Below are 62,787 nucleotides of genomic sequence, written 5' to 3'. Positions count from 1 at the left end.
CAAGTCGCCCTGAGGAAAATGTGGATGTCGACTCATGACCGTCATTTAAAGGACTTGATTTTTATGTCAAAATATTATAAGGCCAAATCAGAGCGCGTGGCATGGAAGAGAAATTGTCCTGCATCTTCTCTCCTGTTGTTCCATGTACAGCCATGGTGCTTAATCTTTTCCCCACTCACGTCCTTCTTGAAAATTTCAAAAATGTTGGCACCTCAACGCCGCAGCAATCCGGAGGTCAAATGATGCGTTCAGTGAACAGACTGAAAGAAGGGGAAGTTTTGTTTTTTCATTTTTGTGTGGCAAGGAGAGATCAGTTCCTTCTGTTGCTAACCACCCGTCCATATTGATACTTTGGTTCAATCTTTTCATACACAATCAATCTGAGATAGCAAACAAGTACATGATGGGCTTCAGGACTGTACAATTGCTACAATGGTGAATTAGGGCCAAGGAGAAAGTATAAAGCTCAGATTTGAGGACTTGAAGTTTGAAGATGTAAAAACTTGGATATTCTATGACATCATGATTTCAAGAGCAATGTTGAAAATTGACAAGAAAAAAGCTTTAATGTGCTTTGTGACAGTTGTTGCTGTTGTTATTGTTGTTTTTAAAGTTTTTTCTTGAAATTTGGTAATTTCTCACATTTTGTGGATTTTTTTTTTTTAGGAGTTTCTTTTCTGTGACTTTGTCAGGTAGTATCCAAGTTCTTTTTCATGTAAATTTGCAACTTTTTTTTTTTTTTTTTTTTTTTTCTGAAACTTACTCAGAATACCCACTGTCTGGGGCGGTGCGTGGCGCAGTGGTTAAGGCGGCCGCCCCATGTAGAGGCTACAGTCCTCAACGCAGGCGCCGAATTCCGTGTCAGGCAGACCTTTCCTGCATGTCATTCCCCCTCTCTCTGCCTCCCCCTTTCCTGTCTATCTCACTATGTACTATCAAATAAAGGCAAAAACGGCAAAAAAAAAAATATATATACTGTATATAAAAATAAAAAAAAAGAAATGACACCGTCAAAATGTTCTTGTATTTCTGTTTCAATCTCGTTTTTAGTGACATCACTGTGTTCCCAGATTGCAGTGTTTCACTTGATCAGTAATGTTCCTTTTTTTTAAACCAAAGAGTGATGGATAAAAACTACAACAGCAACAGGAAGAAAAAAGTAGCAATAAACACAATAATCCCCCCGCCCCCAACAAATTCACACCTGTTGTCTGGTAAACTGAGCTGCAACTGCACCAATTGAAAGGGCATAATAATGACTATTTTTTTTACAGTGTTCATTGTAATAATAGTAGTGCTTTTAGTAGTGTCATTTAATCACATAAGGCAACGCTGCAGAGAGCGTTAAATGGTGTCATGGTTTAACAAGGGAGGGCATGGTTCGTCTGTCTGTTATCCTCTGGCTCCTTTGTGCAGTTTGTCATTACCACTCTGAGCTGACTCTCTCTGTGTTTATAATGGGGTCTGATGCCCTGAGCCGCTGGCCTGCACTTAGTGCTGCTGGTGATTAGAGCTCAGCCTTTAATTTCTGCTGCAGAGCCAGTGTCATTACGTGGAAGGACAAGGAGAGGGGAGGCAAAAGGATGAAAACCGGAAAAGCTGCTAAACAGTGTTTACCATGAAAATACAGGTGAGCACCGTCCAACTTTGAGTTGGTAAAGTGTTTAAAGGAGGCAGGTAAGCAAGATGGTGGAAGGATAGAGTAACAGCTTGGAGCAAAAGAATTTCAGTACAGGAAACAAGATCGGGATAGGTAATGAATCACAGTGAGCCTTTAGATTCATGTCCACGTCAACTGTGCAATATCCCTCCACTGAGGACGATTATGTAAAGTGGCTGAAAGCTCCAGTATGTCAATGGGTTCATTAGAGCTATAGCTTGGATTTCAGAAATACAGAACTTTTAGACCTAATGAGTTCCGCTTTTATAGATAAGAGCTCAGCCTATCTGGCTTTTCCAGTGAAATAACCATTGTTGTTATGTAACTAATGTCAATGGCTCGTTGACCAGCAAGGAGACCCTCACTGATGGTCCACCCTATCACCACATATTCTTAGTTACATCAGTTTAACTTTAGTTTCCACACCAAAACCACCACCAAACAACATAAAAACCTTTATAGTTGCCACACAACAGCCAAAATCCAATTGATGAAAAAAGAAAGTTACTTTTGATAAAAGGCTGCCAAAAAATTGTCCTCAGGTCGTACAGTAACTCGATTTTTTCCTAATAGCAGATACAGCCCTGGTTTCATCATAATTTACTGTCTGAATTAGTGATTTAAGTGGTTCACAGTGACATAACAGTCAGATTGCGATATATAGGCATTCACATTCATAGGATGTGTATGTTCCTTCCCTTACTGTATATCCCCTAACCCTAACCCTAACCCTAATTTTGAAATGTTGCACGAAACGAGTGGGAAAGACTGTAGTTGATGAAGATGGCTATCGCACCTACAATCTTAGATGGATGGAAAAGGGACCTTGATCATTAAGGCCGTTCTCAATGTGGGCCAAGATAGTAATCCTAACCCGAGCGGGAACCCTAACCCTAAAGATAGGCTACATAGTATCTCACCCCTGAAAGATAAAGGGAGGGGTGTATTCAAATACCTGATGTACTCCTGAACGAAAAAATTGGACTTACCTCACCTAATTGGACTTACCTATAATCCTAAAAGAAAGGAAATAATGGACTTACCTTGACCTTAATGACTTAACTTGCCTTTGTCTAATCTATTTTGAAAGTTGGGAGATAATTGAGCAAATTACGGTGTGCTAAGTGAAGACGGTTGTTGTTGCTGCACTAACCCTAACTCTGACTGTAATCCTAACCCTAATTTTGAAATGCTGAGCAAAACGAATCGATAACACGAATTAGGCTATCACACCTAAAGTCTTAGATTGACATAGAAGAGATCTGGCCTACAATGATGGCAAGACAGTAACCCTTACCCTAGCTGGATTCCTAACACAAAACCCTAATTTGGAAGTTGGGAAATGACAAATAAAGACATTTGCTGTTGGCACACGCTTAGATGGACGTAGAATAGATTTGGACCATAATGACCCTTCCCAAGGTGGGGCAAAACTTTAATCCTAACCCTAATTTAGAAATGTAGAACAAAATGACAGATAACAGTGTAATAAAGTCATAGCGAGACATCGAAGAGACCTCGACCACAATGGCCACTCTAAGCATGGGGCAATACAGTAACCTTAACCTTAACCTTGGTCAGAATAGAAATAGGAAAATAAAACATTTATTTTTACACAGATTGAAAGACTCAGTGAAAATGTGATGATAAAACTTAATTGGGAAACATTCAGCTGCCCAGTGAGTGCAGCAGGACAGGAGATCTGAATGAAAGAGGTGCAGTGACTCTGCATTTTCATTGTTTCTCTTTCCACTGACTCATCCCTCTCAATAAGCACATTCACACAGAGTGAGACAACAGTCCCTCTCTTGCTTTTTCCGTTGATCTCCTCGCTGTCATCCTTTCATCCTTCCACTTTTCTGTTTCACCCTCCGTCTGTCTTCCATTTGTGGTTTCTTCCTTTCATCTTTCTCTCTATTCCGTCTCTCCTTCCTTCCTTCCTTCCTTCCTCCCTATCTCTCTCTCTCTCCTTCTTTCTGCAGCTGAATCCTCAGAGTTGTTTTGTTTGGGAGAACTTCCTCTCTTCTTCCCTCCAATGAACGAGCTGGTCTTGTGATGGGAAACAAGAACTTCCCTATTCCAGTCTGCTTAGGGGAAAACACGCACACAAGCAGAGTCAGGCAACACACACACACACACACACAAAGTCAAACAATCACGCACACACTAGCCATACAGACACATAAACACACATATTGAGTACATGTGGTCTTGTAATTAAGTGTGTTTAAACCTAACCTCTCATTTACAGATTTAGGTGTGTGTGTGTGTGTGTGTGTGTGTGTGTGTGTGTGTGTGTGTGTGTGTGTGTGTGTGTGTGTGTGTGAGAGAGAGAGAGAGAGAGAGAGTGTTTTGTATTTGATCCGGATCCTGTTTTTCACTTAACACGGTCACTTCCACATCCCCAGGATGTAAACACACTCCCACAGACACACACAAACACACACAGTACACTAGAGGATATTGCTACATTAGCCAAACAACAATAAAAAAAAACACAACGATGAATCAATGAAGGGAGTTACACAAGAAAAAAAAAAAAAAATGTTTTTCAATGAAGAAAAAACAACTGTATTTGTTTAAAAGGGATGAAGCTTTATTATGTGTGTATATTCATTGATATGTTCAGATATGTTGTTGTTGTTATTAAAATCAGAGAACACAAGCATGAGCTTTTGCTGACTAACCCAGAATCACTGAGGAATCGGATGAAGCGGATGGAGCACAAATGGGCATTAAGAGATTTTTACTTGGTCCCTCGGGAACTGAGCAGGTCCTGAAATTCTGATAGACTGGGTAATGGATTGATGCTCCATGCTGTGGCGGTGCTTTGGTTACCGCAGTGGCCCTTATTCTTTTCACTCTATGGTTCAAACGCCTTCTGAAAGCTTTTTGTATATACTATCAAACCTGAACAAATGAACCGTTTGCAGTGATATACCTACCTGTACATACATTTCAATAACTCAATACCGCTGCAAGCTTCCGTTGCACAATTGCTAGGCTATTTTCATGCCTTTCAGAAACATAATTGATTTAGACACTGGCTGTGTTCATGTATTGTTCCCATTGACAAGACCAAGTTGGTGAGCTGTCGTCTGTCTGTCATGTTGAGAACATTTCCATAAATCCCAGCATGCTAATCAACATATGGCCTCCCAGGCAACCAAAGATCATCAACTGACTCATGCATCACCCACTGTGAGCTATTTGAATATCTGTCATGTGAAGTATGAGAAAAATAGGTCTTTGTTTACCTCTTAATCTTTCTCTTGGTAGCTCCCAATGATTTTGGTTTTACTTTAGTGCAGTTTTGTTTTAAGCAAAAAGCCTTAAAGAGGGAATATGAATGTTTTACTGTTTTTATGCAGACAATGTGAACAGTTGCATATCTGTGTCACTGTAAATCCACAGAGCATTTTCTGTTGCTCCAATGCAAATGACTGCGTATTTGCATACATTAGCAACAGTATGACTATTGTTTTAGGGAAACCAGCTGGTGAGCGGGCTCCATTTCATTTAGCTGGTCACACAGGTAGAGCAAATTTAGACTGTATGGAGACATTGTTTTAACAACTGCAAATCATTGTGTGTCAGCAATAATAGCAATGTTGCGAATTGGCTATCATTGTTGAATGTCTAAAATCTACTGAGCAACAGAATCTCAACTGAATTAAATAGAGGCTAAACCAGGTTAAACCAGGAACTGTTCGTCATTGTTTAATTTAGAAACAAATTGTTTTAATTTATAAATGGCGCTGTTTATGTGCAAAATATGTGTTTAAATTGCGGATAAAGTAAAAGTGAAATGTTAAATTACTTATAAATGTCAAAATATCACAAGAAAGATGTATTTGCACTCTATCCATTAGAATGTGTGGGTAATATTTTGATGGATTTTTTTGGATTGGTTATGATTTATAGATGTATTTAATCTTGGAATCCATTAAACATAATTCGGCCCTGAACTGATCAAGAAAGACATTTTTTTTTAAAGAAGGTGCCTCAAGAATATTGTGTATTGGCCTGTACTCGGGTGTCCTTGCCTGGGTGTTGGTGTTTAACAGAGTGCCCATCTTCGCCTCGGGGTCAAAGACCTTACAACAAAAGTCTAATTCATGTGCAGAGATGTGAAGTAATAAGGAAAGTCACAGCTGTGTTTCAGTTACAAGGACGGAAGGTCATGAGATGCACAAACAAAATTTCTGAAATTTCCGAGACCACAAAACGGAGCTGAGAGTGACTCATTTTTAAAACATGCAGTGCTGCAAAAATGAAAACGGGAAGTTATTAAAAAAGGTCGAACTTCCAGTGAGTCATCCTCTACTTATGTGTTTGGATCTTCTCACCTTAGTGATTGAGTTGTTCAGTTTGCTTGGCAATGAAAGAAAAACACACATACATACGTGTTTGAAACCATGTATGTGAAACCATAAGAAGTCATTAGCGTTTGCTGCCAGCAGAACAGTTTCTTTCACTGAGTAAAACACTTCCTGTGTGGTTGTGGTCCCTTCAGCCCTCGACAGTCGACACCTGTAAACGTCCATGCAGGGTGTAAGTTACACTTCACAAGAGCTACAGCAGCTGTGCACCTCACTCCCACATCTGAGCTTTTCTTAAGAATTTAACATGAAGAATGGATGGAGAAGTGTGCCTTTAAAAAAAAAACAAAAAAAAGAGGATCTACCCAAAACATCCTGGTTACTGTTTCAGTGATTTGGGATGAAGTCATTTCCTGTATAAGAAATGAAAGATTTTACTGTAATTCAAAAACTATGCAACGACATTCGACACTCAGGGAGGTGGAAATCAACCAATGATGGACTAACAGTAGCCTCAGTTAACCAGAATGCAATGCGATGTCAAGACGCTGGCATTGCTATAATTGTCTAAACTTGAAGCCATCAGGCCTCGTTGGCCTCTGATTGACATTGGGGAAAACACAACACACTGAGAAACCTGCTCATTTCCCCCATTATTCACATAGAACTCCCGCCAGGATAAAAAAAAATAAAGTGAGCACAGCCTCACAATAAGTTTTAAAAACTCAGAAGTGATAAGTTTTTCAAACATTCAAGCAACAACATATTTCATCTACAGCACATTTATAGGAGTTATGCAACAATTTTCAACACTCAAACATAGAAATTCATAACAATGATGGACAGTTGCCCCAGCTAACCAGAAGATGCTGTTCTTGTTATAATTGTCTAAAGCTAAAAGCAAATTCAGGAATCTTCTCTTGATGTTGTAAGAAAGCATTCTGGGAAATCACTGTGAGGAAATCCTTAATCAAAATATTTTCCCTCGGTCTGCACTCATTCATCACATTTCAGGATGCAGATGGGTGTGTTGCATGTGGGAGAAATTATATTTAAGAGTCCATCCCTCTGTCCATCAAAGTAGAGCTTGTAAGGCTTTGATAATTGATAAAGGTGTCCCTTAGCTGATGTTTCTAAACAAAATCTCATGAAGTTAAGTTAAAAAGTGGGTCTTGGACCTTAAAACTCCAAACTGCTCTTGCAGGAAATGCAACATTTTCACATCTCTAAGATAAATTTTGGACTGCATCATATAGAAGGTCTCAAACGTTGTTTCTGAATGACTTGTATCCATTAAATTCTCCTACAGTGCAACTGTGCAGCTTTGCCTTTCAGGAGGTCAGAGCAGAGAAAGTGATGGATGATTTAACTTCATCTGAGGGATCAACATGGGGCGGCCCAGCTCCTGTTGGCTCACTGTCACTTTTTAAAAGAATGGAGTTGGGGTTGGAGGGTGGGGGTGTTTTGGATCGTGTGTTGTGATGGAGAAAAAGAAACAGGAGGAGGGATTTGCAGACCGGATAGCGCGGTGACATCAGCTTTGAAAAATGTGTATGTGCAAGTGTGTGAGAGTGTGTGTGCTCCAGTGTCTGAGAACCAGCAGACTCAGAGGAAGAGGAGAGACAGAGGTCTCACTCTGCTGGGTTTTTTTTCTTCTTTTTTTCTCCTGACAAACACATTTCAGGCAATGGGCTCTATGCACAGCTCCACTACTTCCTGAATTTAGCAGTTCCTTTATTTCCTGTCTTACATTATTGGACAAACTGATTAATCCAGGTGTGTCTGACCATTGTTAAGAGGTCGTCGGGTCAGACACACCTGGATTAATCAGTTTGTCCAATAATGTAAGGCAGGAAATAAAGGAGCTGGCTAAAGTTCAGGAAGTAGTGGAGCTGTGCATAGAGCCCATTGCAACAGACAATGAGTTACATCCCAACTTCATACTATACAGTTTTCAGCAGGTTTAGATTATGCATTGGTAGTCATCTGGGGAAAAATGGATTGGAATGGTGAAGGATACCCTAGAATAAAAAACTTAATTTAAAACGTTTGTTTTGTGTTGTAACAGTTGAAAAAAAATTGTGTTCCATGAGTGATGTTTGATTAGCTGTGACCATAAGTTGCACATGACACCTACTGTATGTGTTAGGCTTTTTGGTCGTTATTAATAATAAAGGCCCTACTTTCAGTTGACCCAGCTGAAAACAGGCTGCACATTTTATTCAGCATGATTGAAAACATACATAGGCTATATGTAAATATGCAGACATCAACAGAGTGGGGTAGGCTATTAACTGAAATAATAACCACCTTTAAAACTTTATTTTGTTTGTGTCCCATTATCCACGAAACTGGGTGACAGGACCTGTTGATGTTCATGATGTTTTTAATGGTGTGGTTGTAAAGTTGGCTTAGAAAGTGACATATTTTTGCAAATTTTGCCAATTTATACACAGGCATATTGACTCTTGGTCATAGTAGTCTATATATGGTGTTCTTGGTAAGTAAATAAGGATTTCAATCAAAATGTTGCTTCTCTTGTTATTTCGGTCAGTGGTTTTACGGAGGAAGTGAGGCATTGTTTGCACTAGACGATCTCTGGACGAATCAGACAGCGTGCTTAACCGTGACCGAGAGAGAGAGAGAGAGAGAGAGAGAGAGAGGAAAAGGCGTTTCCACGTTTCAGCAGCCGGTTACAGAGCAGCAGCAGCAGCAGCGGACACACAAACGCACACACAGAGACACACACGCTTACGGAGGAATCACGACATTAACTGTTTTATTCTCCACAAACACTGACTGACACCTGAACGCCTCTCTCGCGTGTCCCCTTCACGGCCCATGAAAACAGTCTCTCTCACGACTTGAAACCGCAAAAGTAAAAAAAAAAAAAAAAAAAAGCCGAACCCGACCGACACCGAGGAGGAGTGGACTTTTTCTTCTTGTTGTTTTTTTCTACACCAGCAGCTCGTCTGTGTCGAAATATAATTCAAACACAGAGCTGTTGTTGTTCTTTTAAAAAAAAAAAACATTTTTATTTTCTCCCGTGCCCTCCTACTGCGAGAACCAGAGGAGATAATCTTCCCGCAGACTCCCGCATCGCTCTCCTGTCTCTAGCTGACTCATTTTGCTGCCCGGGGTGAGTAGCCTACATCTCCAACTATCTATCTTCCTATATCTACACCGTTTCCTTTCAAGGTGGGGTAGGTAGGTAGCCTATAGCCTATGGGTGGTGTTAGTGGTGGTAGGGGGGCATTTCTTTAAGACAACCCCAGCCCGGGGTGTATAGCTCGTTACTGGGTCCGTGTGTAGTCCAACAGCAGCCTCCTCCATTCATGGATATGGATCATTTCTGCCCTCACATACCGTCACCGTCACGGCTTTGTCAGGGCTCTCGGCTACTTCACAGCGCGTCCGTAAAATTCAGTTTTCCGGCTCGTTTTTTGCCATCAAACGGGTCAATTGCGCCCAGAGAGGTGGAAAAAAAAGTTAACGAAATGGGGCGTTCAATGTCCTTGTGGGGACTCAATTTTACACAGGATTTACTTGGTGGGGGTAAAACGTTATTATATGGTTGAAATTGATCCAAATGACTTCCTGTTATGACGAAATGAAAATAACTTAAATGTTTTTTAAATGAATCCAGATTGTGCTGTGAAGTAGCCTAAGGACCCTTGTGAAATGTGCAAATCTTTTGTTGACTTGACACAGCTCAAGTCGTGAACTTGACACATAAGTGGCAAGTTGGTGAATTTCCCATTCTCAAGAGGGCATTTAACTCACCATTGATTAAACTAATTGGATTGGGTTTAGTGTTGCCCTGGGCATTCATGTATCCTGTCTTCTTCTCATTGCTACCCGGCCAACGATTCCCATAATGCCCCTATAGAGAGCTGGTTCAGTGGCTTTCTTATAGCAACCCCTACTGACCTATAAGAAGTCGCTATATTGGATGAGATTAGTTTTGTTTCCTGGGATTTAGTAATGTTTTTATTGGGTCACCTTTGTATTTATAAAGATCACTGCAGTTTTCTTGGACCTGATTATCCAGAACTTTCTGCTCGTAAACCTTCACAAAATTTCATTCAGAGAATTCAGAGGCAGTAATAAAGAACTGGTGACCACCTGCGACCGTCCCGGATGGCTCGTCCGGCCGTCCCGGATGGCCCTGTTTATGTGTGTGTGTGTGTGTGTGTGTTCGTGGGTGTGTGTGCATGAACGGATGGGGAAGGGGTGGGTCTTTTATGAATGGATGTGTCTGGCCGGGCCAACACTGTGTCTGTATATGAGGATTGGTGGTGGCTGGAGCTTCTGTGCTGTAGCTGTAACGGTATAAATTCACCCAATATCCCAGTTTTATCTATTAATTTAATTTGATAGTATGTGATCCTATAATGCTATTATTGTTGTCTACTTTTTGTTTCTGTTTGTTCTCAATGTAGAATTTGTCAATGGTACGGCAAATATTTTTTTTGTATATATTACAACAGGGCAGTTCATAATGCTAGACACCAAGACAAAGTATTAAAGGAACAATTAGCAAATAAAGTCTGTTTTATAAAGTTAAGATTGTCTGTTTAAGGTTGAATTTGGTTTAATGGCTCTTAAAAATAACTGTTAAATCTCAGATATCCATATTCTCACAATGGACAGGTCAGAAATTGTAAATATGATGCAGCAAAAACCATTGAGATAGATGTAATTTTGACTTGCTTTAGGGAACATAACAATGCAGAAGTTGACGTCTCTCGGGCTGTGATTTTCATTTCTAATTGGTCAATAAAATGTCAGGAAACATAAATGCATATTGCTTTTTTATGTTGTACAACAGTACAAGACAAGACTAAGAGAGCATTCAATTTCCGTGACTAAGACAATAAAGAATTTTAATTTCTTCTTAGATACAAATAAACGTTTATCTTAGCAGCTGCTGATGAATTCTCTGTTGAAGGACTCAGAAGTCCCAGTTTAGACTTGAGGCAACCTGTGTGCTCATAATCAGTGTTGTTCTCTTTTGATGCTGACCCTATGTGACATACACATAAACACCACATTTATCTACATGCTGGACACAAACAGTCAACTCGAGCGTGTGCACAACATGACAGCTGTCAGTCTACTTCCTGTGAGGCTGCATTCCAGTCGTGTCTTCTCTCTGCACTGAGTAGCTTTGCTTTTTTTTTTTTTTTACAAGCTGTTAAAAAAACCAGCATAGCGGAGCAGGGACGAGCCGGATGTAATTTATTGAAACAGTAATGTACGACTTTGAGAGATTCTAGGCGAGTTTTCTTGGACCAGTGAAGCTTCCTCGTAAATCAGGCTCTGACTTTGGACTCTGGACGTTTTTTTGGAAGGTGGAGAAGTTCTGAGGACGTTTCTTAAAATAAATGTTTGACACAAGGATGAGATTGGAATTAGCATTAGATTAAAATCAAGGCATTAAGGATGTAGGCATGGACTCTGAGGGTTGTAGTCCTCACAAGTTAGATATACAGACGTGTGTGTGTGTGTGTGTTTTTGTGTGTGTGTGTTTGCACCTTGACTCAGCTTTTTGGGAGCCGGTCTCCTCTCCTTTGTGATACATATCGATCTCTTTTCTCGGACAGAGAAAAAACAACAACTGGGCTACGCAGCAGAAATGTGCTTCCTCTGTCGGGTTCACTTCCTCCTGTGTGTATTGGTGGTGTCGGTTGTCCCCCCTCCCCCCAGCCCCCCCACCCCCCCTCTATCTCTCACACACACACATACATACACATCCTCCGTTGTCACCAGGGGAACGTTTGTGGTCGATTGTTTGCAGTCGCTGAGTCAAACACAGTTTTCAGGAGGATCAGTGTTAAACTGGTGGTACTCGAACTTCTTATCAAAACACATTTCACGACTCCCTCATCAACAAGCTGCTTCCTCACCACACATGCCAAACAATGGAAGATAATGGAGTAGAATTGACTTAATCATCTCACCATAACCATCAAAAGCTAATTGTAGTGCCGTCTTCTGCCTAACAACCATAATGACATTTTTAGCGCCCAGGAAGAAAGTCTCGTTACCGCAAACAGAGACCTATAAATTCACCCCAGTTTACCGAAAATGAAAGTCTGGTGTCGAGCATGGCAACTTCTGCACCCACAGGAAATGAGGAATAGAAACATTAGTAGACTCACTCAACATCTGATTCATTTCCCTTTTGGTTTCACTTGGTTTGAAACATCTGAACGTAGCGTGTAGCCTTCAGACTTCATCTTGCTAAAGTAATTTGCCAGTTGGCACCTGCAAGCTCAAATTCACAACGTTAAAGGTTCTTCCCAAAAGAAACCAGACTAAAACATAATGAAAACATATTTTATAGGCATATATGTAAATACTTTTGAGCAAGAGTACTCAGAATACCTTCACCACTTCCAAAGCTAGCAGCACTATGGATATCTGTACCAACTTCTATGGCCTTTTAATTGATTGTTGCCAATTGGAATCAAAAGTCAACCTTCTGCTGATGCTTGAGGAAGAATCTCAGGATTACCAAAGTTGGTAGGTTTCGGACTCTTGGGATAATCAATGTTTCTGTGAAGTTTCATGACAAATCCAGCCAAGAGTTGTTGAAATATACCAAGCGACAATCCTAACCCACAGCAATCTGTCCAACGGCCTGTCCCCAGTCAACCTATTGTGCAAGTCCTTGAACTGCTCAATGCTTAATGCTCACCCCTATATCTCCAGGCTGATAGTGAATGTAATTTTCACATAAAGCCCTCCAGGCTGAGTATTTATGAACTTTTCAGTTGGATACCAATGTTATGTGACAAAAATAAGGTATTGACAGGGGTTTATTATTTTATTCCATTAGCTTGTTGTGAAAATAGTGTATGTGTCAAAAGCACTGTGAATGCCCCACTGCATTTGGCATCAACCTTCTTCTGGGGCATCAGTGGAATTAACTGAAAGCTTTTCAGACCTTTTTGTGTGAAGCTATAGGCCTTGATTTTGGTTTTGTATGTTTTATTTTTGTTCTTAATTACAATCCTTTCTAGCAAATACCCAAATGGAGCTCCCTCTGCGCAGTTTTTGTGTTACAATTGCCAAAATGTTGTCACTGGAGCTGCTAATATTCAGGAATTATGTCAATTACTTTCAATGCTGTCCAAATTTGAGATTTAAAACAGCATTGCAATGAAAAGCCTCACCAAAACCCAGGCTTCCTTGTAGCAGTTGCAGACTACACTGACAAGCCAACATCTGATACTTAGTGAAACCCTGATCCAACAACAGAGCGGTACTCTGGGTAATTGTGTTGGTGAAATCCAACAGATAGCCTACTTGTGTGGTCTCAAAGTTGGGACTTGTTTGTCATGAACAAAACCAAATTACTTCAGCAGACCATCACTTCCTGTAGTGGTGGATCCTGTGACCTGCCTCGTCCTGGTGCACAGAGGGAGCAGATATGGCACTGTCAGACTATCCCTGCCTTTTGTTTCCTCATCTCTTCCACCCCCCTGCGGTGCGTTTGTTTACTTTCACCATGTGTGCGCCGGGCTCTCCGGAAGCGATGAGTTACAGCGGGGTCAGCGTCATTACGCCGTGTTACATCACCGCCTGTGATCTGTTCTTCGGCTGCTCGCTTACACTGTCCGTTCCTGCCCTCACCCCGACTTTTCTGAGGTCTGTTCTGAGGTATCCATTTACAAATTAAACTACCGGGGCAGATGCCAGTTTCTAACTCAACAAGGAAGTGTTTCTTGGAGTAAATAAATACAAGCTCCAGACATGCTGGGAGCCAAAGGACGTGAGGTCGTGTTGACCCCAGAAAGTCCAAAGAAACCACCATAAGGAGAAATTATGTTTAAAAAAGCAAATGTGCTGTTATTGGAAGTCGTTAAAACATCGCCGTTGTATCCAGAAATCCCTCCCCTTTATCTCCGCGGAGCTTTCAAGCATCTTTTGGGCCATTGTTTTGATTTTCTGGCTCGCAGTTTTACTGTTGTAGTCAAATCTCACAACTTTCATCTGTTTCCAGACATGGCAGGGAGCTTCTTTCTTCAGCGTAAAAAAAAAACTCTAAAAACCCATGAAACCACTACTTTCCCAGCATAAAACGGCAGACAGCCAAAGTAAGGGACGAGCTTCTGATCATAGTGGAGCATTCAGCTGCTCAAGAGCCTGATATTTCCCACAAGAGCTGGTCAGGCCTCAAATGAGAACAAATATTGGACTTTAAATGAACGCTAATGTTGTTAGAAGCATGCTGGATGGAGTAATAAGTTGCTAATGGGTTTACCATATTAACTTTTTAAGGGGATAATGTGTGAGTGCTGTGTTTACAGCATTTTTCGTGTCTAAAAATGACTTGCTGCCATTTGAAAGAAGGTAAACAGAGACATCTCATGGTGTGTAGATGATGTTTGATATCTAATGAAGGGTAAAAGTCAGTGTTTTCTCTTTTGTGACCTTTGGGCTTGTGTGTTTTCATTCCACTGGAGAGAAATCTCAAATGTAGATCAATTATTCAATGTTTGGTGCCCATAATTTGAAATATTGATTTTTTTATTTTAGCTGTGTCACTGTGCAGTAGAACAGCATGGACACCTTAACAAGTCGAGTGTTGTGTCAACATAACCAAACTACAGGATGACGCAGTGCAGCAGGCTCGGAAAATGCTAACAACTCTGTATTGGGTGGACCAGCTCAGGAAGCCTTGGTCTAAATCCCAAAGAGGGAAGTGATATAGCAAATAGGACTGAGTAGGACTGGTCCTTTGAGAGAGAAGCCAAGTTTTCCACCTCCTCAGTTTTTAAAAAATGTCCATAACAAAACACTAACTACTCTGCTCTTGGGCAAAAAGGAAGTGATGCCTTAAAGGGGAAGTCCGCATTTCCAGTTACATCACTGCTCATAATCTGATTTTCCTCCCTAACCCAGATTTCTTATCTTCTCGATACATCGCAGATTATTCTCTTAGGTGGGTTTTGTAATGCATATCCACCCACCAGCCTGCAGTATATGAATATGCACCGTTTCATTTGCAGTTAATGTATTTGCCAATGTGATTACGTTGATCTTAACTTTGAGAATTAGCATTAAAAAACATGTATAAGTCAGCTGGAGGAGGAGATTGACAGGTAGTCACAGTTTTAACCCGAAGGGAAGATTTACCTTGATACAGTGTTGGTATATGTACTGTATCATGAGCATGTGCATTGATTTATTCTAAATTCCTCAATGCCATAGAGGTTAAACCTTTCCCTCTAGGACTGCAGCCATATGGACACACACACACACACACACACACACACAAAAGACACCACAAATTTAATCCCTCCGGCAACTGCTTGGTTTTGCGTGGTCGGTCGGTTGCTGTGCTACAAGTGACGCCTACACCAGCAAAAAAGCTACTTTTTAATGCCTGCTTCCACGTTTGATGCTGCTTATCTGTGTCATCTGCACCGCTCTGTGTTGTAATTGCATCCATGCAAATACAGCACGCTGCAGACTTTGCAAATTTCCTCTCTCTGGGGTGGAGCAGTGAACGTATCGGCGAGGTAACGAGGATGCAACATCCTGGAGTGATTTTTGCAGACTTTTATTTTTTATGGATAGTGGGAGAAACATATGGGTGTTGGCTGCCTTAACACAGCTGTGGAAGTGTTTCATAAGCTCAGTCTGTCTGTGTTTCCCAGTGGCCAGAACGGTGGATGATATGATTTACGCACACACGCACAAACACGCATGCAAGTACACCTAAGCCTACACAGACGGGCAGAGCCACACCAGCAGCAACGGTGCAGATGGGCTGAAGCGCACACATGCACGGACACATGGACATGCACGCTTCCTCTCCGTTTGTACACGTGCACACGCACATCCGCACTTTGATTCAAGCCTTTGTCCGTGTGCATAATCTACTCTGCTGCTCGACTCCAAATGAAACGCCTCAGTTTGTCTGATTGGATTTGATAAGAGTTGATTCGATTGGAGCAGGAGGGAAGGGAGGTGAATACAGTCCTGCAGTGTGTGTGTGTGAATGTGTGAGTGTGCGTCTTTCAGATGCTACAGGATATTCTGTCAAAGGTCACCTCAAAGTGTTGACTCTTTCTATCGGCCTCCCTCTCTCTCGCTCACTCAAATCAGTTTTAATTAGTAAATTGACTTTGAAAAAAGTCCCAGCGTCCAGCTGTTTCTCACCCCTGTCTGTCACCAATGTGGTTTTTTTTGGGAGGGGGGGCGGGGTTTGTGGCCTCATGTGTCAGATTTCACGTTTTTATGGCATACTGTAGTTGACTCCCAAATCTGTTGTTATGGCAGGAGACAGTTAGCTTAGCATCAAGCCTGGTGGCTGGTGGGAAATAGTAATAGTAGCTTTGAGTTGCTTTTATTATATATCTTACAGTACTTACCATAACTAAGTAGTGATCTGTAGATGTGTCAACATAGATAATGTGTTTATGATTAATATGAGGCTATAGCAGCCGGTTAGCTTAGTTGAAATAGTCTGACACAACGTGACATCATTACACTTCAGTTATTCATTTCAATTAAGTACATATATTCATTCTTTGTGAGGATTTAACAACAACATTTTTAATTAGCTTTAGCAGTGATGTTAGCTGCATTTTATTGATTTTGGACCAAGGCGTGCTAACTTTTTGTGTTAAACTAAGCTGTCCATGTCCAATCTGTAGCTTCCTATTTCCAGAACAGACCGAGATCCCTATAAAGGAGAATGTGAAACTATTAAAAACTATTATATAAAAAAAAAAGCTATTATAAAAACTCAGCATTGTCCTTGTCCTTCACAGCTTAATAACTTTTGGTGTTTCTGAGACAGCTAAAAAAAATAATATCTATAAAAGACCCATTTGTTTGTGTGTATATGACATGGCAAACTTTTTGTTCTTGCCATGTGACAGACGAGCACTCAGCCTGTGGCACAGTGGAGAAGCTGGCAGTGCCCGTCGGGGGGTCTGGTGTGTTTGCACTTCTTGGGTGAGGATGGATCTTTGTGTTTGTTAGAGACAGAGTGTGTGTGTGTGTGTGATGAAGTAGCTGGTAGCGTGGGTGGAAAGTTCGGGTCTGTAACTGTTGCTCTGATGAGCCAGTGTGCTGTTGAGGTGATTCAAAGCTGTGGCCATTTTTTGTGCCAAATGTTGTAAAAACCAAATGTTTCTTTTTTTATGTGCCTCATTAAAAATCATTTAACAAGAATCACAAGCTGCTGAAAATCATTTTACAGCTGTAAATTGTCCTATTTGGGTTTGTTTGTTTTAAATCCACCCAGATGTCTCTTAACCATCCATCCATGACATCTGTCTCCGAAAGGAAGTTTCCTTCCTGACCCCATCAGTTAAAGCCCAGGATGTGTCTTTGCCTGCCTTAATGTTATTACTTCCCTCCTTTTCTCCATTGTATGTGTGTGTTGGGCATTGTGTGCATGTGTGGTTGAAAAAGCCTCGGCAATCAGGTTAACCTCCTTGCCACAGAGATAAAAAAACACAAAACTACACACACACACACACAAACATGTAACACAGCTTCAACTCAACTCAAACTGATAAAATGTGATGCAGGCGTCAAACTTGCTCCGTGTATGTTGTTTATGTAACCCTCTGGGGACCTGTGTACCCACCTAGTGCTCGAGGTAATGCAGCTTGCACTAATGCATTGTACCATTACACAGAGGCTCAGCTAGAAGCTTTTATGTAATACCTTTTCAGAGGTTTTGTAGAAACTCAACCTGAGGTGGGCAACGTGCAGCCCATAAGCCAAATCTGCCCTTGATATCAGCCTGGTCCCACATATGTTTCTTTCTTTTCAGCACGTCTACATTTTAGGAAGGATGTTGTGTGTAATCCATGTTGAGCCATGTCGTCTTAAACCTGCCAATTTTTCATAAATTGGCAGCAAAGCACTAAACCATCTGTAAAACATGCTGTTTTGTTTGGAAACAAAGAAATGGCCAAAAGCTCTGCACACAATAAAGTGGAGGAGTGCAACCTCCAGTATAAGAACACAATCTATGTTTAAAAAGTCAGACAATAGTATATTGTTAATGTTGCATCAGATTATATTGTGATAGAAATTTGGGAATTGTGCTGTGATAAATAAGCTACGATAAGAAAGATGCTAAATGTGCAAAGATGACCATTACTGATATATGCAGTATTTTTAAGTCTTATTTAAAGCTTAAGCGATAACACCTGTCTGGTAAGAAAAGCTGGACAAGTGCTAATAGGTTTGCAACTTTAGATTTCAATCCTTAAGAAAAATTTGTCACGTATAGACTTTGATTTACAAAAAAAAGTAAATTTTAAGTTATTTTTGGTTAACAAGCTAATTTAGCGAATGTTAGCTATCTAACCCTGCATTACATGTGATTGATTTAAATTGTCAGAAAGTGGGTGGGTGCCCAGGAAGAAGCAGCAAAAACATTGACATTGCATGTTTACCGTTCACAGTTGTAGTGACCTTACAGTCGACCTCCAGCCTGGCCTCAGGACGGTGTGTTGCTGTGTGTTGTGAAAGACTCCTGCAGTCAACATCATGCAGGTCAATATTCGAGTGGACTGACTGACTCATACACCACTGTATGTGCACTCCATTATTTCAAAAAGCCTCTTAGTCATCATAGCACGGCTGCACTGTCGATCTGCTGGCGGCATTTTTAGGCAGAGTTTGGACAGGCCGGGAACTATCACGGAGAAAAGTCAATTTTACTTAAGCATTAAGATGGAAGGCAAAGCACAGGCATAAAGTTTTTGAATATACACATCAGCAAAAGAAGAAAATTAGACGGAAACGATAAAGAACCTGGCCATGTTCCTTTTTTTAAGACCTCACACAGCATATAGTGTCACATTAAGGGCACAACAAGGATGTCTAATAGAGCAAATGGGTCTTTAATGGTTGTATTACATAAGCAGTAATTGAATCCAAGCAATTCTAGTGATGAAAGTGACATTTCAACCATACTGGTAATTACCACTAGAAGACAGAACTGTAAGCTTTATTGGTTACTAAGGCAAGTGGTTTGGTAACCAAGGAGCTAATTAGCGATCTCTCATGATTATATACTACAACTACAGCTACTTTTTTCATAATCAGTTTGCATGCTGATAATGATAAGTAGAAAAGCAGCAGTATCCCTTAGACAGTTCCTAGAGACTCATTAGTTTTTCTTTCATAAGGAAAAGTTAAAAAGAATGTAATAATTATAATTTTACTGTTTTGCTTGAAAAAAATAAAAGAAATAACAAGGGTTATGTGTGTTTAAGAACATTGGAATATCAAATTATGGATTGCAATTTAATTTGATCAACACAATGATGATTTTTGTTGAATCCACATCTTCCTATCTAGCACCACCAGCAGGTCAGAGTTTCTCTTATTGAGGTGTAAAATCCACAGGATTCATTCAATCAAAGTTGTGTCCAGATATTCAAGGTTTCCTGAGGGTAGGCTCCACTGACTTTCGTACTCACCCTGACTACAGCTATGAGATGGACTGGCATCAAATTTATTGCAGCCACTTAGCTATAAATGTAGCACCTCGCTAAATCAAACTGTGAACTTTTCCAGTACAATTTAATGTAATTACACCTGTAAAACATTAGTAAGTTAGCATGCTGCTGTTAGCAGTGAGCACACTGCTGTTTCTGCGTAGGCGGGTCTCACAAAGCGGGCTAGCTTAACGGCACCCCTTTTAACATCAACATGAGCAACATGAGGTGAAATCTCTGGCACTGCATTTCCCATCAATCAACAGGTTGCAAGCGCAACACGTCCATAAATATCCTCCAAAGTCCTGCTTGGCCAGCAGGAGCTCTCATTAGACCGTGAGTTATTACCTCAATAATGTGGAGGCAAAGTAGCAGGAGTCGCACATGGCTCGTCCTGCGGTGAATTCATCCGCCGTTGTGTTATTATAGAAATCCATAATGGAGCCATGATGTGAAGAGGCGATGAAGTTCTTGCAGGTAAAGCACGCCAGTTAGATGTCTCTCATCCCCCTGATGCAGGGTGATGGACTGAGTTTCATTTTCTCCAAATTGCACCTATCTTCCTCCTCGGCACCGACGTGCTTAATCCACTAATGGAACAATATAGAAGGCAGAGTGATAGGGAGAGAGACAGAGACAGAGAGAGGAACGAAGTAATGTGAAATTTTGAGACACGCCTGGAGTCTGAAACAGAGACTGAACAACTTGTTTAATCTCTAATGGACTGTTTGGGGACTTCAACTCATTTATAAGTGTCTGTGTGTGTATGTGTGCGTGTCTATGTATTGTTGTGGGGACACATGTTTGAAACGTGAGGACATTTTAGCAACATCAAAGGACGTTTGATGGTTAAGGTGGTTTGAAGGTTCAGATTAAGTCACCGGAAGTGGCTGAAGCTGAGAGTGCCCTTAGAACTATAATTTGACCTGTGTGTGTGTGTGTGTTTGAGATAGAGAGGGGTCAATGGCTCCAATAGATAACCATTCCCCACAGTCTTTCTAAGCATTTGACTCCACGTCCCCGTTAGTGAACGAGAAGGGGAAGCTGCCATTAAAGATTGCTTCCACTTTGTGTGTGTGTATGTGTGTGTCATATCCCCCTTTGGCTCGGATGATGGCTGTAACTGACGATGACTCAGACTTTACCCCTCCCCCTCTCCTCCTCTCCTTCCCCTCATCCTGATTCTCCTTCCTTTTCCTCCCTCCTCTCCTCCCTCCTCCTTCTCTCTTCTCTTTTTTCAAACTTTCCCCTCTCTCTCTCTTTCTGTGTCTGTCTCTCTCTCCTCCTCCTTCCTCCCCTCTTTTTTTCCCTCCCTGAGACTCAGAGCAGCAGCAGCAGTCCTTGTGTTTTCACTGGTAGCTACAGTAGATTCAGGATCTGGGTAAAGAAAATTACAGTAAATTCGTTTAATTAAAATACATTTTATGTTCTTTAAAACCAGTCGTCAAAAAAAAAAAATCCCAAATGCTCAAGAAAACACTCACAAATTAATTAGGAGAAAAAAATGTGCATTTCTTAATTAAGGAAGTATATACGTACATCTTTATACTTTTTCCATGTTCATGTTCTAAGTTACAAACTTACCTCCCCACCATTTTTAAGCAACTAATATAATGACAATTCAACATGAAGAGGATTTTCAGTGCTAAAGTAAAGACAGAATAACTTGTTTCCACATAACCCTCTTACCTTCAAAATATTATTATTCAGTTGAATGAAAGGCCTTGCTCCTCGATCAGAGCCTGTAAAACCTGCACTGAGGGTTTTTTATATCTCCCTCCTACTTTCTGATCTATGCTCTTAATTGTGCTGCTGTGCCTTTAGAATAAAACGCATGGTGACAGTGAAAGTCAAAGTATTTTATAATCTCATTGTTTTATGTGCCTTACAATTCTTTTTTATTTTACAAACATCCATTTCAGACGAATAAAAACACATCTCAGATGAATCATTAAATTGGTTTGGTTCATTTCAGATCAGTATAAGGAGAAGACCAGGAAGGATATAAACAGACTCAAATGATTTAGGTTTTAAGACTAAATTCAAATCAGCACAAATTGTGTATTTGATACTTGCAGTGGTTAAAGCTTGACTCTTATGTTGTGTTGTTGACTGTACAGTCGTGTAATATCCTGTCAGATAATAAGGTTGTTGCAGGAGATTACAGCAGATAGAAGAGAGAGAGAGAAGGCAGGTACAGTAACCTCGGCCTGTGATGCTGGGCTTCTGCGGAAAATTAGACAAACAAAGAAGCACAGATTAATTATTACGAAAACTCAAGGTCTCACATCTGTGCTTGTGCAGCGGCGCCTTTCACTGCTCGTGATCAGTGCATTCAAGAGAAGACACTAAAACCCATCAGAGAAATACAAAACACAAAGAAAGGTAATCACAACAAAAGGATTACACTGGAGGTTTTTGCATTGCTTGGTTTCCATTTCCCAGCAGCCTTTGGGAAAGAGTTTTTACAAAAAGTTGATTTTCATCCTTTATTATTTTTTTGACTTGGAGACAAATGGGATTAAAAGGTTATGTCAAAGTCACAGTTGTGTTATTACATATTCAGATGCTGCTATGGATTCTCTGCACTTTGACCTCTTTCATTTCTCTTGATGTTTATTGGCTTAAATCATCCATCATATGTGTTTGTGTGTGTGTGTTGCATTTTTTTGTCCTATTGCTCTCTTGAGTAGAAACAAACCCAGTAAACTCGACAATGCAGCCAAACTGTAGACAGGAAATAGACGTGACACAGACTTGGACCGGTGCATATTTTTACTACTTTTACATAACTGCCATGTGATCGCAATGAGACCAGTGTTATCATCAAAATCAGATGACTGGATCTTTGTTTTTAAATCCAAACCATTTGTCAGCATCAAGATAAAGTCTAATTGAGGAAATAGCTCCAGCTTTGAGCTACTCTATGTGCTAATCATCAACCACATTTACTCTTCATACCTTTCAAACTCTGTCAAATCATAGGCCTGTACAAATATATAAGTTTAGTCATTGATCCTGGATACTTTTTTGGACAAGTTTTTGCCACGATGACAACCATGTACTTTGTGTAGCTTCAGTTGGGAGCACTTCAGGTCTACTGTCTTCTCCACTGTGCACATGCTGTCCAGGTCACCATGGACAACAACAGTTTGTTGTCCAACAACAGTGTATCTCATGTGTGTTGTCTCTTTTAAAAGATAAATCAACAAATTTGCAAGAAAAAATAATGCAGCTTGACAATAAAAGAAAAAACAAAATTTGAGAGAAATAAACTTGCAAATGAACAGGCACTGTAAGGATGTGGTGACTCTGGGCTAAAATAACAATTATTTCCTTATTGCTAAATCCAGCTGAATGACACAAAATGTGCAACATCTGTCCAACTTTGCAAAGTGTGGACGTTTTTACTTTCTTTTCTTTCTTGAAAAAATATCACATTTTTTCCTTTTGTTGTTCATTTTTAAATCTTCAATAGCCTTTATATGCTGTCATAATAGGCAGAGCTGAGGCTGCAGCTGCATTTTTTTCTTTAAGTTATCAACATTTTTACCTGAATTGAAAAGAAGCCGTTGTTTGAATATTTGATCTTGCAGAAGTGTATGATGAAGATTCCTCCTGTAAGGAGGTCAGAACTGGGTGGAATAACATTATTACTTTTCAGAGACAAAATCCTCTCGCGCATCTCGGCTCTTTTCCTCTGACTGAAAATACAACAAAAGGCGGCTTCTCCTCCTCCCACTCCTCTTCCGCCTCCAACACCGTCGCCACCTTTACTTTCTCTTTCTGTCAGGCAGCGAAGCAGCGGCGTGATTACAGCAGACACTCTTCTTATGAAGTGGTCTTCATGTGTAAAAAAGAAAAGAAAAAAGAAGGTGCCGTGTCACTGTGTACCGAGGACCATTTGGTTGTTGTTGTGTTTTTGTGGTGAATGTGGAGTCCACTGTGTGTGAATACTGCGGGCACATGTTTGCAAATGGTGTGCATTTCTGAGCATGCTCATGTCTGGCGAATGTAAACGTGTACAGTAGATATGTCATGCGTGTCTGCTTTTCTGGAGATGGAAGCATTCATGTGGGTTGATGCAGGCGTGGGTGCTCTGGCCTGCTTTTCCCAGTGTGTGTGTGTGTGTGTGTCTGCAGCTGTGGCTCTTGTCCACTGTGCGAGGCGAGGTTATGGCATCCTGTTCCTTTTCCTCGCTGCCTCTCCATCTGGAGCGGAGCCAGCCACAGTGAACTGTGCATTACAGTGCGATACAGCCCCATTATCACTGTGGAGAATGCCGGCATCCGGACCAAGGCCTGCTGTGTAACTGTGTGTGTGTCTGTGTGTGTGTATCCTCATATTTGTGTCTGACTTTGTAGCCACTTGAAGTGACATTTGAACTGCACTTTACATTTTCCAATGTAAAGACATGCAGTGTAATCAAATTTCATGTGTGCATGTTTATGTACATTGGCGTGAATGTGTGTGTGGATATGTGTTCTGGTATTTGTATATTTGTGGGGACTGAGTAAAACCCATACAAAGTGAGGACGTTTGTGAATTTGGTGGCAGAATTTGGTTTAAATGTTACAATATCAACACTCAGGCCTTTATTTTCCATTTTTTATTTTGGTCATTGACAGGAGAGAAGTTGCTCATAGGAGCTAATAAGGAAGTGCACAAGGGTGGAGGTTCCATTTACTTCCTATAGTGGGCATTGGACTTCCAGTAACCAGGTGGTTATAAATGTAATCATGATGATAAAGGGTCATTTAGCCTTAAATTAGTAACTTTTTTCATCCAAATGATGAAATTTCCTTAAATCTAACTTTGCAACCATTTCAGAAAGGGCAGAAAAACAACTCTGCCATGTCGATAGAGGTGTCAGATGATGAGAGAGCACCTATTTGTGTAGCTGTAGAGGTCACGGACAGGTGACGTGTCGTACTTTGTTGTTCGATTTTGGAGGACTCGTTCAAAGCCTACTCGATCTTCTTTCTATAAAGTTAGACAATTGCCCTTCAGAGAAGTGTTAAATACATACTTGTTTTGATGAAATCATAAAGAAGTGGTTGAAATCTGTTGTAATGGAGTGCGTTCAAGCGCTTCTCCTCTACACGTTTTACACCCACCTTTTGAATCATACAGGTGTTAAAGTGATTGACAGTTAAACAACAGATTCTGGGGGAGTATCACTTTAAGCCCAAGGTGCTGGGCTCGATGAAAACTCCTTCATAAATAATAGTAAACATGTGCATGTGTGTTTGGGTGTGTACCTTCATCCCCTCTGTGCAGCTTTTCGAAATTTTCCAATCGGAGAGGCGAAACAGCAGCTGCTTGCAAAGACAGTGATAGGCAGGCAGAACAAAACCTTAAGTCACAGGCTAACACTCGTGCATATGCTTCACACTTGTAAAATACCACTGGCCAACAACAGTGTGTTGTCGAAGTCACGATGTTCACACGCTGATAGCAGCCTGAAAAAAGGTGTGAATGTGGGTTTTGTGCAGGTGTCTGTCAAAAAGACACACAAAAACACCTACACAGCTTCACAATATGCAGGGGATGAAGCAACGGTTGGAGGCTGGAAAAAAAGATCTTGTTCGAATGCAGCAGAAAGAAAGAAAAAAACTCTTCAGCAATGCATCAGCTCATTGACACATGTAAACACGTGAGCTACAGTTTCCCCCTCTCTGTCTCTCTCTCTCTGTGTTGTCTGTCTTTCCAGGCATGCCCAAATGCTCCAGCAGCATTTTTCCATTTTAGCCAATGGTCCATCTGGGATCAGACAGGAGCCAAACGGGAACTGATTTTTTTTATTTTTTTTGGTTCAGTCAGCTTGAAGTTTTTATTTATGGTACAGTACTGTGTGCAAAGTGAGTGGAGGGGGGGCGTCAGTACAGGCCTTTTATCGGCATTGCTTTGCATGTCTGCGTATGTGTGTCACTTGGCCTCTGTGCTTGCCTTTGTTTGCGTAGTGCTGGGAGACCGGACAAAGATAGATAGAGAGAGAGGGAGAGACAGAGAGTGTGTACATGCTGTACGTGATGAGGCATCGGTGTTGTTTTCAAGGTAGAAAAGCCAAGTCATGGCCTGGGCTGTTCTCCTCTTCATCTGCTACTATTAAATTATCCACTGCTGATTTTTTAAACCTTTCATTACACATATACTACATGAATGTCTCTGGCATCAAATCTTTAAACTTACTCTGGTTGGCATTTTCACACCTTTCTCTGCAAGAAAGCAATGCATTTGTAACAGCTGAAAGTTATTAACACCTTTCTACAATTAGAACTTGTTTTTCCATTTAAGGTATAAAGACAATAAAAGTAACAAATATTACAATAACGTACGTATCCACAGGTTTGATTTACAACATTTTGACTCTCAGAGTGCAATGCTGTCAGTCAAAATCCAGAGTATTAAGAGGGCGGAAGATCAGACAGGAAGGTGTTGAAAGTGTTAGAGGTGTCTCAGAAAGAGTGGGGGGGTAAAAAAGATGTGTGATATTACGTGAGCAGCGTGATGGGAAGGAGAGAAAATGTGATGATTCTGGGGGTGGGGAGGCATGGGGGGGTAGAAAGGAAGAAGTAAATGAATATGATGAGGAGGGGGGAGTTGGTTATTGAAGAAAAGGTGTTGAGGACTGTGAGGATGTGAGAAAAGAAAATGAGAGGTGTGTTTGTGTGATTCTCGCTTGCCTGGACTGACGTCACCTGAAGTGTTGAAGACTGTTATCTGCTTTCACTGACTACGTTTACATGCAGTCAATAACCCTTTCATAACCCGAGTAGTACTGTAGCAACAACCCGGTTGCACACGGCCATGTAAACACCAATTACCCCTTTTAAAAACCCGAAAATGACCCCTGGCTTACTCAGATTACTCCTTTTCTAACCCGAATATGTGGTCATGTATACGTCTATCGGGATATCCCCATCAAAAGAAACATTAATTTGTGTTTTGCGATGTTGTATTCATGAGGAATCTTGGTCTTTTGAGTACAGGAACTTTTGTAGACAGTAGAAAGTACAGGGATAGCGAGATTGCCGTGCTAACTGTCGTTGTTGTAGCGGAAATGACGTGTATTGTGTCATGACGTTCTCTGTGCGTCGAGGCGTTGTCCGTGCGTCACTGTTTTGATCGGGATATCCCAATTGATTGCAATTACCATGTATACAGGAATAACCCTGTTTGCTCAGGCATGTAATCAGGTTATTCTGAATGTTTCAGAAACCAGAATATTGAATGCATGTAAACGTAGTCCTTGTATGTACGTGAGAGAAAACATGTGACAGGGGATTTCAGATCAATAATTGATCCTGCAATCATACATTTGCTTTGTGAAAAGAACAATCGGTCACAATCAGGTGTCATATCAAATTTCCATTTCCAGTAGCATTGCCCACTTTGGTTATAGGGTTAGAGTGAGGTTTTATTGAAACAAATGGAGCATTGTTGTGACATCGCAAAGTCACAGGAAGTCCTGACAGCTCATTTTAAAGCTAAATACAGGCTGTGTGCATTTCTCTGTGGACTGAGGCTTTGATACTTTCACAGTGTTAATATGGAACATAGAGCTGATCTATAATCAAACTACACATGGATACAGCTTTATGCAATATGGGACCTTTAATTTATGATGGTTACTCAGAGATCTGGAGATGGAGTGCTGATAAATTTAGGATTTAAAGCGTCTTCAAACCTCATCATTAGTTTTTTGAGGTTGAAAATGAATGTCCCTGTTCTGCTTCCTGTCCACATATTAGCTCTTCCTCACCTCTTGTCCCTTTTTTCAAATGATGAATTCATTCTGTGCACTTTAACTCCCTGAGGAAATGAGGTGCCATTAGAGTCTCCGCTTTGCCATCTGGCCCTCATCTTCTCATCAGGAGACGCGTCTTAAACACAAGTCGGAGCTCTCTGGAAGCTGCGTGAGTTTTTAACATCTCAACACCGCCTCATCCGTCTTTCACCCCGTCCTCTTCCTCCTCCTCCTCCTCTTCCTCCTCCTCCTCCGCCTCGGGCTTTTTTTCTTCCTCTGCTTGTCTTTTTTAATTCTCTGCTCATGTCTGTATCTAAACACATCCACAGCCAGACACGTCATATCAGCAGATCACAAGAAAGCAGTGAGACTCCTTGTCTGATTTTCTTGATTATTGGACAACCGATCAAAACCCCTGACAGTGTGTCCCCGCAGGCTGACTGTGTCTGAACGTTTTCACCTCTTAATTAATTTTCCCGCTTGACTACCTGGCCACCTGTCTGTCTGGCTCTCTCGCTCAGTTTTTGAAGCAGATTTACACATTAAAGGGGGAAAAAATCATATTCGTATCTATATATCAAGAAACATTTAGTACTGTAGCTTCAAACCAGTGGATAGGCCTTTGGAGCATAAGGGGTCTTTAATGGGGTTTCTGGGGTTACATAGTTTCACTAAATTTCCATCCGGACAGAATGTGCAACAGTTTTGGTCATTGTTTCCAAAAAAAGACAAAAATCTTATCAACTGGACGTCTATTGTTTCAGTACGAGTCTTAGATGTGATAATGTTTGAGAAAGATTGACTTGAACAACCACTCCGGAGATGGTTCTAGACCTTTAGCTACATTTGAACCATATGATTTAGTTAATCTCAAATGTCATATAGCAGTCATATAGACATATACTTACTGTAGTATGTCTCTTCTAACGTTTCTTCTGGGGTTGATTTCCATATGCATACTGTACTGTAGTTGGTGAACACACAGCTTTTCTGCAGCGTTTGCATTAGTGACACTGCACATTATGTGACTCATCATCGGAAGGGCTTCATATAAACTCAATGGAAATGCACTTTTAATGGAATAAGACTGAAGCCCAAAACATCCAATGATCATTAAATGGCACTAGTATGATTCATGTATCAAAGAGCAAGACTTGTGCATGAACAAACAGACTGTATCACGTTTGTTTTGTTTGTGTTGGCTGACTTTGTTGTGATGTTGGTGAGGTTTGGAGAGTGAACAGGTATCTGAGACCTGGTGGTATCTTCAAATAAATGGATCTGAAATTAGTGCAACTGTCAGAAACATGTGTCAACCAAGGCAGTAAAATGCTGAATCCCCTATGTGACGTTTCATCTACTGGTCACCGATTGGAGTTCATTAGTTTTCAGGCGTTGCTGCATACATGCTCACAAAAGCCAACGGTGCTGGTTTTGATGAAGGAGCAGCGAGGAAGAGCGTCGGAGTGAAGGAGGCAGAGATGAGGAGCTAGAGATATTTTTGACTCGCGTTCACAGCAGGATGTCTAGAGCGGGCTGACGTCAGCTCATGATTTGCACCTTTTGTCACATTTTTTTTCTTTTTTTTTTCACCAGGAAGTTGTTTTTACTCAAAATCCGACGTCGCTCGTGCAGAAACGCACACAAACAGACCAGAAACACACATTCACAGCAACAACAACAACAACAACAACAACAAAAAAAGAAAACTCTTGCATCCTCATTTAATCTCTTCACATTCATGCTCACAGATACACACACACACACACACACACACCCAGCCCCTCCCCTCCTCATCCTCATCTTCTCTCCTCCCAGAGGCACAAAGATATTTTTATCTTCCATAAAGCCCAAACGCTAATGAAGCGTCGACGACACAAATACATTTCCATGATTTTTCATATCTGGCTCCTACCACCACTGCTGTGACACACTACCGCATTTTCTGTCTTACTGTTGTGAACATAAACTGTCACAGCGGATGAGAGTCATGAACGTTCAAGACGAGTCGTGTCTAATGCATTTCAGTGATAATTGTACATTTGCAAAAAAAAAAAAAAAAAAGCCTTTTAATCATGTATTCAGTCTTAAAATCTCATTAGTCGCAGCAAGGCAGTGAGGTGAGATGATTCCACTTATTTCCAGTCCATTTACTTGTTTCGAACACTTTCATTTAACGGTTGACACAGTGTCATAAAATAAAACCCACGGCTCGTCCAGTCAGTGCAACACGACTATTTTTAATGACGACACATTTTCAAATGAGTTTATTTACTTTAGAGTGAAAGTGGCTGAGACTGACATTGGATTTTGTCACGTTTTGAAGATAAAAATCACACAATTGGACAAAATAGCTGCAATTTAAAGCCTCTGAGTCAATAGACAGGAAATTGATGAGATTCAAAACCAATTTAGAGAAAATCCGAAATCTGTCCCCTCACATAAACTCGAATGTCTGTATTATGTTATTGCTGTCGAGGGATGTATGTTGAGTCTGCATGATGCAACAGACTGACATCAGGTCCAGTTTGTTGCTTTTGGCCTAAACGATGAAGCTGCTGCACAAAGTGATGTCATTCCACTACATCGCCATCAGATTAGTGATTTACCTTTTTCTCTGGTTGTTTATCATTGGGATTGATGTCAGATAATCCTCCACAAACAACACACTGTGTGTATGATGCAATGCTTCGTGTGCAGAGCTACCCCTCTTTTTGTTCGCCGCTCAGTTTGTCGCTGCGTTCCGCCGACAAATTCTTGACTCTTTCTTCTGTGTTTTGCTTCGCTTCACCTTGTGCACAATCTGACAAACGCAGATAAACACAATTTGCTTGCAAGAGATGCGTGAAGATTTGTTATCTCAATAATGTAAGCTCTCAAAGGAGGAATGTTATAACACTCAAGACACGCTGTGAAATTACACAACATCTTTCCTTTTCTGCGAGGCTGCACTTCTCCCTATTGTTTTCTAAATGATCTTTCTCTCTGCACAGCAATTCCAATTATGAAGAGGTGATGTTTGAATATGCTGGAGTTTAAAACAGGCCTTGCTCTAAAACATGCAGCCGATGTGTTTCCAAAGCTTCACAAGGATGGACACACCAATCAGAAGATGCAGGTTGCTTGTCGAGGTGTCCTTGAACCTCACGTTGGCAATCTAGTCGATTCCTGGCAACCAGATGTGTCAGATGTTTTGTTATTATAAATCTGAAAACCAGCTACATACCTTACATACCTTTGGAAATACTTGCACATAACCCTCCTGTAAAACACCTGCAACTGGTGTTCCTCCTTATTGGATGGAGATGTGAGATGTGGTTGAAAGCCACAGCGGAAAAAAACTCCCAGTTTTTATTTGACTTTGATAGTCCACGTAAAACCAGAGATATGATAGTTTTAATTTGATAGTACAAAAAATATTTATGGGATGGGAGGGGCAGGTGTTCCATTTCTGTACATATATTCGTCTTTTTTTCTACAAAACGTGAAAAAATGGTGGATTCAGCCGATACTATATGTGATGAACAAAGCAGAGATGTCTGACGTGGACGTTTCAATTCAGATTTGATGATTTCTGTGTATTATTGGGTCCAATGTTTTAATAAAGTAGGTTAAAATAAAAAAAAATAGAATAATAATCAGATCATATAGATGAAGATGTGCTGAAAAAAAAAAGATACCAAGCATGGGCATGTTAACCTGTTCACGCAGGCCCCCTAGTGGTTGGGACGCCGGCGTCCCAAATCAATAACACACGAACGGCGTCCTTAATATAACGAAAAGTAGGCATGCTGTAATTAAAACTCCACCACAGACCTTTTAAGGACACTTTCAGCAACAGGTAGAAAAAAAAATGAAGTTTCTAGGTGCTACGGTTTTTTCACAGTCACTGAAAATGTCTCAAACAATATCAGACTACGGCAGCCTGCAAGTGACGTCACGTCAACAACGAAGGTGATTTTAACATATATGTACCATCTGTACACCTCTTCTTTCACCACCAAAAAATCGTTTTCTGTCATATAAACAAAAGCAAAGCACAAAAATGCAGTTTTTTACCCCATCAAAGGTTTAAACAAGCCTGCTCACTCATCAAAAACAAACCCGGAAGTCATTTTCGAGTGCCGAAAAAGACGGACAATAATCAATAATAGACCCACTAAAACACTGAATAAAATTACAAGCTTACCCTTTTTTAAAAGCTGAACATGTGCTCGAAAATAATCCATTGATTGATTTTATCCATCGTGACCAGATATTCCACGGCGTTTTACGTAACTCCGCAGTTCTAATACTACTCGCATTCTCCGGCAGACTGCGCACCCGCTTTGCGCATCTCTCGTCGCCTGTCAATCAAAGTCACGGGGGTGAAAACTTTTTGGTCCAATAGCAGAGACTCTAAGGTGTGACCTGATATATAATGATCCCTGATTGGGCAAAGCTTAAGCCTGCACCCAGCTGGTTCATGTGGTTCCCTCTCCCCCTAGTGTCAACATGTAAGCAATACAAGTTGACACAAAAAGTGTGTTTTTACTGCCCCAAGTTTAATTAAAAATAATAATAAAAGACAAAATGAACTATTTCAAATGTCCTTGTTAATTTAAGCCATCACTGATGGTTGTGGGATGTTTACTTCTGGAGTTTTAAAGGAAAATAACAATATAATACAGGCGAAAATAGGTAAATTCATGTTTGGATGGGTTTTGGACACTAAATATTCATCCCCAGAAATAAAATGTTCAAATGGCATTTTACTTATGTAACTGGTGTTCCTAAAACCCATCAAGTGTGTGATTGGCCCCAATAGGTTATCTGTTGGAAAAAAAAAAAATCTCACTAAAATCTTGCAGTGTGCATTTTAGCCAAATTGGACAATTTTGGACAGGTTTTGCACACTGTACATCGCCCAGGGACACTGTTTGGAAAAACTCTATAGTGCCTCAGTAGTTTTACATATCAACCTAAAATTTGGTACATATGTGGACAGGGAGTGTGTGAACCATATATGTAAAATTCAACCTGTTTTATAATTAGGATTTTGATATATCACCTTTTCACCAAAAATTTCAAACTCGTTTTTTTTTTTTTCAAAAAAAAATAGCAATTCCAGAAGCCCATTTTTTTATGGAATGACTCAATTCAATATTTTATACATATAGATGTAAAGGGACAAAGGTTGTCTTTCATTTAAGCCATAAACCATAGTTGTGGGATTAGTACTTCTGTGGCTATTAAGCTTTAATTGCAGTGATACAAAAACAGGCGGAAATTGCCAAAAATGGCCTCTGCATGAAGAGGTTAAACATATTTTTATGTGGTGTGTGTATATAAAGGCAAAAATAGAAAAGTATTCAAAAGCCAAAATAGGCTCAGACCCCTAAAGGGTTAAAGGCCTGTGCAGTTAGAAACTGATATTTAAAGGCTGTTTAGAAAGAGTTTGTACACAGATCTGGTTTCAGTGCTGCAGCCTCTGGTCCCCTGCTGGGGGGGGAGAAAAAAACAAGTGTCTAAAAGCTCCAGTGATCAACGGCTGCATCACCAGAACAAAAGGAAAATGACATTACTATTAGCAACACCAGCAGCTTACAACTACTTTGAAGCACAAACAGCTTGTAATGACTGTGCAGACTTACCAGGTGCTGAAGGTTACTGACTTGCTTACGGTAGCTTAGCAGCATGGAGGCAGGATTTTAATGGATTAGTCAGAATTAGACCTGACGGAGGTTTTTTCGTCGGCATCGTGGCTGCGCGTTTGCGTGACCGCGCTCTGCTGTCGTCTCGTTTGGCAACTGACCGCCGCCGCCGCTGCTGCCACCGCGGGGTCACCCGGTCATGAGGTCTGTCCTGGAATTAAACCGGAGCTTTTCGGTTTGATAAGAGGAAGTGCAAGTGTGTATAAATCTGTGTGCGTGTGTGTTTGTGCATGACAGTGGTTCAGTAACTCCTGGTGTTTTTCTGCACATGCCCTCACCCTGTTCACCTCCATCCTCTCCTTGTCAATCTGTTTTATTTGTCTTCCTTTCATGCAGCTGGTCTTCCTGCATTTCTACACACCACATCTGGTCTCTCTCTCTCTCTCTCTCTCTCTCCCTCTCTCCGTGTCTCTGGTTTTAGTCATGACCATCTGGTCTTTTCCTGCAGCCACGATGAACCGTTTGCCATTTAGAATTTAGATTAAGCAGAAGGCAGCACCAGCGACAAGCCATGCAGTAACACACTCTTTCCTCTCTCTATCTCTCTTTCTCCCTCTCTCTCCCTCTCTATCTTTCTTTCATTCTTTCTTTCTATGTCTCTCGCTCGCTCCGGAGCGCTCGCCCTCGTGTGTGGCACATGCAGCTGTTCATATTCATGCATCTTATTCATGCATACAGTTAAAGACATTATCAGGCCTTGTGCAGACCGTGAGGTATTCACAGTATCAGCTGCAGAACAGAGGGGTATAAATTCTTCCGGAGCCCACATATGTGTTTGAGATTATGTCTGAAGCAAGAAATCCTCCAACCTCAACCCCAAACCTCAAACCTAGACCTTTTTATTAGTGTTTTCTCACTGGATTGGTTCATGCAACTAAAATTAGATAAAAACCTGCATAGCAAACTGGTGAACAGCATGTAACAAAACAAAGGCAATCTTTGGACTTAAAGGTCCCATATTTTATACGTTATTAGTGTTTAATGTTGAACTATGAGGAGATATATGTATTGTTTAAAGGACCAAAAACCATTTCAGTGTAATTTTTACATCTCCTCTCTCAGGTTTCTCTCTCTGGAGCTCTATAGTAACAACAGGTTGGTCAGCCAATCAGAAGAGAGGAAGCACTAAGCCTCTCTTCTGATTGGCTGACGGTGTTCTGAGTGATCAAATAATAAATATAGCAGATAAAACACTCAGAGAAACCAAATCCTGCAGAGTTGGTTCTACATCTAGGTGGGCGGGGCAGAGGTATAGCTAAGGGCAGGGGCTTTTTGTTTTTTTCTCTTTGTGACATCACAAAATGAGGGAAGTCCTGACGGCTGAGTTTCTGAAAACAGGCTGTGTGCATTTAATCATGCACTCTGCCCACTTTGATACTTTCACACTGTTTATCTAGAAACTAGATCTGATCTTTAATCAAAACAAATATGAAAATGTCACTTTCTTACATCTGTGACCTTTAACGTTGTTTTAATTAGAAGTCAATTGCAGCTATGTACTGTAATTGTTTGCTAACATGTCGGTGTGTGACCTGAAACACAAGATTATAACGTTGTGCTGTCATTGGTGCATCCTCATAAACAGTATCTGTTCAGTCAGGATAATGTTGCAACAAAGGGAGACTAAACACATTCCTGTGGATGAGTTTGAGCTGTTTTTTTTTCTGAATACGTATTTTTGCGAACATAATTTGATGAATTAGAGCCACTGTCTGCAAAATGTCTCCTCATGAAGCCCGAGCCCTGAGGGGGAGAGTTAGAGAGCGGAGAGGAAGAGGGTGGTGTTGAACAAAGCAGAGCGGATTAGCTCCAGTTTTAATTCCGATGGCGAGTCCAGCTGCTGCTCCCCTCTCTCCCTCCCCACCCTCCTCTTCTTTTCCTCCCTTTCTCACCCATCTCTCTCTCTGTATCTCTTCTCTCTCTCCCCCTTTTCTTTCTCTCTCACTCTCTCTCTCTCTTTCTCTCCGTCCCTTGGCGGCTGCTGTTTTTTCCGCTGCCTTGTACCCGGGGCCAGGAAGTGTGTCCATGGCGACAGCAGGAAGTAAAGCCTCCGCTGGTCAGTCGCAGCCAGGTCTCCACACAACACACTGCCTGCAGCTCCTTGAAACATCTTGTTTTTTCTAAACCTCTCCACTGATCTAAATGTTTCATTTACTACAGATTTGATGTGTTGTCGTCATAATTTTGGATTAAAGGAGGTAATTTAGTCCTAATATAATCTGTTATTTCCTTGTTTTGTTATGAATAATAGAGGAAAGGCAGGTGAAAATACTTGGCTCAGTCTCCTCTTCACTGAGCAAGCAACCAAAAGGCCTGTTTTCATTCTTGCACTTTCACATTTTGTGTTTATTCCCACGTTCACTCCGCGAAACAATTCAATTTAGTCGCTCACAGTCGTCTCCCCTGGGGTTTTTCTCTCGCCCTCTTTCAGGTGACCTTTACTCTCTGGCTTTTACACGAGCTTGTGCCAAAAAAAAAAAATCAGGGCATCTGTATGCAGAACACATCCACACAGTGCCCACAGTGTGTGTGTGTATGTGTGTTTTTTTGTGTGTGTGAGTGTGTTTTGTGTTTCTGTGTTGGTGCATCACTTGGGAGGATTGATTGTTGCCTCTGCCTACACAAAGTCCGCACTGATGCTGTTCGTCTATAATGAGAGGGAGGAAAATACGGACATACATGTGAACGGATACATGCTCACTCACAGATGGTTGTAAATACATCTGTGAATAATAATGTGAAGTCCATGTGTTTGCAGGATATATCAATACAGGTACCTGTGCAGAAATAAGCTTCATTTACAAAAAATCAATGGTGTTTTAATTTGAAAGTTACTCATCCAGAACTCCCACATTGAAAATAAACCCACAAACAGGTTAAACAACAAACCAACATGTTTCACCATCAGCCCTCTTCAGGAAGCATAAAGCTTTAATCAGCTCTGTATTCAGGGTGTGATCAAGTTTCATTCATAGGGGGTTTGTGTGTTTGAGGATTTGATTGGCCCAATCGATATAATGAAAGGATTTATTGTATAGGGAGAATGTCTTAGATTACATTTCTATTTCCCTCCGTCAGCTTCTGCACAGTGATTACAATCCTGATTGACCCTATGTTGTGTATAAAAACGGACGTAGCCTCTGTAATGTCAACTGCAGTGTTGAAGCTCAGAGTGGGCTGCTTCGCCGTCGCCATATTGGCAGTGACTGGACTCATGGCTACTTAGGGTGTCAATCAAAGTGACACACCCACAATTATGCAAAAGTTAACAAAGCTTAAACAGGTGATACTGTTGAAACCATCTTTGTACAGGATGTGAATATGTTATTTCGCCAGTTAAGTCAGACATTTTAACATAGGAGTCTATGGGAAATGATCCCTTGTGGTCGTTATAGGAACTGCAGTTTGTTTTTAAGGTGCCATTGTTGCCACCTGTGATTGAGAGTAGAAATAATATTATACAATAATGTAATATATCCTTGAATGAAAAAAAAAAGTTAGCAAAATTGCATACAATGTGTTTATCTGTAACTTGATACTTCCCAACTGTCCTGTCTGTGACTCAGCTCTAAGCCTCTTCACTCCTACTGGAGATTAAAACATTTAAAAGCAGTCACAAACCTGTGAGGTCATTAGTTTCCTTAAACAGCTGGACACTGTGGAGTTTTTTAACTGAAGCAGGAGCAAACTGCGCTTTTGTCGGGGACTATTTTCATCTGCGGATTAATACACGTTTGGTGTTTTTGCAGCTCTAAGCCAAGAGATGAAAAGGCTCTATGAGGCTTTGGCTTTGTAGGAAATACTAGCGAGTTACAACAGCTGATTTGTGATTTGTTTTGGGGTTTTTTTTGTGGGATTTTCTGACCGTGACTAAAATATAAAATATCAGCAGCCCGTCTTTCATATAGCTTTGATAGCGGAGCCTCCTTTTTTTTGGATCAGATTTGATTTCTGAGCTCTTTGCACACTTGTTTTCAGACTAAAGAAGATAAATCGAAAACAATTAAACACAAACTGACGGATTGTTAAAAGAAGTAAAAGACTGAAAAAAAGATGAAGATATTTGAACCAACAGTACTATTTTTATACACAGCAAATCTTCTTTTCTCCTCAATGAAAAATGGGCCAGTGGCCTATATTCTCCGGCGCTTCACTGCTTCTCCCCAGATTAGCGCTTCCTCCCTTTCCTCCATTTCTCTCCCTCCCTCCCTCTCCCTCTCCCTCTCCCTCTCCCTCTCTCTCCCGCTCTCTCTCTTCACTCTGGGCTTTTGAACTGATAAGTGTTGGCAGCGCTCGCCGCCTCATTGGATACAAGGCCGTCTGTAAGGAAACAGAACGAGCCTCCTCCCTTTTTCTGGGTCTTTTTCCTTCCTCCCGTCACCTATCCTCCCCCCTCCTCCCTTCTCTTATCCCTCTTTTTCCACCCCTCTCATCCCATAATCCTGTGCACAATATCACTTCCTCTTCACCTCCACATCCCTCTTTTCGCCGCCCAGGCCGCGCTGGTGGTGTGATGGATCTTGCCCGACCAGACGAGGGTTAATCCTGTGGTAATGGGCAGGGAATCTCTTCATCTTAAAAAAAAAAAAAAAAAAAAAAAAACAGTACATGAGCGAGAGAAGCAGCAGGATTTAGAGAAAGAGGTTGAGGAAGAGAGAACAAGAGAGAGAGAGAGGCAGCTGAAGGAGGGGAGAGATGTTGTTACACAAGGTGTTTTATTTGGCGAGTGTTCAGATGTGATGTTCTCGGCGAGGGAGAGACATGAAAGTAAGATTAATGGTCGGAAATCAATTCTAATGTTTCCCGGCAGCGAGACGCTCCTGTGGTGACGACGATGATGATGATGATGATGATGACGACTTCAAAACCTGATGAAGAATGAAGGTGAACGAACGGTGACGGCAGAGAGGCTGAGACAAAAGAAGCAGCGTTAGTTGAGAATGATGAAGACGCAGAGAGAAAGGGAGGGAGAGATGGAGGGAGGGATGGGGCGGATGGCACAACCTTGGAGCACTGTGTTTGACCTTTGGATGGCAAGATCATCTTTTAATTTGAGTTGTGTGTGTGTGTGTGTGCATGTGTGTGTGTGTGTGTGTGTGTGTGTATGATTGCACATGCCAGATGGCAGCGTTTCACACAGCCGGGAGAATCGACATACTGTACAAGCGGCATAAATCACCAGTCATCTCCTGTTTTGTCAGAATGCAACATCTGTTTGGAGCAAAGAGGTCTTAGGGAGAGCGTCGCCATTAGCGGAGCAATTTAACTGTTAGCTCCTCATTGGTATGAATAAATCATAATAAGGCCATTACTGAATCCATTTCATCTTTTTGACTTTTTGAGGATCAGAAATCGTGTCAACAAAAATTACAATATTTGCAGGCCATGAGCAGCAGGCTGAGTTTATTTACTCAAGCTGCCACAGTCAGTCTCACTAAAATATCAGAGTTTCATTCAGTAACTCAGCTCCTTGTTGATTGATTATCAGCTGATTATGATTTCAGAATTGCAGCAAAATGCAGTTTTAAATTTTCATGTTCATTTACATATTTAATCATCTACTGTCTTTCTATTGTATATGATCCCTCTATGTTTTGTTGTAAAATTAGATATTTTAGATTGCAAAAATAAAGAATCTTTTGAATATAATAATAATAATAAAGATTATTATTGTTATTATCAGTTAGCAAATGAGGCTGAAAGCAGACAGATCTTTATACGTGCACTGTGGCCTCTGCAGGTGTGACTGTAAAGAAATGATCCAAACAACAGGTGGAAGTCTCAGGAACCAGAAACACAAATCCATGTGAATACTGTTAAAACTCGACTCTCATATAATCAGCATGTGTGTTTTTACTGCAGCGCCCGCTCCCTTTATTCAGCACCGGTGGGACAATCCAAGTTTTGCAACAGCTGCTAAAACAGCCAGAGACCGAACAGGAACCAAGATAAGCGCTATAGGCAGAGAATCAGAGAATCAAAAACTGCAGCCACCTCAGTAAAAAAAAAGAAAAGAAAAAGGAGACACAGCTGCACGCTAACAGCGTGGCGTCGTTCTGCCGCCCAGCGGGAGGCCGCAGTGTATCAGCAGCGGATGAAGCTGCTTCATAGCGATGTGCGGCGAGGGCTAGTCGATGCCTGCGGTGGCTGGTCGGTGTCGCCTCCTCCTCGGTCGCCGCCGTCTGCAGGGGGCGTCTGTTTGTTGTTTGCTGTTGGACAAAAAAAAAACCTGCAGGGAGCCAGGTTGGATAGCTTTAGCGCCTGCGGCACTGAGCTTTGATCAATCTCTGGCTGTTGTGTGAGAGCCGGTCGGGTCCTGCAGTGGTTTACACACAGCGTCAGCAGACAGCATGCGGTTTGTTTGATTGCTGCTGAAATCAAGACTGTAAGCAACGAGGTGGTTCAGAGTCTCGCTGCATGGTCGTAGCAGGAGCGAACACCTCGCCTTTTGGATGAGGAACTCTTCAGCAGAAACCTCATTTAAGTTTATATTCATTTATCACTGTCAGGAGTTAATAGTGCACAGTGGAGTCGGAGCATTCCTTGTGCTAAATTAGACTATTAGATGTGAAACTAATGGATCTCATCATCTTTAAACGACGCCTTGCCACAAGAGGGATCATATGAACAGCACAGTGTATGTTCGGGCATTTTTAATAATCCCAGAGAGAAACTGCAGATATAAAGTAACATAGACATACTGTAATTCCCCAATGCTTTTATAATGAGAGAAAAGCAGCTCCTCATTTCAGAAACTAATGGCATTCGGGTAGGAGTTAGGTTAGCCTCAACTTCAAGCAGTTTGAAGGCCGACAGGAAGTTGTAGTAAAGGAATCTGTGTGTCTCTGTATTAAGCTACAAAACATACAAAACCTGAACTGTTAGCATAGGCTATGGTTGTCCATTTACTCCTTCAGCAGACAGAGCACAACATTTTTTTTGCTTAGTTTTGGGCTCCACCTTCTCAGCGAGCTAGTTGCTAACTGGATCTAGCAACTGACTGGTGCTGGAAACATAGCATGCAGTGGTTTCAAATGCTAATCCATCAAAACACTTTACCCTAAAGCAGAGAGAAGCATGGGTCTAATACCAAACCAAACAACAAAACCAGACATGGTTAACAGCTAACTTGTGAACTTTTAGCAGCATAACAATCAGATATTTCCTTCAAGTTATACAATATTTATAAGCAACTGGTTGTTGTCTAAAATGTTAGATAATGTTGGGTTAACCATATTTAAACCATTTTTTCTGTCCAAAGTGGCAAAAACACGAGTTAGCACAGAGTGCTAGGGGCATTTTAATGATTCAGGATGTAAAGATCATTATTTTGCTTCGCCATTATGCGATTTAGATTACATTATAGAACTGAAATCCCATAGAAACACTGGTCCTGAAATCAATAACACACAGAGACACCAGCACAGATAGCGTTAATGTGTAATTTCAATGGCTGTTCACATATGGGACATAGTACGTGAGCTGACAGCTGTGATAAATGTAACAAATGTATGGGGCCGTATACTTTAATACACTATCTGTGATTCTGTGTACAATAATGTATGCATTATTACTTATGGTCACTAATGCATGTAGTCACTTCAATAAATAAACTCGTGCTGCATTAGGCAGCGGGCCAGCAGCAACAGAAGGATGAGGGACAAATATGTGCATAAATTTAAACACCATTTTTTTTTTAAACACCGGCAGCAGCAGCAGCCGCCACAGAGTCTCGTTTCGGGACTATTTCAGAATCGTTTGTTTTCCTCGTGGTTTTGTTTTACAGTAGGTGTCATGATGAGCATGACGTGGGTTGGAGTGCAATGCTTGAAAAGAAAAAGGCAATTAGTTTCATGCATAGAGATGCAACAGTTTTGGGTAGGGTAGTTTGTTTTTTTGGAGGCAGACATTTGCAACGGCGTGCAACTGGTGAGCTCTTCTGCCTCCCACTCTCTCTCACCTACTGCAGCTCCTGAAAGAAGATACAGTTTATTGTAAGAGAGAGAGGGAGGGAGACAATCGCTCAAACTGTGGCAGCTTTTAAAGTAACATTATCTAAAGATTACATCAGATTATTATGTAATTTTAAGTCCTTTTTTGGACTGAGAGCTGTGTTGTTTTAGAGTAGACATCACCACACGCGGAGAGCCAAACAGATTGTGAAGTCGAAGTGAGTTTCATGGGAGATTTTAAAGATGGAGAGTGGGCGGGACTCCTACTCTCTGCCTCCATCCAAGTCCATCTGAGTGAAATAGAATAATGTACCGAGAGAGGATGGGAAGGTTTTGAAAGGTCAGTGTGTATTTAATGAGAGATTTAATGAAGGAGGCCGAGACGAACTCCGTGTGCGCCTGGTAAAAAAAAAAAAAAAAAAAAAAATCTGAAGGAACAGGACAAAAGAGAACAAAGGGGAGAGGAGAGCGAATCAAGATGTGCAGTATTTACACAGCCTTTACTCGGTGCCACTTTGACAGGTTCCTGCAGGACGAGGCTCGTTGCATTGTTTAAGACCTTTTTCCTTTAAAACTTTTATTTTCCCTTCATCAACTTCAGCCGCAATCCCCCCCGAGCAAGTCATATTTGATGAATAAAGCATGTTGTGCTGGAAAAAACCATGTGTGTGCTGACAAAGTTGGAGAATAACAACATAGTCATGAGACCTTTTTGAACTGAAATGTCAAGTATTAACATTAATAGAGGCTGTGAAGTGAGTTTGAGGAGTCTGAGAAAGACAGAGGAGCGATGAAGACGAAAAGAAAAAATAAGTGTGTGTCTGCCCTTTTTTTTTTTTTCCTTTTCACCCTCGTTCAAACACAAACGTCTGGATTTATTGTATAGACAACAGTGCGACAGAGTCTATTCCTCCTTCCAGATCTCTGTCGGAGAGATTTTTTTGAGCCGCTACCCTGGTGGTTTTGTTGCCATGGTAAAAATCTAAAGGCTTTTCTCCATGCTGAAGTCCAGCACAGTTGGCCAGCGTTGGGTTTCTTTATGTCTGCGTGTTTGAAGGAGAGAAAAAGAGAGAGAGAGAAAGAAAGAGAAAGAGAAAGAGAGAGAGTTTCTGTTTGTGTGTGTTGTTGATATATAAAAAAAGAAAGAGAGACGGAGGGGAAGAGAGTTGCAGAGCGCACGAGCACATCTATTGATCATATGACTGTCACAATGTTGCAGTGAAGAGATCAGCAACCTCACTTTGTCTCTTTGTACTCACAAGTGTGTGTGTGTGTGTGTGTGTGTGTGTGTGTGTGTGTGTGTGTGTGTGTGTGTGTGTGTGTGTGTGTGTGTGTGTGTGTGTGTGTGTGTGTGTGTGTGGTGTTTTCTGGCACTTTTGTAAATCGTGTCACCGTGTTTTGTTTCACTGTTGCACTAAACACACTGAAAATCCTCAATAATTAAGTGTAGACAACAAAATCTCAACATACGACTTCACTCAAAATTTGAATATCGTTTGTAGGTTGTTGTTGTTGTTTTTTTGTTTTTGGATGTGTCAATCATCCTTGTGGGGGCTTTTATTCTGAAAGGGGTGAGGAGGTGGGGAGGGTGCGAGGTGAGGTAGGGGAAGGGGAGGGGAGAGGAGTTGGGTGGGTGGGGGTGGCGGTGGTTTCTGCCCTGTCGCTAGGTAACAGTCTCCCAGCCTAAAGGCAAAGCCAGGCCTGGTTTCCATGGAAACGTCATTGGTGTGGAGGGTGAATTGAGTTTTGGTGGTTGTGGTACACGTATACGTATGTATATGTGTGTGTGTATAACTGTGTGTGTGTGTGATGTGAACAAAGAGCAGCACTCAGCAGGTCGAGTGTCTGTATCTGATTCAAAATTGAAAGGGAAACAGCGAAATATTGAGGCGTGTAATGGACGATAGAACGATAAAGAGTTGATCTCTCCATGAGTGCACAAGGACTCAGATATTGTCACAGCTCACAGACCGAGATGATCCACCTCTTATGTTTGTAACCTGACATTTTCTTTATTTGTACACAATCCATCTGCATTCAAGTGCTTGGTATTGACAATATGGATTGAGTGCAGTGCTGCTGTGTGCTTGTGTGTCAAGCTGCAAGTTTTACCTTCGGTGGATGTAGCCTACAGTTGTGCCTGAATTCATTCTGTCCTTGAAGGCAACAAGAGAAACCGGGGAAAATCGGTAAACTTCAGAAATACAGAGACAAAAAGGAGAGAAAGGGGGAAACAGGGGGTCTTGTCTGGATGTATAATGGCCTGATTGCACAATGTAAAGCAGACTATGGAAGAGGAGGAGGAGGAGGTGGTGGTGGTGGGGTTAACAGTTTAGTCACGGAGGAGAGGAGGAGCTCCTCAGACAGTTCAGCCTCCATTTACACCATGAAGTCGGTGGAAGTTCATTAACGACACAGATAAACTCAACTACTCTCATGGACATGAGAAGTAAATGGTGCCTGAAGACATTATAGCCTCATGTCTGGAGAAACGGGTCATAATCACCAGCCAGATTGGGGAAAAAAAAAAAAAAAAAAACTTAAAATCAAGTCCTACAAATGAATGGTGTTTAAACACATGATGGCACATCCCAAAATATGCAAACAAATGTTGTGGAAAAGCGTCATTCTTTAGCCTTTGCTGCTACTTTAATGCTACAGTATAATGCCATACGTTTTTTGCTAACACTACACTTGGCGTGAGTTCATCCTGAGGACGGAAAAGTAGTGCCAATTAGTTTATTAAAGGTGTTAGCTACAAATTTAATTCCTCCCAGCCAGTGGGTGAAACCACTCAACACTCGCCAGCTCTCGCTCCAACCTTCAATTGTACTGGTTGCCAGGTAGATAGTAGTAGGCTAGTAGTAGCTAAAGCTAAGCTAACGCTAACCATATTTAATGGAATGGTTGGAAACACATCTGAATCATTTCACACTAACTCACCTGCAGACAAACCCGAAAAAACCTGCAGCATCACACCTGCACCGGAAATGTTACAGTACCGGCTAACCGTTAGTTAGCGTTAGCATTAGCACGTTGCCATTTTCTCCACAGAGCTACATGTATCAGGATCTGGCGCCCCTGAGCTCCACCTCACATGACATCAACGTACTAATCCTGTTGGCATTTCATGTCGACGTTGCCAACATAACTAAATGTAAATTGTATATTTTGGACTCGCCAAAAAAACTATTATTTCTATCCTATAAAAAAGATTTATGCTAAGCTAGTTAACCAGAGCTGCTGATCCTAGCTGTGTATCAAAGAGATTTGGAGGCTCAGTGTCGTCCTGCTGAGGCCTGTGTAGAAAACTGTGATCTCTTCCCTCAAGGCTGATCACAGTGACGTGTTTTTGATTTTCTACTCATCAAAATGCTTTGGCACAAATTAACCACAATAATGGATATAGCTATCATTAATGCTGCTAATGGAGTTGACAGCCTTTATTTATGCAAATAACATTTGGTTAACAGCAAACAACGCCCATACGGAAACCTGTGTCTCTCCTGTGTGTGTGTGTAGATGGTTGTGTGTTTGTGTGTGTATGTGCATTTTTGTGCATCTTTTTTTCTTTTGTTCTAAGTTTTTACCAGATAAATTTAATATATAGCTGAATAATACTTAGTAATTACAATTTCAGTGACAAACACTATCTTGCTGTCTCTCTCACAACAACACACACAGACACACACACACACACACACCACACGCAGGCAGCAGCTAGACAAAAGCATGTTTGTGTTCATGAGAATGTGAAGCACAGTGGGTCTCTATGTATGGAAGCAGTGTCAGGCTCGTCCCTGAGAGACGAGGGAGGGGGTGAGGGAGGGGGGAGTTCAGTTAGAGGGGATTTCACAGACTCTTTTTACTCAGAGCATGACTACAGTGTTACAGATAAACCAGAATGTGCTCATGTCTCTCAGGTTTCATAACAGAACCTTTCACACACACACACAAAAATTGCTGATGCGCCGTAGTCGGCCTTCAAGGACGTTGGAGGAGTTGGGTTATGACGGACAATATTTTATCATCAATAAAGCTGATCATGCACTACAGGTTTAATTTATTGTCATGTGTTTGTCTCAAATGCAAAGATATACATTTGACTGGTTGTTTAATACAAGTTATACTTTTCTATGTTGCTGTTACTGCTCATGTCATCACCTGTATTGATTATGGTTAAGAAAATATATAATAATCACATGTTACATGCAAGTAAAAGAGTTGGGAGTAAGTACACCTGTAATGATGTTGCCCCAAGAACATTTTTAAAATGTCTGCACAATAATGGTTATTATATTATATACTCATATCTGTGAGAAACTAAGTTCAATTGGGGAAAAAAGTATTCATATTGTGTTTATATCTTCCAAAAAAAAGTAATAAGAATGAAAAGATGTGTTAAAAAAAGAGCGACATGAATGATGACGACATGCATTTTTTACACAGTAGAAATCAATTACAACTAAAAGTGATCATACAAATAAGATTAAAAACAAATGTGGGATATGTTTAAATGAAAAAAATATTTAGGCTGTAAAATTGATTGAATAATAACAATAATTTATTTGTTTTTAGTATTTCTTAAGTCTGGTCCACATGGTATATGTTAATAGAAACATCCTCCGTGGCTGAGAAAGAGTTGTGCTGGGAGAGAAACACTAAATGTAGCCACTCTGTCCATTGTTGTGTTTCTCCCCCTGCTCCTCCAAAAGTACACAAAAGCAGCGCCGGTCCATTGTGGTGCAAAACAGAGAGCAGGCAGGGCGACCTGGGTCGAGAGAGGAGGCTCAGGGACCGACACACACACACACACACACACACACACACACACACATTCATTCTTTCAGTCAGCTTCCCTCCGTCACAGAAACAATTCACAAGCTCATGAGTCGAAGCGTACAAACGTGCACGCACACACACACACACACACACACACACACACAGTATTCAGACTCTTGTAGTATTCACTGGAGGTAAGGTGCATATCCCCGCTCTCTCCCACGCAGCGCTTTGTGTTGATTGAGCAAGTCGCTCTGGTTTGAGAGGAGATGAATGTGACATTTAAGACTGAGCTAACACACTCAGACACACACACATATACACAGTAAAAGCGCTCTGTCATCATTGTGCTCATGGCCTGCGGCTGAGATCGTGGATCAGACAAACCAAACCAAATGCCACCATTAGCCATTAGAGACCAGACAAACAAATCTGACCTTAAATCAGCCTCCACATCAATTACATTAACTCTCATATCTCATATCTGCTCTGGGGCCGATGTATTGTCCCATACATCATTACTGGGTTAAGGACTTTGTCAGTCTGGTGTGCACATCTATTCATTATGTCAGCATTTATCAGCTGTAAATGCTGCTGTTTGACTTACGGTGGATTTAAAAAAAAAAAAAGTGAAATCAAACTGTATTTTTGAAACAATTGAATAGTGATAAAATAGTTTTCTTTCCATCACCGCTGTCATCGTCTCTTTAGGAAGATAACATGAGGAGCTGCTGCGTCCTCTCCCGTCCATATGTCCCTGTGAACAAGCCGACGATGATTAAGTGAAGATAATATCTGGGCACAGTGTGATGAGAGATGCTTGGTGCTTTAATAAGCAAAGCTGCTGTTTCATTACCCAGATGCTGCTGCACATAGTGAATGGGGGCCCTCTGCTGGTCGCCGCGGGTAAGAGCGGCTCCCTTATATAGGTCACACCACTCACCATGGAGCTCTTCTGGGCGTTCTGTATGGCGTGTTTATCTGCGATGAGACTGTGGGGATCAGAGGCAGACAGAGCTTCGTGCCAGTGCCCATGATGCACTGCACCGAGCGGCAGCGCTCTCGCCAGCTGCGTGGATGCCAGGGACTCGGGAGTGGGGGGGGGAGGGGGTTGGAGCTGCTGTGTGTGTATGTGTGACACAGAAACAAAGATAAAAAAAGAACTGTATCTGTTTAGATTCACTTTAGCGCTGTAGGAAGACGAGAGGCGGGTCCTTGTATCGCTCCCCAAAGTTTGACGAAGCTTCCCCGAGCAGCATCCTGGGCCCTGCTAGCTGTGTTTCAGGAAGCTTAATCACGTCCACATTGCCGAACTGCTGCCTCATTAAAGGGCTGGATAAAATCACACCAAAGAAAAAGTTGAGATAAACAGGTCTTGGGAAATCCTGAGGCTGCCGTTTAATTGGCTGTTGGGTTGGAAATGTTGGAAACGGCAGCACTGCTTGGGTTTTTTTGTTCTGTGGTTGAACGCTGTTGGCAGCTCATTGTGTCTCTGCAGCTTCACTAGGCAACTTCTATCCTTAAGTTCCTGAGGTCCTTCGTCTTCAGGCTCGACAAGGAAGGGAAATTTCCTTATGTATTTCAGGATTTTGTATAATCTCTGATTGCAAAAAGGAAAAAAAGTTATGCTCGGCTCCTTAGCCCAAGTCTGGCCCATATACTGTACTGTACCTCCACATCTGGGCAGAGTCTGGCTGTTGTTATCCTCTGGTATCTTCTGATAGTGTGTGAGCTGAAATAAGCCAGATGTGGAAGTTAGATCATGCTGTATATGGCCCAGATTTGTGCCATGTGACCATGCATGTATAAGACAATGAGCACATGGGCCAGGCCTGGGCTGAATATTGCTGCTCAGAATCCAAATATTTAGTAGTCAATTCAATTCAATTCAATGTATTTTATTTGGGAGGGACAGTGCAAGTAAAATGCACATCACCGTATGCAATACAATAATGTAAACATGCCAGATTGTAGCCATTGGCTTATTTCCATCTGTTGTCCCTATATGTCCCCTAGATAAAAATAAAAACACAATATAAACAGATAATCACATTCTTAAAACAAGAGAGAACAGTACATTTAGTAGATACATCTGGTAAAGTGCGGACATGGCTCGAGTACAAAAAATAACAAAGTGCAATCAGTCGCATATAAGGCAAATTTCTATCTTTTAGATTTGGTTTTGGTTTTGGAAATCTATGTAAAACCTGATTTAATGCCAAACACACAGAAATAAAGTTATTTTTTTCATTAATTTGTTATCATAGAGGACTAAGAAAATCAGCAAAAACTCACAAATGGAACCAGAATGAAATGTGAAATTAGAGAAATGGGAAGATATTTGCATAATCAGTTGTTAATATTCTATCCATGTAATCATCGGTTTACTGCATCTGATATTCCAAGATAGTAAAGGAAGTTTTTCACCTGCACATGGAAACAGTGCTTTTGTTCCCTTTGCACGTTGTGTAAACCAGTTTCACATCTACAGTGATGTTTGCATGGATATTTACAATCGTCTGGAGAAGACGACTCCAGAATAGCTTGACCTAAATATGTTAATAACCGAGACATGAGCAGCAGCAGCAATCTGAAGCGCTGTGTCCCCGGACTGTAAGAGCCTGCCTTCGCCTCTTCCTATACTTTCTTTTGCTGCTTCCAAAGTGACGCAGCTGAACAGAGCAGACGGCCTCACAACATGTCTGAATCACTGTCTGTTTTTCTCTCTCTCGCTCTTTCACTGTGGTTTTTTTGTCTTTTTCTCGCCGGCTGCCTGCTTCTGAACAACAACTCGCATGCCAGCACACACACTCCCCTCCCCACACACACACACACACACACACACTTGACGAACACCCCATCTCTCTGAGGATAACCCAAACCCTGCGATCTTGACAAAAACACTCATTCCTTAACACTAGCCCGAGCCGCAACCACTGCATACCTATAGGCTGAATCCTTCAACCGCTGCACGGCCGCAGCATCTGAAAACCAAACCTTGAACTAAGCTCCTTTCAAATCAGTATCTTTAAACAGAACAAAAGACAATGTATACACAGATGGTCGTTTTTAAGGTGTAAAAGAAGATGTTACATGCTTGAATATCTTGCACAACTTCAAACATTGTCCGGGTACAAAATATCAGAGTATCCTTTTTACCATATATAACTCTAATTGGCCAATACCTGCTCCACTTGATGAGCTGTTTCATTATCAATACTGATCTGGTCAAGGTGGACTTACCTAGTGAACTTGCCTCTCCTCCTATAGAGATGGCAAAAACCAAATCTGATGGAGATGGAGATGTACTTCTCCAGTTAGTCCACTAGAGGGAGACAGAGCTGCAGAAGTTTCCTCTAAAGCTGGAAGAGTTGATTTGGTCAAAAGCAAATAATGACTCATTTTCCCCTGTTGGAAGGTGATGGTGTGTAGGTCATCGCCCATTTCAGTGCATTTGTAAATATATCTCCTAATTTATCTCCTAAGTCCAATGAAAAGATTCGAGCCATGTCTTTGTCCTTGCAGCACTTTCCAAATTACCGTCCCCTGTCTGAGCCTCTTAGTCCCAAGCCCACCAGTTTCTACTGAGGATGTAACAGCTCATAAATAGTCAAGTCTATTTTTTGAAGACTATAACTTCACAAATCATCTAGCCATTGTACTTTTTTTATCATATACTCAAACAGGAGTAAACTGTTACCTTATTGGGGACTGTTTTCAGCTGTGCATGAATATGCATATGGTCATCTAGTGAGTATTTATAGCAGTTGGGTGTTAATGTTTATTGTAATAACAAAACTTGCGTTTGTCTCTGTTTACAGCTATGACATATAGTAGCAAAGAGGAATTAGCTATCAGGCTTTGGTTGCTGGTTCTGGTATTTTAATGAGATTTCATTGACAATAAGTAAAATATAGAGCATCACCAGTCTTATCATTTCATTAAATCTGCCCTTTAAGACATTGTTTTGTCCTGTCCTGTCCTTGCAGTCATTTCCCCTCTCTACTAAAACACAAAGTCTGCCAACAATCATCAGTCTGACCTGAGTGAAATATTCTGTTCTCGTTGTCTTTGTGCTTTTTCATCCCACTCCGACAGTATGCTATTGTCATTAGCTAAAGAGCTCACTAACTGTTTTCCATAGTAGAGTCTGGGAAGTAGGTGGGCTGATTTGCACACCAAAGAATTTCACAACATTAGGATATTTTCAACCGCTGTTCTTTGTTTCTTCCTCCTCTTTAGTTTCTGTTGCCTCCCTCGGAAGTCGTCTTTGTTTTTCATTTTACACCATATAGCTATCTAACAGCTTCCCTCCTCTCTCTCTCTGCCTCTGATCAGACCATGGCGGAGTACAGCTCTCTGCTCAGCGAACTGTCTGAAAACATCACTAACGAGGACTTGGAGCAGCTCAAGTCGGCCTGCAAGGAGGACATCCCCGAGGACCAGAGCAACAACATCACCTCCTCCAAAGAGTGGTTCAGCTACCTGGAGAAGAACGACAAGTTGGCCCAGGGTAAGCTTCTATTTCTGTGCTTCTTATGCATCAGGTGTGATACCTTTGAGGCCTTCTAAGTGAACATAACCCTCTGACAAATGCAGATAACTTGTCATACATCGAGCACATCTTCGAGATTTCACGGCGACCGGACCTGCTGATGAGGGTGGTCGAGTACCGCACCACCGTGCTCAAGATCTCCGAGGATGACGAGATCGACACCAAGCTCACGCGCATCCCCTCGGCCAAGAAATACAAAGGTACAGTAACGCAACATCCTGTGATGTGAAATTAGATCAGATCAGCTCTTAAATTTCAGGCTACTCTGACCTTTTTTGGGATATTATTACACCTTTGACTTGGAAGAAGTTATTTCAATTGGCTTCCTGGTTTTCCAAATCCAGTACACATCTGCCATCTAGTGGCTAAACTGAAAACTGTCTCATCTTAATATACCTTGTAACTTGCAGTGGTACAAATAGTGTTTGGACCACTGATACACCAATATAATATACATATATATAACCATGTGATTGTGTTAACACTTTATAATAAGTACATTAAGCATTAGTTAAGAATTAATAAATACTGAATTCTTCATTTATAACGCATGGATACTCATTAGTATGTAGTTTATAAATACAGTTAGTGCGTATCAATGATGAGTAAAACATTTTTAACTGTGTTTATAAACTACATACTAATGAGTATTCATGTGTTATAAATGACAAATTCAGTATTTGTTTAACTAATGCTTAATACTGTGTACTTATTATAAAGTGTTACCGTGATTGTTCTACAGATTTTGTCTGTATTAAGAAAAATTGTATATAATTTTTGTCTTTCTCTTTTTGTGTTTCCACCCTCTCATCCCTAAAACAGACATCATCCGCCAGCCCTCTGAAGATGAGATCATCAAGTTGGCCCCACCCCCTAAAAAAGTGTGAGGCCGTGACGCCCAGCCCTGATCTTTGCACCTTGATTTCTTCACTCCTGGCACTCTAATCAATCGACCAACCATTTCTGACCAACCCCTCCCCTCCCCCGCTACACCAGCCCTCCCACACCCTGCAGACACACACACGCACACATACAATGCACACACACATACACAAACCTCCAGTGATGCCCCCTCCTGCACTAACACTTGCCATGGCACAGAACCACGCAGGCAGCCACCTAAAAAGCCAACCAATCAGATCGTAGCGATGCAGCCTCTTCCCAAGGTGAGGAGAGACGGGAAGCTGCGGTGGGGAAAAAAAAAAAAGACAATAAGAAGAAGAAATCCAGAGATGGACCAACGGTGTGTATGTGTGAGAAAGAGAGCCAAAGTCTACCCTAGATTTAAACGCCAAGTGGGTCAGTTCACAACGAGTGTAATCTGTAAACACTGTTATATCTGTGATGCTGTGTGTGTGTGTGTGTGCATGTGTCAGTCAAGGCTGTTATAGTTAAAAGACATCCACCTGTTTGAATTTGAAACTACAAACCATGCTTGAAACCTTAACAACCAACTGGAACTGTTGAGTTTTAATATTTCAGAGATTCAGAAATGTCAGAGCTGATACAGTAGGTAGACTCACAGGTACATATTGCCTGTACAGTGATTAGCATAATCCAGCAGTGCTTTATTTGCTTTGTTTCGTTGTTTTTTTTACTTTCACTTTGAATGTGCAAAGACTGAAAACTTCTATCTGGAGACTAAAACATGTAAATATATAGTTTACATGATCAAATGCAATTTAAAAAACAAAACTAAAGGTGATACTTAGAAAAAACTAAGTAGCCTATACAATTAACATAAACCTCACATATAGCTACGGTATAACTCTGGTTCATTTCTACAACAGTGCTTGTTTTAGTGGATAGCTGCATATTTGTTTTGGTGTGTTCGTAATGTGAAAGTAGCCTAATTGTTTGACATTTTGGGGAAATGTGCATGTTTGCTTTCTTGCTTGTGCTTCGATGAGAAGACTGAAATCACACTTAAATAAGAAGCTAGTTAGCCGGAGGTTAGCATTAATACTGGAAACAATGAAACTAGCCTGGCTAGTCTTGTTTTTTTTTTTCAATTTGGTTTTTGTATTTGTTTAAATGAAATTAGGCAATAGTGTGCTAAATGGCTTGTTGGTAGTTGTTGCTAGTGATTGACATAGCTAAGCTAGCTGTTGCCGTCTGTTTCCAGTCTTTAGGATGAGATAAGCTAGGCTAACCTGCCGCTGGATGTAGCTTCATTTTCACCGTACAGCGTGGTATCTTCTCATCTAACTATTTTTGAAAACAAATTAACATATTTTCCCAAATGTCTCACACTTCTCATGAAGCCCATATATTTCATAAAACATTATCTAATTAAGTCGCTGTGTAAGGATCAGACATATTCCTTTATTCTTATGCAGATAATTATGAGCAAATGAAATTAAATATTTTAGAAAAATATATTTAAAGTTGATTTCCATAGGAAAAGCCAATATGTGACTTAATCTTACAGTCACAGCAAAAGTTATTTTCAGAAAATACAGTATTTAGATGGGAAAATTATAAGAAGCAGTTATTTCTATACCGTAAACGCTCCCAGTCAGTAGGTTATCTTTACATCAAAAGGACCAGTTGGCATGAAAGTCTGCTGTAAGAGCTGGTTAGCGATGTAAATATACAAATAATATATTATGAGAAAATATAGCAAAAATAATATATTGACGTGCAGTTTGTGTGACATAGAGGAGCCAATTTCCGCTGTACGTTCATATTCACCATGCCCAGTTTCATAACTTTCAAACAGATTAAACAAATTAAAATGAAAAACATCTTAAGCGAGCACTAAAGTACATCTACTTTAAATTACATTAGAGAAAATGAAATATATTTTGAGAAAGTATATCAAATATTATATTTGCAGCGTAAATATGTTGTGTTTTGTGAAACATAAAGAGACAAATAACTTTTTCATGCGTTTGTTGCCATTTCATGCGTTGCACAGAAAAATAACTGACATGTATGTGAGTTCTTCTCTTTGAACGAAAGACAAATTAAAGCCTCTGGAGATAAAAAATAAAATAAGGGCAGACTGTAGTTTGGGGGGAAAAAGAAAATCATGGCATGAGATTTTAAAAAAGACCATTTCCTTTAAATAAACTGTAAATAAAATAGATTGTGACAAGGATCTCTAATGCACAGGACCGATCACGACCCGCTGACTATGCCATCCCCGCAATGCACCAACACAATAGCTAGCAAGACTGTTGAAACTAAACTATAATAACTGCTCTTTTGAACACTGTGTCTCTTTTATCCCCGCGAAGAAGCCTTAGCAGACTTTGTGTTTACCCCCAAAAAATGTTTCACGACTGTGACAGATTGTGTGCGAGGTGGAGATGGACGCAGGATCACACGTCAAGTTAATCAGAACCACTCTCACTTTTAAAGAGAGCGTCGCTACTTTTATTCTGAAATTTGCTAAGGACTTCAGTGTTGGTATATGTACCAAGTGTCTGTGTGGATCTATTTCTAGCCCCACCCCTGTCTTTGTTGTCCTCAAAGCTGTAGGATCAAAAAACAAAAATGAACCAACGACATAAAAATCTATCAATGTATGACTAATCATTTATCCCAGACCCGCTACCTCCCTCTTCCATTTCCCTCACCACCAAGATCCACTCCAACCCCAGTGCCAACGACCAAGACTTTTGTTTCGATCGCAGTTTCTGTGGTCCGTTTTCTCTTTCTTTTGTATTGCTCGCCGTATATTGTAGTGTTGGACTGATTTGTATCCTATGCATTTACGTCTGTAGGAAAACTGCACTGTAACATATCCTCCCAAACAAATCACTTAAATCTAAAGAACTGAGATCTTTTATTGTGGTGAATCAGGGTGTTCGACTCCATCCTGATATTCTCGAGTTGAGTTCGGATGACGGATGTGCTCGGAGATGTGGCACTTAAGAAAGAAGAATTCAAAGTGTGTCGTTTCGGGAAAGGAAATAAATGCTTGTTACGCAAAGTTCATCGTTTGAAACTGGTGAAGAAAAAAAAAATGTTAGACCAACTATACTGTACAACTCACATTTTACTCTTTTGCAAGCCAAGTCTTAACATAACTAAAACATTCAATAGTCCTTTAATGCCTGAACATGTATGGTAGGGTTTAGTAGTTTGCAAACAGTCGACATGTTTCTTTGCATAAAACATCCAGTTATTGTAGGCCTGATCACGCCGTTTACGGTATTGTTAAAGGAACAGTACACCCTAAATACTTAAACACTGTCATTGTTTGAATTGAGCTGGTCAACTACAGTACTTTGGACTACACTGAAATGTTAACAACTGTTTGATTGATCAAAATGAAATTTGCCGCACACATTCATGGTCCCATCAGGATAAATCTTGGAGGGTTTAGCTCATTGCACCGCACATCTAATCAAAAACTGTACAATGCAACACATTCATCTCAAATATCTCCAGGTATGTTTATCAAACTGTTGACACATGGCAATGTGACAATGTCGGAGTATTTCAGGGTGGATTTTTCCTTTAGCGTCCACACTGTCCTTCACTATAGGCCGAACCCTAAGTGAAGCGGTAGCTGCCTTCCTGTACCTTGAGCCTATTGTACACAAAGAGGGACCACTCCATCAATCACAGAGCTGATCTGAGAGCATCTTGTCAGGCTAAAGGGAGGCAGTTGTACTCACTGCTATGACCTGTGGGTAATGGTCTTTCCCAGTGTTAAAATGGATGTGATCACTGGCCATAAATGTTGGATTGTCACTCCAGTGAGGAGCTTTGGTAATTCCACAAAACCAAAATGAAGATTTTTTTTTTTCTCCAGATTTTAGCATGTTTCCATTTTCGCACAGAATATCAGCAAAGGAGGATTTGGGCCATTGCATTTTGTTTCTGTTTCTTTTTATTTTAAGTGCTTTTTGAATAGCGACTTGTGAATTTAGTATGTGACCAAGTGACTTTTTTCTTTCTCTCTATTTCAGATTTTCCGTAGGCAATGTGTGGTAGTTTGTCAGTAGTTTGACAGTAGGATTGTCCATTCAATATCTGTAAACATGGAAAAAAAGAAGAAAAAAAAGCCACCTTTCAGGACGCTCTAGAGGCTCCTGCTTGGAGCTCAAGTTGAAATGTCTAATTCAGGTTATTCACTGGAGTGTTTAAATTTCTGTCGGCATCAAAGTATGGCTGTGCTACACTCCATTCATTTTATTTTATATCACATCAATTTCCACCTTCCTTCTCCTCTAAAGTCAATGTCCATTAATGTCACCATGTGGCACAGCCCCACAACTTCATTACCAGGCACATTCTATGTTTTGGCATCGCTTTGCTTTTCCTCTGTAGCCATCGGCACATAATATATCAACATATCAGTCACAAATGATGTCAGAATTTGGATTTCCATGTACCAAGTACATATCAACTTAGTAAATGCTGCAAAGTATAAACATACTAAAACATATATGTATTTATGGTGAATACCTGATTATAATCAATATATGAGTATAGATGAAATGAAAAGGCAGATATTGTGAAGGTATTCATGTAATGCTAACAGTCAATTAAATTCCATTCAAACAAAATTATCATTCTCCCTTTAGGATAAAACTGTGTTTTTTTGTTTGTTTTGTTTTCTTCCATTTTATTAGGTTGTAAATATGTATTTTGAATATATATCACTGTGTTTGTTTTGAAATTGATTAATTTATTTAATGCCTATATATTGTTGTTTTTACATATCCTGATTTTGTTTTACTAACAGTAAACAAGTCAAGGAGATGAAAACAATGTGCTTATCTAATGTTAAGCAGGCCATGCATCAACACTTTTATAATCCATGTTATTCTCTTCATTTATGTTTTTGCTGTTTTGGCTTTGGGTGATTCTTTTACAACAACAAAAAAAATGATATTCATTTCATTGTATTTACTGATATGTAACATATTATGTTTTACTGTGTTGTATTTGATCAGATGTGTTGTGGTCACTGCTTGTAAAATGATTTTATTCAGAGAGTTTCCAAATCATGACAAAAGATAAACATGGTCACCGAATCATAATCTGCCATTTTGTTCGTACAAGACATGTTGTCACTTGCACATTGCACCAAGAGCAGAGTCTTAAAATGTTTGGCTGGGTGCACGTAGAGAGTCAAAGAAATGTTGACCACTGATTTTTGTCTTTTGAAAGCAATTTGAAACAAATATGCTAGGTTTCATCACATTTCTTTGAATACTCGATCATTAGTATTTTGTTACACAAATTTCATTTTGTTATGTATTAAGTATTTTATCATTATACTAAAAAAAAGATGGAAAAAAAGACAATAAATTGGATCAAAAATCAGGCAACTGACAACCCTCATCTGAACAATAAATAGACTGTCTAGTTTTGGTTAAAGCCTCCAGAGTGTACAATATTGAATGGCATAAATAAGTATAAATGATTGTTATAATTATGAATAATTGTGTATAGTAATTAAATGAATAGTTGCTACAACAAAACTTCAGTTTAGCTCAAACAAGATGGCTACCTTCCAAGCTAGCTGACCCACAAGCTCGTCAACTAAAGTTAGTTTTTGCCAAGCTAACAGTAGATAATTAGATTGGTGCCAGTAGCTGAGCTTGCTAGCATGGCAGGCTTCTGGGGTTATGGTTAGGTGCCTGTCATTGGCTGAATGAATATTTTGAAATAAAAAATGAAAATAAAATATTGAACACATACTATTGTAATTGCAATTCACAATTTCTTGGTCAGTTTATTTCGATTTATCTATTCAATATTGAACGCTCAAGGCTCTGTGGTTTTATTAGGTATTTTTGTTTTTAAAGTAAGGTATTGGTGAACGGTGCGTGGATGAAGTGAAGACGTAAATAGAATCAGTGCTGGGTAGAGTTGTGTGAAGAATTGTTTTGGGGGTTTTAGCTGCTGTTGTAGAGCAAAACATGTAGTTCATAGTTTGGGAAACATCTTTGGTATGGGTGTGTTTGTGTGTGTGTGTGCACGATGTCACACATCAACAGCTAGCGTAGTGTTGTTTTGAATGTGGCAGGTCTTGCACAAGAATGCTGTACAATGGTGAGATGTAATCAAAAGGTAATAAGGCGTGTCAGTTGTAGGAATGCTGAATGTACGGTCCATTATCGGACGATGTGTTGTGCAGCTTTTGCTTGCAATTTTGAATTGTCACAAGTCTGAGTTACATGAAGTTGTATGTTCCTAAATATTGTGAACTGGCTTTTTTTTTTTAACTTGCTCAGTTACGTTTATCTGGAGCTGCACAGCAAAAGAAAGAAAAAGAATTTGTCTTTGTTTTCATTTTGGCAAATAAAGTTTACGTTTCATGCACAAAAAAGAAGCAAGTTGTACCACATTGTAGGTAAAAGTGCCAACTTCATTTAGTTGCACACTGCTGGGGTGTAATGACTTGAAATCATGACGTGCTTGACTTCTAGCATTTTCTCATGAAGTTTGTAGTGAACAATCTTTGCTTCAGATGGTCACAGTAATGTTTGTGGCTTGATCAGACGTTTTCTTAAGTGTGCGTGTCTTGCAGTAGTGAACAGTAGAGGCTACTTTGAAGTGTTGTGTTTTCAATGCTAATTCGATCTTTCTAACTTCGGACTGGTGTGATCTGTCAACGTGGTTGAACAGGAAGCTGAAAAGACATTCCTGCGGTGGCTTATGGTGAGTTGGCATCTAACAACTTGGCTTCAGATGAAAGGACGCATAGGTTTGGCGGTGTTTTGCACAAGTGTGAGGACAAGACTTGAAAGTCAAGCTGAGTGTTTATTGCACTACTATTGTGGGTGCAATGCATCTATGACTTTTAAAGTAGCAGAGATTTTCCCAAAATGCATTTACAGCCTTTTAGACTGAAATTCTTAATTTTCAGCTGCTAACTGGACTTAGTTGGAGGAACATCGTCAAATGTGAAGATTTCAAGTATAAATTTCACAGTTTTAACTGAAGTAACGTTGCGGAGTTTCATTCACTGGCGCAGAGTGTCAGTCACTCGGATGTTTTTTCTCGTATACTGCCTGTTTTTTTTCCATGTGCTTAGTCCTCTAATGGTGTAGCAAGTGACGGTTGTTGTCCATACCATTGTTTCATTGAAGACTTACTGCTCTAAAACAATATGAATATTTGATTCTCGCCTGTTGGAAACTGGTTTTGGAGGCTGTGACACTGTGCTTTAACAATGCAGTGAGGAGTGTCATCCACATCCATTACTACATTTTCACATACACTTCACAACATTAACCCTGTTGGATGCCATGGGCTCAATGCTGTTAGAAACTTTTGCTAAGGTTTCCCTCTCATGGGGCAAGAAGTACTTCAGGATTTATTTTGCAATGACTGCAACAAAATATGATATGAGGTATTATTAAAACAAATATAAAGGTGTGGCTTTTTGTCATGATTTAAATGAGACTGAACTGAAATTATGCCATTTTGTCATTGTGCTAAAATGAATATAAATATTATATATTAAAATATATTTGCTAACCTATACTGTGTTGACTAATGCTGCATTCTTTGTATGAATGAATTAAAGATTATTAAATCCAAATATAACATTCAGTAGTAATCAACAATTCAGTGTTTAAATGATTTCAATTCATGACTTGTATATTTACAACAGCACTGTGAAGGGAAACATTCTGAAACTGTGGGAGAACCCCGAGACCAAAAAAACCCAATTCTTCCATCTTCCCTTACTTTTCTCCACTGTTGCTTTCCTCTACTGTACACTTTCATTCATTTGGTAAACCAATGTCCAAATGGAAAAGTGCTGTGTAAAGTGCCCACAGATGCAGTTTGGGTAATTTTCATCAAACAACTGAGTTACGAATTTGTTTAGAAATGATGATGACGACGACGGTTATTATTTTTGTTGTTTTTACTAAACATTAGTAATTATTTTAATATATATAACTATTTTAGGAATTACAAAACCATAAACCGTATTGGTTGGACAAAATAAGCTCTAGACTTTTGAGACTTTTTATTTAGACCTTTAAGTATTTGTTATAAACGTATACAAATATGACCAATATTACCAGGAGATTCATCTTGAACGTAAGAGGGGCACTAGTACTTTTCCATCACGAGCACTAGTTGCAAACCGACAGGTTATTGCATTCATAAAAGTCCAGCATGACTGGTGTCACAATACCTCATTGTTTTGTTTTCTAGCTTGACAATATTTACTGTGTTCAAATTCTTTTGGCAGATCAGAGGCAAATCTAATCCATCAAACTCAACTTCACTTGAGTTCAATCCAACTTGACAAACAGGTTTTGTAGTAGTAACTACTACTATGGTGAATGAATAGGTTTCGTTATGTGATGTGAAGACAAATGAAGACAATCATTAAAATTGTTGTTTTGTATCATATATATAAAATACACATTTAAAAGAAGAAGAAAAAAGTACAGTTCTGATGATTAAATCACAGTAAACAAAAGACTGTAAATCATTTGCATGAACTCCTGTCAACAACATTTCATAGATCAGATTAACCAGCACCACCCTTTATTAGAAATCATTGCAAGTATTTCCCATAAATCAGTAGAATAAGCAACAAAGAACAACAACTACCAACATCAACACCTTTCGCCTAGTTATAAAAAGCCATAGCTAGCTCATTATTCTCACTACGTTCATCATGACAGAGTAAGAACAGACAGAACAAGACATGGAATCTCTTGTGTACCAGTTACAAAGAGAATGGGGGAGGGACTAGATAAGCTTTTGCTTCTCCCGCTTTCCCTTTCGGCCATGTGTATTGTATTATTTGAACTAAGATGAAGTGTGATGATCATGATTTAATTGACATGCCCGAAATAAACAAATAAATAAAGCATGTCTTCAAAGACCTGTTGATCATACAGAAAAAGGTACATTAAAGGGCAACTTCGGTTTTTTTCAACCTGGGCCCTGTTTTCATATGTTTTTCTGTAGATGTGAGTGATGGATAATATTTTTTTTGAGGTGGCTCCAGTATTGAGCCCGGCAGGCAGCCTGCAGCCCAGCTGATGCTCTTGCATGGGGCAAGTGGCTCCCGTCAAAGTTCGCCGTAAACGAGCATTTTTTTCAAACTGACAGGCTCAGATAGTTACAATGAATGTCCGACAACATACTAGAAAGGAGAAATTAACGTATTCAGGGTTTTTTCTGGCCAAAATTTGGGTTGAGGCGGCCGCAGGGATACGTATCTCTCCCTCCGGTCAAACGCCCCGTCCTGATCCACATCCACTGCAAAGTAAAGGTGCCGCCAGCTGTAATAGTGTAACATCCGCGTTTTTACAGCTGATTTTAGGATGAAACTCTGAACATAAATAATAAATTACCATGGAGATCTATCCGGGTTAAACAGCCACCTTTGTAGCACAGGAGAGCCCGCAGCTCTCCGTCTCCTTCTCTCTCTACGCTCTGTGCCGGTGGGGTGTGTTTACACTCAGCACCAGGTTTGAACGGAGCGGAGTCTATGAGCCCCAATGAGCCCCGCCCCCGCAGGCACACAAGCAAGCCGCGCATCAACGGCATCTTGCGGTCTGGCCCGGAGCTGAAATCAAACACACCCCTCCTGCTGCGGTCGAGTTGAACCAGTTGAAAACAGCGCCGCTGAGCTTCCATACCGTAGCCTACATTGAGTTTCAATCAAGATTCCAGCGCAGCGGCAGACAATTTCAGCGAGGCCGTGCCGTCTGGTATGTTGTCGGACACTCATTGTAACTATCTGAGCCTGTCAATTTGAAAAAATGCCTGTTTATACCGCGAACTTTGACGGGAGCCACTTGCCCCATGTAAGAGCGTTAGCTGGGCTGCAGGCTGCCTGCCGGGCTCAATACTGGAGCCACCTCAATAAAAGTGTCATCCATCACTCACATATACAGAAAAACATAGGAAAACAGGGCCCAGGTTGAAAAAAACCGAAGTTGCCCTTTAAGATTTGTTTTTTCTAAATCTCCGTACAATACTGCAAGCGACATATAACAAGTGTCAGCCACAGTAAAAAATATTTATGCTATTGTGACTTTTAACCTAACTTTTTACTGAAATTCAAGAGCTCTAAATCACTGTGACCTTAGACTGTGGCACTGAAAAACATATTTCAGTTTAAAGAATTACAGTTCAGTTCAAATTCTTGAACTAAAAAAAACAAGTTAAATTGCTAACATTAAAAAACAAAATCAACAACAGAAACTGAACTGCACTGAAAAGTCAGACAGATTTTTATGGTTATTTATTGGTTCAAGCAACAACTAATCTGACATCCCCTAAAAAGCCTCTGGCTGCCAAGTACAAAATGTCCCAAGTTCATCTGGGACACTCAAATGTCTGTTTCTCTCTGCCACTGTTTTTACTGTACACAGTCTGGATTGGGTTCATTGCAGCACAGTTCATCTTAACATTAAAGATGGACAAGGGTAAATCTTGGATTGACCTTCATTCATTGGTGAGAGCTCAGAAAAAAACAGGTTGTCTGCCCAACACCATACTCGCCATCGTATTGCTGGACTAGTAACTAATGTATTTGCTGGTTACATCAGCCAAGGCTTGTCAACTAATGCACATGTACGATGTACCCATGTCCGAGATTGGGACTCAATTTGTGACTTGTATTTGGCAGTACTGTAAAGGGTTAGGTTAGGTCAATTAACATTCTGCAACTGCACTTCACAGGGAAACGTACACTTTTCTACACAGTTAATTTTTCCTTACATTTTCATTGCATTCATTTGTAAGCCATTTCTTTCAAATGGACTTGTATTAATTAGGTTATGGTTATGAAGATTACTAATATTATTGTTGTTGTTCTTACTAATCATAATAATTTTAATACCGGTAAATATAACAAATTTAATTGTCAGAATTACAAAACAAATTTTTGACTTTTGAGACTTCAGACCATTAACTGTTGGGCATATTTATTATGTTATAAACATAATAAATATGCCCAACATTACCAAGATATTCATCTTGAAGATAAGAGTGGCGCCATTACTTCTCTACCACAAGCACTGTGTATCTGCAAACTGTCAGTTTCACATCATCCATCCATCCAGTATGACTGGTGTCACAATACCTCATTGTTTAGTTATCTAGCTTGACTTGTGAAGATGTATGCATGTAAATTCTTGTGGAGATTTTAATCATCCAATCAAACAGACTTGCCTTTTCATTTAGGGGTTCACGTATAAAGGTTCACTTGAGTTCAATCCAATGCCAGTTAAAGTTGACAAACAGGTTTTAATAACCATAGTAACTACTACTGATAGTGAAAGAATAGGTTTCATTGTGATGATGAAAGACAAGACATCCTTTAAAATTGGTTTGTATAATATTTACAAAATGCACATTAAGTTTTTGACATTTTTACAGTTCTGATGATTACATTACAATAATTAAGAGACTGAAAATCATTTGCATAAACTCCTGTCAACAACATTTCACAGTTAAGATGAGAAACAACGCACACCGTAGGTTGTAGAGGTGCTGGCAATGGATAAAATTGAAAAAAGAAAAAGAGGAACGCCGCACACTCAGCTCCAGTTGCAGAGAGTTTTATAGTTTATAGAGTTTTTTTAAACAACATTTCATAGACCAGATTAACCAACCCCACCCTTTACTGAAA

General features: G+C 40.4%; 1 protein-coding gene across 1 annotated transcript; it reads left to right on the top strand.

Moving 5' to 3' along the window:
• Nucleotides 1-8,729: 8,729 nt before the first annotated feature.
• pea15 (proliferation and apoptosis adaptor protein 15) lies at nucleotides 8,730-58,585 on the top strand. The gene is made up of 4 exons (XM_083993282.1): nucleotides 8,730-9,121; nucleotides 49,985-50,159; nucleotides 50,246-50,401; nucleotides 51,024-58,585. The coding sequence occupies exons 2-4, from the start codon at nucleotides 49,988-49,990 to the stop codon at nucleotides 51,086-51,088; spliced, it is 393 nt and encodes a 130-aa protein (XP_083849408.1). The 5' UTR covers nucleotides 8,730-9,121; nucleotides 49,985-49,987; the 3' UTR covers nucleotides 51,089-58,585.
• Nucleotides 58,586-62,787: the final 4,202 nt, after the last annotated feature.

Source organism: Trachurus trachurus (genome assembly GCF_905171665.1).
Source record: "Trachurus trachurus genome assembly, chromosome: 18".
Classification (NCBI taxonomy): domain Eukaryota; kingdom Metazoa; phylum Chordata; class Actinopteri; order Carangiformes; family Carangidae; genus Trachurus; species Trachurus trachurus.
This window is presented reverse-complemented; position numbering and strand designations above follow the sequence as displayed.

Bases quoted from the DNA above. Each gene is read 5' to 3' on its own strand.
- pea15 (XM_083993282.1), top strand. From the start codon at position 49,988: ATGGCGGAGTACAGCTCTCTGCTCAGCGAACTGTCTGAAAACATCACT. The intron at 50,160-50,245 runs GTAAGCTTCTAT...TGACAAATGCAG, and splicing joins GAACGACAAGTTGGCCCAGG to ATAACTTGTCATACATCGAG. The intron at 50,402-51,023 runs GTACAGTAACGC...TCCCTAAAACAG, and splicing joins CTCGGCCAAGAAATACAAAG to ACATCATCCGCCAGCCCTCT.